The sequence below is a fragment of the Haliotis asinina genome, chromosome 13 (genome assembly GCF_037392515.1).
Source record: "Haliotis asinina isolate JCU_RB_2024 chromosome 13, JCU_Hal_asi_v2, whole genome shotgun sequence".
NCBI classification, from domain to species: Eukaryota; Metazoa; Mollusca; class Gastropoda; order Lepetellida; family Haliotidae; genus Haliotis; species Haliotis asinina.
This window is the reverse complement of record NC_090292.1, coordinates 54,583,601-54,649,423: the sequence shown is the minus strand read 5'-3', so window position 1 is coordinate 54,649,423 and position 65,823 is coordinate 54,583,601. Positions and strand designations below refer to the sequence as shown.

The 65,823-nt window shown below is 42.1% G+C and overlaps 1 protein-coding gene across 1 annotated transcript; it reads right to left on the bottom strand.

Moving 5' to 3' along the window:
* Positions 1–5,512: 5,512 nt before the first annotated feature.
* LOC137259829 (tyrosine-protein kinase Fer-like) lies at positions 5,513–49,113 on the bottom strand. The gene is made up of 17 exons (XM_067797449.1): positions 48,904–49,113; positions 41,393–41,605; positions 34,151–34,324; positions 32,756–32,852; positions 32,402–32,594; positions 31,479–31,619; positions 30,954–31,076; positions 30,270–30,410; positions 28,021–28,189; positions 27,534–27,785; positions 27,013–27,216; positions 26,198–26,377; positions 24,309–24,522; positions 7,969–8,092; positions 7,716–7,867; positions 7,248–7,370; positions 5,513–6,128 (listed from the first exon to the last, which is right to left on the bottom strand). The coding sequence occupies exons 2-17, from the start codon at positions 41,603–41,605 to the stop codon at positions 5,989–5,991; spliced, it is 2,640 nt and encodes an 879-aa protein (XP_067653550.1). The 5' UTR covers positions 48,904–49,113; the 3' UTR covers positions 5,513–5,988.
* Positions 49,114–65,823: the final 16,710 nt, after the last annotated feature.

Genomic DNA, 65,823 nt, shown 5'->3' with positions numbered 1-65,823 from the left:
GGCAGACGTGTGTGATGTGTCATTTACCAGGTAAATGTGGGATGCCTGCTTCCCATGGCAGACGTGTGTGACGTCTGCTTCCTTGAGCAGACATACCTGATGTCTAGTGTCTTGGGTATATGTGTCTAATCTCTGCTTCCTTCGGCTGAAGTGTGTGACGTCTGCTTCCTTGAGCAGACATACCTGATGTCTAGTGTCTTGGGTATATGTGTCTAATCTCTGCTTCCTTCGGCTGAAGTGTGTGACGTCTGCTTCCTTGAGCAGACATACCTGATGTCTAGTGTCTTGGGTATATGTGTCTAATCTCTGCTTCCTTCGGCTGAAGTGTGTGACGTCTGCTTCCTTGAGCAGACATACCTGATGTCTAGTGTCTTGGGTATATGTGTCTAATCTCTGCTTCCTTCGGCTGAAGTGTGTGACGTCTGCTTCCTTGAGCAGACATACCTGATGTCTAGTGTCTTGGGTATATGTGAAGTGTGTGACGTCTGCTCCTTTTGTATAGACGTGTGTGACATCTGCTGCCCTAATATGGTCTTCTGCCTTGAGCAAAATGTGTCAGTGGTCTGCTGCTCAAGAAGTGTAAATGGAGGATGAAAACGCATCACATCAATCCAGCTATTCACATGCTGGTGTCATGGCAACCCACATATATATGCATATCACTGGTGCTATGGTGTCAGGTGTCAGTCAGGTTCAATGACATTCTAAATTTGATATTACATATCAATTTCTAACAGAAAACATTTGACAACAGAATTATGATCCTACAAAGGCACCCAAGAACTGAGGCTGAGGACATCTAAATCCACCCAGTGTAAGATGCAGTTGTATTAACACTATGCATTATGACAGCCAGTCATGCTGATATCATGGTGACCACTCCATCATGGCAACTCGTCATGGCAACCGATTAAGTGGTAACCATGGTAACCAGACAAAGTAGAAAGAGATCAAAGTTTGTTGACACCTTGCATCTGATCTGAAGTAACTACAAGCTGTAGCATGTCTATTGTCTACTTGTCTACTATGTAGCCACAGAGATCGATACACAGACTCCATGTACAAATTCACAATTGACATGGAACGGTAACTATGATGATAAAATGAATAAAAGCAGTATATCTACAAAGGCAAGACTGAATTGCCAGATCACTGTCTTAGCACTCATAACGTTAAGACAAGGGGACATAAATCTGTCAATGGGGAGGTAACTCTGCATCTCCCTTAGATGGGAGCTGGGTGAAGGTCACACAAACAATTAACTTCAGAGAGACAACACAAGTACATCTGAGGTACAACACACAACAAATGACTTATCTTGACTTCACTACAACTTTGGCTCAAACTGATTTCATGAAAGATGGAGGTACATAACATAAAGCAGGAATTTGTTAAATACAAACTGACTGCATTCAGTGTTTAGGATACACACTGTTTTCAAAGGAACCTTGAGGGGACAAGCACAATCCCCAACAACAAACTGGAATTCAATATTAAACCATTTGGTAAAGGTACACAGCATTAGTTGATCAAAATTGTGGTAACATGCTAAAAACAATAGTTGATCAAACTTGTGTTAACATAACAGGTCACAGTTGATCAAAAACTTCTGAACATGCTAAAGGTGACAGATGATCAAAACTGCATCAACATAACAGTTGATCAAACTTGTGTTAACATAAACAGACAGACGATCAAATTTGTGTTAGTGTAATCAGTCAAAGAGGATCAAAAATGTGTTCACGTAATTAGACACAGATGACCAATCTTGTGTTAATACAATCAAACTTGTATAAACATGAACAGGTACAACTGACCACATATGTTTATATGCTGAAAAGAATGGTTCATCAAATGACGAGTAAAACATGATCAAACACTATTTCATTGAAGATTTGTAGAACTGACCTTGGAGCAGTTGGCTGAACTTGTGTCACTTGATCAGACAATAGCTGATGAAAAACTAGTCTTATGATAATGAAGTCAATAGTTACAAAAAAGTGCTAACAATAATAGACAATGGTTGATCAAATTGTGTCACATGTAGTTGATTGTTTATACGACACCATTCAGAAAGTGGTCAAATGCAACATACATCATATATGGGATTTCACTTTCTTAGTAAAGTACATATTTAGTACTTTTTTGGGTTGAGTCCCATCTGGGATTCGAACCCGCACCCTCAGAGTCAGGCACCTAATTTGTACTTTACTAAGAAACTGAAATCCCAAATATGACAAATGTTGCATGTAGTTGATCATCCTTGAGAGGTGGTGAGATTATGAAGTCAATTGTTGATAAAACATGTGTTGACAATTTCAGATAATATCCGATCAATCCAGTACTACATGATTGCACAGTAGTTATTCATGCAAGATCGGTAAAATCTCACGGTAATAGAGTACACTGTTGATCAAACTTGTGTTCACACTTTTAGATCTCAGTCAATCAAACTTGTGTTAACAAGGTAATGACAACTAAAATCAGCCAAGTCTCAAGATTCTAATAATCTTAAGGCCAATCATTGATCAAAGTTGTGTTAACACATTTATACAATAGTTGATCAAACTTGTGTAAACACATTTATACAATAGTTGATCAAAATTCTGTTAACACATTTATACAATAGTTGATCAAGCCTGTGTTAACACATTTATACAATAGTTGATCAAACTTGTGTTAACACATTTATACAATAGTTGATGAAATTTGTGTAGACACTTTCAGACAAAAGACACTGGCAATAACTGATCAAACTCGTGTAAACTTTCAGAAAACAGTCATTACAAAATGTGTTAACATGTTTGCAAGATGCTTACGAAACTTGACTGCCATGTACAATATTGTGTCCCTAAGTTTTGTTCTATGTTGAGGGAGTCTCCCACTCTGCACCACTATGCCTTACGTATTCAGCAGGTTACCACTACTGATATGTCGATATGTACAGCCCGACACAGGTCAAGCATCACCCTGCATTGCCAGCGTGGATGATGTTCTATTCCTCACCCACTTAATATATCAGTTTAATAATTATACAATTTTATTACACTGTTATTATGCACTGAGTAATAACATTGGGTGGTGTTGTACACATGACGTTATGACGTCACAACATTAATACTTCAGCAGTCACAATAGTGTTATTAGACCTTGACAGACTCACGGAAATATGAGAGTCATCACTCTCATTGAATTCTTAGGAAAAGAAGTACTTTGCTTTATATTCGTTTGCTAATGTTGGGTGAGTGATAAATAAAACACTAAACGAAGTCATGTGTAAATCCATATTTATAAAACTCGTGAATGGTACTGGTATCTAACTCGCTTTCACTTGTTAAGACACCAAACCACTCAATCGATTCATAAATATGGCATCACACAGGACATTGTTTAGTATTCCCTATCTGTAAAACCTACATGCTATGAATTTGTTTTCTGAGATTGAGCAGACGTGAATTGGTGTGGATCACGTGACAAATACACTGAATTAAGCACTGTTGGTAAAGTTGAAGGGATCTATGTAATACTTTGTAAAGTCAATGTTTTGTAACAACCAGAAAATAAGGAATACACACAGTCCAATCTCATAGTTTGAGACTACCATGAGTTAATAGCGTTTGACCATGTCCCTTCTCAACAGCTGTTTTCGGTAAAACAATTCACAAAACACTATGTAGATGTTTCGTAAACTTTCAGTTTTTCATTCCTAAAGGGTACTTACATGTTGATGGTTACAGGGCAGTCTGTTGATCTAGCAAATATGCCACATAAATTTGTACTAAAAAACAATAATTTTTTCTGCTAATTACTACAAGGTTAAACTGCTGTTGATTTTCTATGAAGATTTATGGCACATGGTGTTAAGTCTTCTTCCTGGTGTAGGTTTGAGATAAACAGTAAGTGAGCATGCTTTTTGGATATTCCAGCAATATCACTTCAGGAACACTGAAAATGGACTTCATGTGCGGAATAAAAACCGGATATTTGTGACGAGTGACAGGTGACCGCGTTAACCGTGAGACTACCCCACCGTCTTGAACCAAACAACATGGGTGTACTTGAAGTAGTCTGTCAACAACATGTGCCGATTTCGGACGTTTGTATGCGCACAAGTCACATTTCCATCTAAAACAGCCTCTTCCTCTTGATTGTAGCGGACCCGGAAATTGAATCCATCGCAAGTCCTCATTAGATGCTCATCAGATCCTCACTAGTCTTGAGTTCTGAATCTTCAACTTCACCACATTTAGCAGAATTTGATAGTACACAGAGAATACATAGCTTTATTGGAAAAAGGTGTCATATGTTATCTGCCCTCTTCCTGCAGACTTCGGCATCGTCATAATCACCTTCCTCCTCATCTTTCTGCTGTGCAAGAGGTAGGGGAAGCAGTCATCGCCGGTGTGTTCAGTTGTGACAAGGAATCCTTTATCAGTGAACGAACATGTGAATTCTGCCACATGTCTTTCACATACAGACAGCTAGTGCTGCACCTCAGACTCATCTGTGGCATGTACAAAGATCTGCCCTTTACGGAACAATGACCAACATCTAATCTAGCTGAAATGAAAATATATCACTGAATGCATCCTTCATCCTCCCATCTCACTGACTTCACATGTTAAAACCATCACAGCACTTGAAGATTCAGCAAATTTCTGGTAAAAGTTCCTCTTTCAACACCTAAGAATCAAAATATGGTGAAGGTGCATCACAGGAAGATCAACATATTGGAAACAACGTCACAGACTAATTCCGATCCTGGTCAAGTGTACATGAGCGTCTCTGAAAGCAGTCATGGAGCCGATGGTGTGATGTCTCTTGCTGTGATAAAACACATTCATCCTTGGCTACATCCCCAAACCTGCTCCATTCTTTCTGAATCAGTTTTTCCTCAACAAGGTGATGACCGCGAGTTGGGCAGGTGATGACTGATGATAGTGATGACCAAGTGGTGATCAAGCTGTGTCACCTTACTGCATGGTGTCATGAAAACCAGTCAGAAACAATGTCAACAGACCAAAAGAAGACACTGAAATAAAGATACCTTTCTTGCAGACACCTTAAAAAAATCACTGAGGTCACATGCTGCACCATTTGTGACCAACCAACCTGACACAACCACAAAACTGCATCTATCCTGAATGGTCGCGAACCCTCCCATGCAGCTGGATTGTATGCTGTTGCTAGGTGACGGTAGGTCATGTGACCTGTACTGTCTGTTGACCTCTAGAGGTCGCTGCACTGAGATGGCCAGACGGTCTTGTTATACTGGTAGACGTGGTTGAACTCATGTCCTCTATGCATGACAATGCTGTAGATATGTCTCACATAGCTCCTAGTGGATACAGTTGATCCTGTTTCAGAATACTGAAGTGTGCCCTTATTTATCGGTCAGATGGATGATTACTTCCCTTAAACTCGTAAACAATCAAGAAATTATTTGATTATTTCAGGTCCTGAAGCAAGAGTGTCAAAGAAAAATGCATCACCAGAAAGATGTGTTTTCCTATTTCCACACTGACAGATTCATCCAATTTCCACAGAAACAAATCCAACCTATGCCTCCTGTTTTTTTCATTTCCTCAAAGACAGATGCACACTGTTTCCAGTGAAGATCCATTCTGTTTCCATTGTGACAAATCCACCTTATTTCCACAGTGACAGATTCACCTTATTTCCACAGTGACAGATTCACCTTATTTCCACAGTGACAGATCCACCCTATTTCAACAGTCACAGATCCATCCTATTTTCAACGTGTTATATTCACCAAAGGTCCGGTGAAGCATTGTCCAGCTCTGTTTTCACTATGTGATCCTTCCGCTACACATCTAGGACCTTCATTCATTCACTATTGTCATGACAACACCATCATACCACACAGCGTCCCATCTTATACACAGCTCATCATTCACACACTCGTCTCCAGTTGCACCACGTCACAGTGCGATATAGAAGGACATCACTCAGGTATCAGTCCCATAGTCAGATGTGCTTCCCGATTCGTTTCAGTTCCTTACAGATCTCCTCAAACTTCGGCCGCCGCTCAGGCTGGTACTCCCAGCATCTCAACATCAGTGAGTACACCTCTGATGGAGTTCCCACCGGTGCCGGCATTCGGTAACCTGCAACACAAAGACAGGCTTTACAGACATTTTGATCTCAGTGCTGGGCTAGTGGTGGACAAGAGGTGGGCAGGTGATGGGCAAGAGATGTGCAAGTGGACAGGAGGTGGGGAAGAGGTGGGCAGGTGAGCAAGTGGTTGGCTACAGGTGAGTTACTGGTGGGCAAGAGGTGGACCTTTCGTAGGAAGGAGGTGGGCAAGAGATGGGATAGTGGTGGGAGAGAGGTGGGTTAATGACATGGGCTCATGCTGGCTAGGAGGCCTGCACAAAGGCATTGCAAACATGGTCACCTCAGTGGGCTGCTAGTAGTGTGCACGAGTTGGGCAAATGGTGGGCTAGTGGTGGGCAAGAGGTGGGCAAATGGTGGGCTAGTGGTGGGCAAGAGATGGGCTAGTGGTGGGCAAGAGATCGGCTAGTGGTGGGCAAGACATGGGCAAGACATGGGCTAGTGGTGGGCTAGTGGTGGGCTAGTGGTAGGTTAGAAGTGGGCAGGAGTTGGGCTAGTGGTGGGCTAGAGGGGGGTTAGTGGTGGGCGGAACTGGGTTAGAGGTGGGCAAGTGTTGACTTAGTAGGCTAGTGGTGGAAAGGAGGAGGGCAAGAGGTGGGCAATGTAATACAAAGGCTTTGCAAACATGGTCACCTTAGGCTAGTGGTTGACAAGTGATGTGCTAGTGGTGGGTACGCTCTAGTTTGGCATGAAACAGTCAGCGTTCTGCTGTTTATCCTGTTGACAGTTACATAGATAGATTCTTTCATACAAATACATAAAATGAGTGATATACAATGTGATTAGGTTGACTGACAAAATGTCCACTTGCAAAGTTTGAGATTGATGGGATCATTGGATGAAGAGTAATTTATAAAAAGATGGGTCCACATGCATTTTATGCCAAACTATAGTGATGGTGAAGAGATGGGCTAGTGGTGATCAAGTGGTGGGCAGGAGGTGGGCTAGTGGTGGGTGAGTGTTGGGTTAGTAGTGTTCGGTCAGGTGAGTAGCAGGCCAATAGCAGATTGGCCAACCATGTGTCCATGTGTGGGTGGTGAGTGTTGAGCTGGTGGTAGGTGAGGTGCTGGTGAGTAGTCATCAGTGTCATCCAAAATGCATGTCTTACTCACCATCTTCGATCTTCTCTCGTGACTGTCCGTTTGTCCAGCCAGGGTAGGGTGTGGTTCCACAGGAGAATATCTCCCACATCAGAATACCGTAACTCCACACGTCACAGATTGTTGTGTATTTACCTGCCGATAACAGTATCAACAGAAGATAATTTGGACATAGGAGTGTTCTCCAAACAAACTAGTGGTTGATATAGTGAGCACATAATGACTCACATCAGAAACATCCTGAAAACACTGAAAATATTCTGTGGTAGAAATCTATTAATATGTGAAACCGTTCTTCTGAAGAGAGGTCTATGACAAAAGTGCAACCATTTTTCTGGGGTATCTATGAAAATGGTAAACTGTTTTGTTAGGGCAGGAATATGAAAGTAAACCAGTCGGGAGTACTAGGAGAATTTTGAAACCACTTTGTCTGGTGAGACTTTGTTAGGCGATGTGAAAGCATGGAGGCCGTGTACTGACCGTAGTTGAGAGCCTCAGGTGCCGTCCACTTGATGGGGATCTGCTTCATGCCCTCCGACACGGTGTACTCCTCCTCCTCTCTCGACATCCCGAAGTCAGAGATCTTCACGATGTTGGAGTCTCCCACAAGGCAGTTCCGGGCCGCCAGATCCCTGACAGGCACAAAATACACACATTGTACTCACAACACATTACACAAACAAGTGTGTATTCCTTCTAGACACAGCTGTGCAAACATCCTCAAGACACTGACCTGTGTATACACCCACGGGCCTCCAGGTACGCCATGCCACTGGCAGAATCCAGGCACATCTTCGTCAGCTGGGCCTTGTTCTGAGACTTGCCCTGCTTCCTGAGGAACCCAAGTAGTGCCCCACCTACAACACATAGCATGGAGTGATACCAGGGTGACGAGGGGTCCAGAAGGAACACGTGCAAATGCTTTCGCTGGCAAGATTGGAACTGCAAGTCTAAGTTTAGTAGGCAGACGCTCTACCACAGAGCTGCAAGGCCAACAAAGAAAGTGGGGGTGGATATGTTCTAGTTATTGTAATAAAAATCGATTACACATGCTCTTGAGTTATTGTTATGTAGCTTCATGATATGATCATCTACATTGCAATTATCCATCATTGATGGTATATATGCTAAAGAAAACACTTCTCCTCGGTTTTGGTAGACAATTTTCCATTACCCTTCTGTTTAACATTGTCTACCGAAACCTCGGAGGCATGTTCTCTTCAGTAGAATAACTGCGGGAGGTAGGGGTAGGTGGGAAGTAGTATAGGGAATGATAGTCCGAAAACACTTTTCAAAAACCCCTCTACAAAGCCTCATTTACTAAATGAGGCTTTGGTGGGACTATTAGCTCTTGCTATTATTACCCCTACTACAAAGCCACGCCATCACGTTTACCGTGACTTGGCAGGCGGTAACACTGTGCCGTACGGCACGATCAATAATTCTTCTCTTACAAATCCCCTACCCGGCCCATCCCTCAAGTAGTATAAGTTAGGTTCGTCGGCTTTCATATCCACTTTATCTATGTTGTAAGTTTTGACTGACCATATAGGATCGGTGGCTCGCTTACGGTTATGTTATGTTTATATCGATGAAACAGTTTAATGTGAACCGCCTACGATCTCTTTGGTGTTCATAATAAAGGCTTGCTGGGCTTTTTGTATTCCCTGTGCTATGTACTTTTTTTTCTCGTCCTCGCTGATAGCAGACTTACGAGACTTGGATCGAATATCTTGTTTCATTCCGTTATATTTTTTGAGTTCAGAGAGGATTGAACTAAACTCCTCTTCTGAGATCTTACTGTCAGAGAGTGCCGTGGAAATTCGCTCACTCACTGTGTTGAGTTTTGCTTCGGCCAGAACCCTGATCTCGTCGTGTTTCAATGCCTTACGATTAAGCCTGCGTGATACTAACTTAAGCGCCAACCCTACCAACCCTGCCACCCCAGCCGTTATTTCAATACCTAGCACTATAGGTGCAGCCACGATGGTGGTTAACAACCCAACGCCTGCCGCCCCTAGTCCCATGCTGGTTGCCATAAGGGTAGTGTCAGCCCCGTCCACGATATTGAAAGCTCTATTATATTTTTTACATAATGCTTTCCGCGTGTCACGGTCTTGTTCTAGTTGACGTTTCACATCACATAACTGCCTCAAGCGGAACCCATCTACGGTTTCTAACGTCTTAGCTACTTCCTCTACGACTGGGTACAGACCCATCCTATAATATATATTTTGAAAGATATTTTAATTGGGGTTCAGTTAAAAATCTATCAATGTATTTGAAGCCTATAAGTTCTATACTAGTATTCAGGGCAATAGGTGAGAGGTCAGTAAAATATCCTATGTTAATAAAAACCTCACTGGGGCTTATTAAGTGGTTTATAGGACCCGTGGTATCCTGTTGTATAACAATACGACAATAATCGGTTGTGTAATCCCAGCGTATTGACACCCCGGGTAAAATTTGGTGTACTATTGAGGGGTCTTCATCGAATGAATCCGTAAAGAAGACTTCTATGATGAGTGTGAAAGGGGGGGTTATTATTTCAGGATTACTAAATGTTAATTTATTTTCGAAGTAAGTTGATAACCCTTTTTTGTCGTGATCATCAGATTGTCTGTGTGATAATCCCCTCTCCGGAATGAAATCCCCGGCCCAGATACCGTTGTTCCTAATCTTAGTGACCCAATTATTTTCGTCTATTGTGATATAAGGTGAGGTGGGTGTTAAGTTGATCAGCCATTTAGGTTTTTTAAAATCTGGTAACGGCACCGGTCTGTACACGTTGTCTTTGAAGTGTAGGATGTATAATTCATCTTCCTCACCAGGCTGATCGAATCCCACTGTATCTCCCAGGTCGTTAAGTGTAGTGTTGGGATGATGATTAGTCATTATTATACTATTATGATATAATTTCCAACTGGTTTTCTGATAATAATTCAGGGGTTAACTTTATACCCATGAAGTGTATATTGTAAGGCAGGAAGATATTAATTAGTGATATCTTATTTTCTACGATCACGTTGACCCCCTGCAGACTGGTCTTGGAGTCGACACCCACCCGCACGTAAACGTTGCAAACTTGAAACTGGTGTCGTTTCACCCACCCGAGTTTGATCCCCTTCACGATCTCGACATCATTCCCCGATGGTTCCCCTAGGTAGACTTTGATGAACAGTGTTGAGTTTGCCGGTAGACTCTCTAGTATCTTGACCACGCCTTCGAATTCAGACACCAACTGCAATTTCACGTTTTGTATGGCTGGTTTACTCGATAGCATGTGGGCTGCTATAGTGTTGACTGGGCTGACGACTATGCTACGTCTCTGAGTTGGGACGTAAGCCACGAGCAGGGTTCCATTGTTTACGACTTTGTTTAGGTGGTTGTCTTTGTTATCCGTGAACACGTAAGGGGAGACGAGTCTAATATTGAGAAACCATTTGTTATCGGGTAACAACACCCACTTGTCATCTTCGGTGAAGACGAGCATATATGGTTTGTTTTTGACGACGGTAGTGCTCTCAACATCGTCTAAGTCGAACAGTTTACCTCCGAATGATGGGTATATTCTCCAGTTGTCATCACCGGTGTTGACGAGGGCGTACTTAGTGTTGGCTGTTGCTCCTGTGGTATCTATCATATCACTTAGGGCTCCACCGGAGGGGATTTCAACGCGTTTGTAAATGTTGTTTTTTAGTTGCAAGGCGTATGATTTACCATCTACTCCGGGAGCGTCGAAACCGCGTGTGTCTCCGAGGTCGGAGATCCCGATATTGACGCATTTTTTCACTCCGGGCCCTTGTGCGCTGGTCATGTTACGTGAAGCGTTAAGCTGAGGTATCCTATATTTACAGGATTATGATTTATATCTAACACCGATATTGTCAGTTCAGGTATGTTACCCTGGGTTAATCTCTTATACTGCCGTGGTGAAAACGACTCGGTTCTACCGTCGTTGAATTTCTCAGTTTTCACCGGCACTGCTCTCAGTATAGTGGAAGGGTGGCCTCCTTGAATGTTATACGTTGTGCTCACCTGACCGAGATGAATGTATAGCTCTCGGTACGGTACTAGTTCGGGTAACTTCGTGCCTGTGACGGTTGTTGTTGGTTTTATCTCGTCAGGAGACATACCGAGTATCCTCGCTAATGGTCGGCCGAGCCTCAAGGAGGTTCTTCCGTTGTTGATTAACACCACTGTGCCGTTTGAGTCGTTCATCTTGAGTTCGGCTCCCAGGGGTTTGAAGACCTCGTCGTTTAGCGAGCACACGCTGTAGTAGCCGTCAGTTATTTGACTGCGAGTTCCACTGACGAACAGCTTATTGTTGCTGATATTAATGTTAGTCCATTGCGGTAGGTAGGTGATATCGCAGAGTGCGACTTCGAGTTGACCTGACGTGTTATCGATCGCGTGCGTCAGCTGAACGGCCTCACCGCTCGTTATTCCAGGAAGTGTTATGTACATATTACATATATATTTATTTATATAATAGTTTTAAAATGTATTCCCCTGGTGTGTTTTACCCTAAACTGGATGTAGATTTCTCCCCCATGAAGATCGTGGTTGCTCCTGAGTTGTATTTCAATGCCCAGCTTTTAGATGTGTTCGATAAGTATAAGCTTATGGTGACTAACATTGAGGCAGTCCACGCGTGGTTCAACAACCCTATGCAGTTCTGGCAGAATCAATTCAACTTTGCTGTGTGGTGCGCTACAACGGGGTGTGGTGTGGCATTGACCGACACTCGGCGTGGACCGCTAAGTCAGTCTGTGTTCAAATTCCACGTGTACTACCAGGTCAGACGTATCCTTAAAGAGATCAGTGCCCCCCTCCCACAGGATAAAGCGTGGGACGCAACAAACAACCCATACGATAGACGGGCCTATGAACGTATTTGTAATGAATTCGAAATAAACCCGAAGACGGATTGGCGTTTGCCGGGGCCGAACCACGGGTTGGGTATTCCTTCTGATGGCGTGCGATCAGTGAAAGAACTCAGTGATCTTATACTGAAACAAGGTAAACTACGCCCGGACTTTGCTTTGTCGAGTAATGAATGGAGGGATGATCGTATGAACTTTAAAGGTGGTGTTGCTTTCACAGTCCAGAAAGTGGAGCAGTCAACCGCAGACGGGTGGAAAATGTTCATGCTGGACACATCGAAAGGATTCACTCGTGCTGGTACAATACGCTTGAACGACTCGATTCGAACGTATGTGTGGTCGCTGTTGGGTGCGCAGTCGATGACGCGTTCTAACATCCTCGGTAAGGGAACTGCTTACGACGCTCAGAAACAATTCGTTTCCAACGTTGAGGATGCTATTAATTCTCCAGTTGATCTCCCGCGGGCCATCGAACGCTACCAAAACGTGTTAGAATACGCCAGATCGAAAGTTAACTACGTGTTCGGTGTGGGGCTGTATATGTCTCCGAGTGATATGCAACTGAGAGTAAAAAAAGTGGTGGGTTATAACAACGAAATAGTCATAGCCACGAAGGATCAAAAGTTGGGTATCAACCCCGATATTAACACCCCACATATCCCACACACCCAACCACGTGAAACGGGTATAGTTGCGCCACCACCGGAGCCTAAAGTTCATGTGGAGGTACCCCCTGGGGGTGTGGGGGTTTCCACCACCTATCAGCAGCATATTGATAATAAAACAGCCTTAGTGATTGGTGGGGTAACTTTGGGACTTATTTGGTTAAAGATTTCTTAGCCGCTACGTACACCAGGCCCGCCACGGCGACGATGGCTGCCCACAGGTTTTGACTGAGCCACATGGCAGTTTTAGACAGAGCGCCCAACAACCACGAGACGATGCTACCCAGGATGCCGGGAAGGGCTTCGGCGGCTTTACCAGCCAGTTTAGCTAGGCCTTCCCCGAGTTTTTTGATCCAGTCTTTAACACCCCCACCGCCACTTGGAGTTCCCCCGCCGGCACTTGGGGGTGTGGGGGCACCCCCCACCAGTGACACCACCAGGGTTGATATAATGAAACCCAATGCAGTCAGAATGCTGGCGATGGTGATCCCTTGCTCCCGGAACAATATCCGAATCCTGTTGGCTAAAGTTGTATCTTCGTTCAGTATTCTATTGATTGTTTCCCGAATGCGACTGATCTGGGATCGAAGATGTTCACGATTCGAGGAAGCGGCTTCCAATCGTGTACGTCTCTCGTCTTCTAAATCACGTATTCGTTCATTGATACGATTCTTCATATCATCGTCGTCAGTTTCGGTGAGTTTGGTTTTTTCCCTAGCGATGTGCTCGTCGATTTCGTTCAGTTTCCCCATGTTGTTCACGAGTTCTCCACGCACGCGTTTCACGGCTTCGTCTAAGCCGCGCAGTTCCCTTACCGGAAAGTCAAATCCCGGTAACGGTTTGTCCCAGTAGGTACTCAACAGTTTTTCTATGCTGTCCGAGGCTTCTGTAGCACGCTCTGGCGTCATTTCATCTATAGTGGTGAGGTGGGATCTGGTAGCTTGCAGATCTTCTTTAACGGTCTTAGGTATTGCACCACCGTAATCACGCATGTTTAGATGTTCACGGATAAATTCAGCACCACCATTGCGGCTGGCTAGAGTTGACAAGGCCAGTGGTTTTTTAGTGATCTTGTTAAAGAGGTCAACCTTTGGGGCAGACTTAAGACGTAGAACACCCTTTGTATCAATAAAAAAATCCTTATGGTATCGACCCTGGGGTTCAACGTAGTTTTTATCACTTTTTAAACTTTCGTAATAATCATTTACCGTTGTTTCTAAAAGTTGTTGGCTCAATGGCAAACTAGTAAATGAGGTCTCCTGCTCATCATCGAATGCCTGGGCACTATCGTCCCACATATCATCCATAGGTATGTCTTCATCCATTAGTATTAAAAATATATTTCTTTTATATAACAATGTACGGTAGAAAATTAGATCCTTTCAGAAAATTGAGAGAGCCATTAGGTGCCAGAGCCGTGCGACAGTCGGTGACCATCACCAACAATCCCAGCAAGATAGACCAGAACCAAACTCTGCTGGTTAGATTTCCAAACCTTGGTGAGAATGACCTCATTGTACCAGGCACTGTTCGACTGGCGTTCAATATCACGTTGACCTCCGACAACGACAAACGCGAGCTAGTGCGGAACGTGGGTCGAGCTATCATCAAGAAAACGACCGTCAAGATCAGCGGTAACGAGGTACTGAGCATCGACGACAGCGACGTGTTTCACTGCTACAAGGATCTCTGGAAAAGCGAGAGAGAACGAGTCAATGATGTGTACCAGGGTATCAGCAAATCAACCCGGGCGCGTATAGGATACGTCTTCACGCAAGACCAACAAGACAAGCTATCGGACGGTGAAAAGGCTATCGCTCTAGCATATGGGAATCGATTCTGCGTGCCGCTCGACTTCGAGTTGCTCACGGGACACGCGCCGTTTTACCAGGCCGCGCTGGGTGATAGGCTAGAATACGAGCTCACGTTTAACGATTATAGCAAAGTAGTGCGTACGCCGAACGGTGATGAGGCCAGTTATGCCATAGACAACATCTCTCTGGAGTTCGACATGGTCACTAGCCCGGAGCTGGCCAGGCAGGTTCGAAGCCAGTACTCTGGGAAGATGGCTATCCTGTACGATCGCGTACTGAGGCATAGATCAGTCGTGCGAGACAAGAGCGACACTGTGTGGAATATCAACCTGAACGTGCCGGCGCGATCGATGAAAGGTATCCTGGTCGTCCCCGTGGAGGATTACGATCCATTCCGGAGGGACAGCGAGAAGTTTTTCAACCCCGAGATTGAAAAGGTGGAAGTGACTATCGAGGGCGTGCCAAACCAGCTGTTCAGTCATGGTATGAGACCACACCAGCAGTGGGATGAGATAAAAAAGCTACCAGTGGGGGATTACATAACAAAAGACCTGGACCTCGGCTCCGTGCAGATCGGTGAATACCTGACCACCAAGTACGCCCTATGGTTGGACATGCGATCCACGGATGATGATAAACTGCACGGTAGCGGGCGTCGTATAGATAACGGTAGCGAAGGGATAACCATCCAGATTAATAAGAAGGCCCAAACCGCTGGTAAGTTGAAATTATATCTGTACGTAATTATGGACGCGCAACTTAATATAGACAATGGGAGATTCGTGCAAGCCATCTACTAGTGGGGGGTACCCCCCCATACCCCCCAACAATAAACTACCCCACCTACCCACTGACCCACACTGCGCTATCATATGCGGGCAGACTGGCTGTGGGAAGACCGTTTTCGTGTTGGATATGTTGGAGGGTTACTACAAGGATGTGTTCGATAACATCGTTATCATGTGCCCTACTCTGAGCATGAATAAAACATACGCGCGACCTTGGGTGATGACGGACCCGGACGTACACAAAATCGACCCTGGAACACGCCTGCAGGACTGGTTGAAAGCTCTTCACGAGAAATTTAAAGGGGAACCGACGCTGTTTATACTGGACGACTGCAGCGCTAATCGCGAGATAACAAAAAAGAGAGACATGCTATCGTACCTGGCCTTCTCCGGCCGGCATGCAAATCACAGCGTCTGGGTGCTAACGCAGAAGTTCAACTCGGTGTTGAAAGACCTCAGGGAGCAGACGCGATGGGTGGCCTTATTTCACTGCAAGGACAGGGATTCGTTCGAGGAGTGTTTGAGAGAGAACGATGTGATGAGTAAATTAGAACGGGAACGGGTGAAGAAACAGCTCGCTGAAACTAAACACGCTAAGCTCGTTCTAAAGACCGACCAACCAGTAGCATATATAGTTTGCTAAGCAAAGCTAAGTAAAAGCTAAGCAAAGCTAAGCAAATGCTAAGCATAGCTATGATATTTGAAGTATTTGTCGTGTGCAACTTAACTTTCATTTCTCTGTGTTTTGTTTGTATTGGGTATTATATAGTTAAAACTAAATCTTACTTGTTATATTATAAGATGGAGTGTGAGGAATTGCTCGAACAATTGTCTGTGGAGGGTTCCCCAACTGGGGATTCCCCCATGCGAGAGAAACTGGTGGCGTTGGCTGTTGGCGGCAAAGCCAAACATTACTTTGGAGACTACACCCCGGATAAAATTCACAAAATGTCAGCCGAAGAAATCGATAAGCTGTACGCTAGATACGAGGCCCGGCTCGGAGCAGAAATGACAAAGACAATAGGATCTGCTATGACCCAGATATACACCGGTATTGTATCACAATTCCTTCCCATTCCACCAGAGCGCCGACTTTACCTGTGGGAGGACCTAGATAAAGACCCTTTTATCGAACACGCCGTGAGCTCTATCAGCTGCGGGCTGTACCACAAATATGGTATGTTGTTGGCTCCAGTGACGGCGGCGATTATCACGGCAAAACATTGCCAATTTGAGAGAAAGAATAATAATAATAGTATAGATGGATGCTGCACAGGAGGAGACCCCAGTGGATTCACAGGAACCAGTGACGGTGGAGACCCCAGTGGTGGTACCCCCAACAGTAACCAGGCAGAAGAATCCTAAGAGAGTAGCTGCCGGTAAAAAACGGTGGTGTAACCAACATAAAGTGGCCAACCCAACCCGACTGTTATTGGCTGTAGGCGTAACTGCTGCCGTGGTTATAACATGGTTATACACCTCCCACAGTGAGCCACAACCCAACAGTGAGAACAGTGAGGGTGTGGGGGTATCCCCCATGGTAGACCCGCATATCATGTTATAATTTAAAATATTTTATATCATATATATAATGTCTGAGGGGAAAACGTTCGTCAACGACGCATACCACGCCACAGTGGTAGCCAGTCTAGCCGTAGGGTACGCTCGGTTGACTAAAATGGTGCTTAAACAACCAACTATCAAGCTAGATTTCAACCTGCAGGATATGGGTATGCTCATAATGAACCTTGGTATGGCGATGGCCACAAAAGACATCCTAGTAAAACAAGGAATAATACCTGATAATATAATGAAATAAATATAGGGATGGCCACGATAGCTATGATGGTCGGTGGGGCGTTAGTGAATGCCCTGGCATTTTCCGGGAGTAATTTCCTCTTCTCGAAACTACGAGATGATCACGCGGCTGAAATACAGGAAGAAAGGAAGCGACACGATCTCGCTACTGAGAAATTACAAAGAGCACAGGCCGAGTACGCTAAAAAACGCCTCCAGAGGATCGATTTTATTAACGAACAACTCAAGCGTGAAAACCATGCCATTAAAACATTCTACGATGTCGATGAAGGAATGAAAGAATACTACCTACTAACTGGTAAACGATTGGAAGCGCTCAATAAACCCACACTCGCTCAGTACTACACACCATCCAAGGGACAAATGAATCGTGAACTGGGCTTCATAGTGTTGGGTATAGCAGCTACTGCGTTGGTTGCAAAGCAATTAAACTAAAATACCTATATAAGTAAACATGAGACCCGCTCCATACCGATGCGAATATATACTTATGGGGAAGACCGAGGCCTGTGGTAGGAAATGCAGGAATCAGGGGTTCTGTTGTTTCCATATGGGAAGTCCTAACTACACGTGTTCTGTGTGTGGTATCGGGGTTAAAGGGCACTACTGTTTATGTAAAGCTCACGGAGCGAACGTAGTCAGACATCAACTCATATACGAGAATAAAAAAGGCTACATAAAAGAACGTAGGCGACTGCTCAAGATAAAATCCAATTAGAGATTGGTTCTCTTAGGTGTAAACATGTCTACTGTACATTCTTGAATATGGAAGCCTATCTTACGGTAAAACAATTAAAAGCTATAGCAAAACAGCTTGGATGCCGGCGTTATTCAAACCTGGGGAGAGCTGGGTTAATCGAATTGTTATCAAATAACCAAACACTGATCGATGCCTACATAGATTCACACAAGCTGTTGGAAGACTTACGAGAATTGTGGCCAACAAACCGAGTTTGGTTAATAAGTGATTACAAGAAATAAAATATTTTTTATCAAGAGTGGAGGAGTTACCTCCCCTTACTGTGAACCAATTAGACATTAGTTCTCTTAGGTGTAAACACAATGACTACTGTGCGCGAGCTCAAGAGGGTCGCAAAACAGAGAGGTGTTATCGGGTATTCTAGAATGCGGAAGCCAGCATTGTTGAGATTACTAGGTTTAGAAGTCCCTCCTACGGTAAAACAGTTAAAAGCTCAAGCGAAACAGCTTGGATACACGGGTTATTCAAAACTGGGGAAAGCCGGGTTAACCACATTGTTATCACATGCCCCAGTAGCACGTCCAACTGTAAAACAACTGAAAACCGAGGCACACGATTTGGGTTTAGGCGGGTATTCTCGTATGAGAAAACCACAGCTTGTAGAATTATTACGACAGAATAGAGCTATTGACCTACAGTTTGTGCGCACTGAGCACGCCGTAGGCAACTATTTAGGAAGTTGGCGCATGCACATTGATAGAAACATAGACATTACAGATATTAAGCCTCTGATAGCTGATAAGGTCAACCAGGAACTAAATAATCTAGGAAGTATCAAGTTTCAGATCACAGTGAAAATGTCGCTCGATAAGCAGGTTGGGAGTACCACTGAGTATGTTCAACCTTACTTCCGAGGTAAACAAGAGGTCGTCACACATGCAGAGACCATTGACACATCAATCGATAATAGTTTTCAGCAGATACGAGAATACCTAGAACGCTACACACACATGGGGTCCGGGTGGGCTGTAGATAAAATCGATAATGTCTATCTAGATATAGCTAAATACGTGCCGTTCAGAGGTGGGTCATACCTAGCCTTGCCTCCCTACTATAAGAACAAACAAGCCATAGTAAACGTTAAGAATAGAGGAAACGATTGCTTGAGGTTATCTATCAGGTCAGCCTTATTTCCAGCTGCCACTAATCCGAACAGGCCTTCTAATTATCCACAGGACGATGGGCTCAACTGGGATGGTATAGATGAACCCACCCCAATATCCCAGATCACTAAAGTAGAAAAACAGAATAATCTGGCTATAAATGTCTTTGGACACGAAGGTAATACAACAATAATACACAGGGTCAGCCCGGTGAAGGATTGTCAAGTTATTAATTTATTCATGATTCAAAAAGGTGAAACGTATCACTACACGTGGATAAAACATCTCAGCCGGTTGTTGCACGACCAGTCGAAACACGTTGGGGAAAAACACTTTTGTGTACGATGCCTACACTGTTTCAGTCGGGCCGATTTATTAGAATCCCACCTGGAGGATTGCCAAGGTGTTGGGCAGACGGCCATACGAGTCGAAATGCCTAAGGAAGGTGAAAATATCCTAAAATTCGACAATCACAAGAATCAAATGTCTGTGCCTTATATTATATACGCCGACTTCGAAGCCTTAGTGGCTGCCGCCGGCGAGGCTCCCAGTGGTGCCTTCACACAAAAAACACAAGAGCATAAAGCCTGTTCGTTTGGATACATTGTCGTCCGTTGTGACGGGGAAACGAAAGCTCCGGTAGTGTATAGGGGTCCTGACGCGGCTGAAAGGTTTCTAAAGTGCTTGCAGGAGGAAGAAAAAATTATTAGGAATGCATTGTATAGAATCGCTCCAATGCGTATGACCAGAGCCGACAAGCTAGCTCACGCCAGTAGCACTAACTGTCACGTGTGCGACTCGCCACTTAACGGTGATTCGGTGAGAGATCACTGCCACATAACTGGTAAGTATAGAGGCGCCGCTCACAACGCGTGCAACCTCAAGCTTAAAATCAATCCTAAGACAATAAACATTCCCGTTGTCTTTCACAACTTGAGAGGATACGACTCTCACTTGATCATGCAGGCCATCGCGAAAATCGATGGTAATATAACGTGCATCCCCAACAACATGGAGAGATACATCTCCTTCAGCTTAAACGGACTTAGGTTCATTGACTCGTTTCAATTCCTCCTGTCGTCACTCGACAGTCTGGTCAAGGCCAACAATACCTTCCCTATCACAGATCGATACACAGACGCCGAGACTAGACACCTGCTCATGAGGAAGGGCGTATACCCATATGAGTACATGGATAGCTGGGCTAAGTTCACAGAGACCAGACTACCTCCTATCGACTGCTTTTATAGCAAGCTGAATGAGGCGTCCGTCTCACGAGACGATTACTCGCACGCGATTAACGTATGGAATAAACTTGGTTGTAAGAACCTTGGCGATTATCACGACCTGTACTTGAGGACAGATGTACTGCTGTTAGCCGACGTGTTCGAGACGTTTCGGCAAACATGTTTAAAGCAGTATAAACTCGACCCCGCATGGTATTACACCAGCCCAGGTCTGTCGTGGGACGCCTTGCTTAGAAAGACCGGAGTTAATTTGGAATTGCTCACAGATTACGACATGCACCTATTCATTGAGAAAGGCTTGCGAGGTGGGATTTCCATGGCATCCAAACGATACGCTAAAGCAAATAATCAATACGTGAAAGGTTACGATCCTAACAAACCAACCAATCACATTCTCTACCTCGACGCAAATAACCTGTACGGCTGGGCTATGAGCCAGTATCTACCTACAGGAGGATTCGAATGGGTACCAAACGTTGATGTTATGAGCATTGCACCAGATTCGAACAAAGGGTATATCCTCGAAGTTGACTTAGAGTATCCCAAGGCATTACACGCATCGCACAACAGCTATCCCCTTGCACCCGAACGTATGAAGGTTAACACAGACTGGATGTCTGAGTACCAACATAACTTGTCAGGTGGTCGTGTGGCGGACGTTGAGAAACTCGTGCCTAACTTAATGAATAAGACCAAGTACATAGTTCACTATCGCAACCTACAGCTGTACCTGTCATTGGGTATGAGGTTGACCAAAATACACAGGGTGCTCATGTTCGACCAGAGCCCATGGATGGAGCCCTACATCAGAATGAACACAGACCTACGAAAAAAAGCCACCAGTGATTTTGAGAAAAATCTCTACAAGCTCATGAACAACTCGGTGTTTGGTAAGACTATGGAAAACCTGAGGAAACGCGTAACCGTGAAACTGGTTAGATCTAATGAGGAAGACAAGCTCAGGAAATTGATAGCCAGTCCGGCATTCAACCGTAATAAAATATTCACAGACGACCTAGTTGCCATACACATGAAGAAAAGCCACATAAAATTCAACCGACCTGTTTACGTTGGGATGAGTATCCTCGATTTATCCAAACACCTGATGTACGACTTTTACTACAACGAGCTTAAGAAACAGTACGGCGACAGGTGCGAAGTGCTGTACACTGACACGGATTCCCTGCTGATGGAGATTCGAACCGAGGATGTATACGAGGATATGAAAAAACACATCGATTTATACGACACCAGCGACTATCCTAAGACCCATACCATGCACAGCACGGTAAATAAAAAGGTCCTAGGTAAGATGAAGGACGAGTGTGCTGGCACGCCAATAGCTGAGTATATAGGTTTGAGACCTAAGATGTACTCCATATTGAAAGCCGACAATAGTGAGATCCGAAAAGCTAAAGGGGTTAAGAAGTATGTGGTGAAACAACACATCAAACACGCCAGATTCAAGGAGGCCCTGTTCAAGACCCGTACCTTTAGGCATAAGATGAACACGCTTAGAAGTGATGGACATAAGATATACGGACTGACTATAAACAAGACGTCCCTATCGCCTATGGACACGAAACGTTGGATAGCTATTGATGGTATAAACACATACGCGTATGGACATGAAAAAATTTGAGGCTATTTATTACAGCCCGCGTGGATATTGGAAAGGAGCTAGCGCAGTAGATAAGCTATCTAAAATGGCACGAGTATCACCAGAGAAAGCCAAAGCGTGGCTTGAAAAACAAGCCCTGTGGCAGATCTATTTGCCGGCGCCACGCTACGTACCTAGAAGGAGTTTCGGAATTAACATACCTAATAGCATTCACCAGGCAGACCTACTGTTCCTACCTCATGATAAGAGGTACAAGTATGCCTTAACCGTAGTGGACGTAGCCAGTCGTTACAAGGAAGCCGAACCCTTGACCACGAAAGATTCGGCCAAAGTAGCCAAAGGATTAGAACGCATATACAAACGCAGCCCGCTGACTTGGCCAACAGAGCTGCAAGTTGATCCCGGACGGGAGTTCATGGGTGCCGTTTCACAACTGCTAGCCAAACACGATACAAAGGTCAGACGTGGCACGGCCGGAGCCCATCGCAGCCAAGCCATAGTTGAGAGATTTAATAGGACTTTGGCTGAGCGCTTGTTCGGTCATCAATATGCTAGGGAAATGACAACCACTGGAAAACGATCGACCGAATGGGTAGCGAGGTTACCCGAGGTGGTGTCGGCAATCAACCATGAAGTAACCCGGCTCACTGGTAAGAAACCGGCAGACGCTATCAAACTAAAATCAGTGTTAGCAGAGTCGTCTGCTCCATTGCGTGGAAAGGAGAAACAGATACCAGATAGGGCCTTAGTTAGGTATCTATACCAACCGGGGGAACACGAGGGCGATAGCCGTAAGCGAGCCACCGATCCTATATGGTCGGTCAAAACTTACAACATAGATAAAGTGGATATGAAAGCCGACGAACCTAACTTATACTACTTGAGGGATGGGCCGGGTAGGGGATTTGTAAGAGAAGAATTATTGATCGTGCCGTACGGCACAGTGTTACCGCCTGCCAAGTCACGGTAAACGTGATGGCGTGGCTTTGTAGTAGGGGTAATAATAGCAAGAGCTAATAGTCCCACCAAAGCCTCATTTAGTAAATGAGGCTTTGTAGAGGGGTTTTTGAAAAGTGTTTTCGGACTATCATTCCCTATACTACTTGGGAAGACGAGAAGAATGAGGAAGGGATCTACCTGTTCACACAGACAATATAATCACAATGAACAGCAGAAGAGGGTTTCACATATTACGCCATAACATCTAGAACCTGTCATCGAGCTTCCTTCAATCATAACAACTGGAACCTGTCATCGAGCTTCCTTCAATCATAACAACTGGAACCTGTCATCGAGCTTCCTTCAATCATAACAACTGGAACCTGTCATCGAGCTTCCTTCAATCATAACAACTAGAACCTGTCATCAAGCTTCCTTCAATCATAACAACTGGAACCTGTCATCGAGCTTCCTTCAATCATAACAACTAGAACCTGTCATCAAGCTTCCTTCAATCATAACAACTGGAACCTTTCATCGAGCTTCCTTCAATCATAACAACTGGAACCTGTCATCGAGCTTCCTTTAATCATAACAACTGGAACCTGTCATCAAGCTTCCTTCAATCATAACAACTGGAACCTGTCATCGAGCTTCCTTCAATCATAACATCTAGAACCTGTCATCGAGATTCCTTCAATCATAACAACTGGAACCTGTCATCGAGCTTCCTTCAATCATAACAACTGGAACCTTTCATCGAGCTTCCTTCAATCATAACAACTAGAACCTGTCATCGAGCTTCCTTCAATCATAACAACTGGAACCTGTCATCGAGCTTCCTTCAATCATAACATCTAGAACTCAAGCTTCCTTCAATCATAACATCTAGAACCTGTCATCAAGCTTCCTTCAATCATAACAACTGGAACCTGTCATCGAGCTTCCTTCAATCATAACATCTAGAACCTGTCATCAAGCTTCCTTCAATCATAACATCTAGAACCTGTCATCAAGCTTCCTTCAATCATAACAACTGGAACCTGTCATCGAGCTTCCTTCAATCATAACAACTAGAACCTGTCATCGAGCTTCCTTCAATCATAACATCTAGAACCTGTCATCGAGCTTCCTTCAATCATAACAACTGGAACCTGTCATCGAGCTTCCTTCAATCATAACATCTAGAACCTGTCATCAAGCTTCCTTCAATCATAACAACTGGAACCTGTCATCGAGCTTCCTTCAATCATAACAACTGGAACCTTTCATCGAGCTTCCTTCAATCATAACAACTGGAACCTGTCATCGAGCTTCCTTTAATCATAACAACTGGAACCTGTCATCGAGCTTCCTTTAATCATAATAACTAGAACCTGTCATTGAGCTTCCTTTAATCACACAGCCAAGACTCACAGTGATGGTCACTGACCTGCAACAAACTCCATGACAATCATGACAGGTTGGCGCTGTGCCGCGATCCCGATGAAGCAGACGATGTTAGGATGGTCGTACTGTTTCAGGATTCTGCCTTCCTGTAGGAACTTCTTCCTCTGCTCCTCCGATAGCGTGTCCTTGCACGTCTTTACCGCCACAACCAGGTTTTTGGGTGTGTACACCCCCTTGTATACCTCACCAAAATTGCCCTGAAAAGACAATAGAAGTTGTATGCTTCTCTCGAGGGTAATATAGGGGTTAGTGAAGGGTAAAAATGCCAAAAAGATGTATACATCCGACCGTATTACCCGAGGGAGAAGAATACAACATATTTATATTGCCGTCATGTTTAATGTACACAATCTGATGCTATTATACTTTGAAGATCACTACCACTTTAGGACAAATAAACAAAACATCATCTGCCTCTCGACTTGATTTATAAAATCAGTGAAACATTTTTTAACAGGCCTAAAACACCTAAAATGGTTAATTATGTTTAAGGTAAGTGTGCAAATGATTCAATGTATAAAACAGTCTTAAAAATACTGAAAGTCGGTAAAATAAACATGTACACAGTGAGCTCAAAAACAGCTACAGGAACAATTTTTTAACTCTGGGCACTGCATGCATCATATTAGGATGTCATACAATTGTTACCGATACAGTTTCTCGGTGGAGAGTTTGGCAGTTACTGTGGCAACAAGGTATTATCTAGCCTCATGTAAGAATGTCGAGTTTTGATTGGTCCACGTGACTCTGATAAAATACCATGTACATCCATCACAACCCACGAGCGGGAGTATAAAAGTTGTGTACTCACGCTACAAAAGTCATATCACCCTGCTACACCTCGGTGACGACACGAAGTGAGAAAAGCGTGCATCGACAAGCCTTTAGTAAAGTGCCGGATCGGGGAATACAACCTTACTTGAGACTGATAAAACCCTGTCTTTCCCTCGACACGATGTGATAACTTATAATATTTTTCTCCACTTTTCACCCTCCTCTGAGGGGTGACACAGAAACTTGTTGAGGTTTCATTGATCAATGAAACTAAAGCGTTTTACATGGATTTAAGACACGTTGGCTGATCAACACTGTCAGTTAGACCACGGAATGTCAAGCCTGAGTTAACATCGCCTCAATAAACTGCACTCAAAAGCAAATAATTGCAAACAACTCAAACTAATGCCAAAGCAAATAGGAAAACCAAACCAACTGTGCAGAACTTTATAATTTTTTGTCAACAAAACAGAATGGTTGTTTAACAAACCATCAGTGGTTTTTTTTCAACATTGTGACAAGAGTGTAGCAACAGCTCAGATAAGCAAAGGGAACAAGTACGGTTGATTTCATCAGTAGCACTGAAAGTCATCGTGTTGTGATTCTGATTTGAACATGGACTCACTGCTGTCAGTAATCAGAGTGCACTTGTATTATGACAGGACCCATAGTCGCCTGTTGGAGGGAGTGAGTGAGTGAGTTTAGTTTTACGCCACTTTAAGCAGCATTCCAGCTGTAAATAAGCGGTCCAGCGGTCTGTAAATAATTTAGTCTGGGCCAGACAATCCAATGATTAATAGCATGTGCATCGATTTGCGCAGTTGGGAATCGATGACATGTGTCAACCAAGTCAGCGAGTCTGACCATCCTATCCGGTTAGTCACCTCTTACAACAAGCATAGTCGCCTTTTACGGCAAGCATGGGTTGCTGAAGGCCTATTCTACCCCGGACCTTCAATGGTCTCACTGTTGGAAATCTCTTTGAAGCCAATACTGATGCTTGAGGCATATTGTTAATTTGGTTTTTTTTTCGTGTTTGAGTGCAATTCATTGTGGAGATTTTCAAGAAAACAGACTGTACAAAGGAGGCTGACTCACATTTCCTATCTTCATCTCGAGGGAGATGTCGTCATTCATCAGCTCCCACTCCTCGCGGAGTATGGGTGTCCGCAGGATGGCCTGGGACTTGGTGGTCACGGGGTCCCCCGAGCAGTGCTGCTGGAAGATCAGCTCAGGGATTGTGGGATACGACATACCCTCGAACTTCCATGCCCCTGTCTGAAACGCAACCAGCATTATGCACACATCAGCAACACACAACTCTTGTACCTATCTTCTCTCCACAAAAGTACAATGATGAAGCATTGAAATATCTCAACCAGTAGAATGATACAGTACAGACCAGTACAATGAAGTGTTTATACCCACACAAACACACTCATACGTACATCTCCCTGAATGATGAAGTGTTTATATCCTGACAAACACCCTCATACGTACGTCTCCCTGAATGATGAAGTGTTTATATCCTGACAAACACACTCATACATACGTCTCCCTGAATGATGAAGTGTTTATATCCTGACAAACACACTCATACGTACGTCTCCCTGAATGATGAAGTGTTTATATCCTGACAAACACACTCATACGTACGTCTCCCTGAATGATGAAGTGTTTATACCCTCCATAAACATTTTGACAATTACATCTGCCCGAATGATGAAGTGTTTATATCCTGACAAACATTCTGACACTTACATCTGCCTGAAAGATGAAGTGTTTATACCCCAACAAACAGATACTTACATCTCCCTCAATGATGAAGTGTTTATTTCCTCACAAAGACACTCATACGTACATGTCCCTGTATGATGAACTGTTTATTTTCTAACAAAGACACTCATACTTACGTCTCCCTGAATGATGAAGTGTTTATATCCAGACCAGTACACAGATAACACATATTGGGTTTCATTTGTTCGTTTATTTTTACTCTCGCGCACAAGATAGTCTCCGTCGTTATTCAACAGTCTCTGCACTTCTTCCCGTGGCAAGACTCCATGAAACCACTCCTCATCTTCAAGACGTGACTTAGGCTGCGGGATTCCCACGTCCTGCACACAAGAGGATGAGATTCTCAGTAACACCAGTAAATCAATATGGCATACCACAGGTATGTAAGCTGGTAGACACATGTCATCATATGCAAATCCTGTAGATTGATGCTCATGCTGTTGATCATTGGATTGTCTGGTCCAGACTATTTACAGACTGTTGCTATGTAGCTGAATATTGCTGAATGTGTTGTAATACTAAGCGCTCTTACACATTCGTTCACACTGTAAGCAGGAATTATATATCCCTGCACACAAGAGGATGAGAATGTGTGTAACAACTTAAACAATACAAACACCTGCCAGTCATCACTCACCTGCATGAGTCCCGCCTCTCTCATCACATTCATGGAGGTCCGGGGGCCGTTACTGAAGCTGCCGGGTTCTGTGTGCTCGTAGCTCTCACGAACACCATGCCCCGTCTCCAGGAGGTCATCCCGAGAAGACTTGTCTACATCGTCCCTGCTGGACTTGAGGCCCTGATTATTCTTCCTCAGCCCCGTGATGTTGGGCAGGGAAAACTTCTTCTTCTTGCCTGTCGAGGATGTGGAGGTGTTGGAACTTGTCTCCTACAAGGTCATCCATGTTAGTTAAAGGTCAGTTCATTGTTAAGGAATAACCAATTGGAAACCATCAGTTGATTTGTGTTTGGGATTTAGTAATAGAACTCAGATGGTTTCCATCTCCTGCAAGGTCAAGGTCATCCATGTTAAACCTCAAGGTCATCCATGTTAAAGCACAAGGTCATCCATGCTAAAGGAATAATCATCCAATTTGTGTTCAGAATTTAGCTATACCACTCACCAGGTCTCCGTTTTCTTGCAAGTCTGCGAGGACCGGAGGAGGGTTGTCTCCCAGCTCGTCGAGACCCCGGCTGATGTATGATTGCAAGTCTGTCAGTCTCTCCACCCGAACCTTCTCCTCCGCAATCTCCTTCTTCAGTATTTCTTGCTGCTTCCGTTTGTCAACGTACCTGCAACACATCATCCCAGTATCCAGTGCCAGCTTCAACAATGTGTCACCATAAACTACTGTCTTACATGTAACTGACATTATGATAGCATCAGAAGGCAAACAAGTCATCTTCCACCTGCAACACATCGTCCCAGCATCCAGTGCCAGATTCAACAATGTGTCACCATAATAAACTGCTGTCTTACACATAACTGACATGGTGACAGCATCAGTGGTAGACAAGTCATGGCATGCCTTCAATGGAGTCAAGGGGAAATATGATCACTGTCCTGCAGTCTAAGTAAACTTATCCACAGTACTTTTCATTACACTCCATGACTGAGTCGAACAAAACCTTATGGGAGGTTGTGTCAGGTAACCTTTGAGACTGACCAATCAGAACTCAGCTTACCAAATCGCGAAAGTGCACATTCGCACATACCTTTTGAAATTTCTATCTTGAAAAGGTTCGTACCTGAACAATTCTGAATGCAATTTAGTGTACGCTCACTTGCGGGTGATGCACACAGCGTACGTACAACCATGACAATGGTGAGTAAATAGTCACCGAAAATAGTGTTTTGGGCAATATTCAGGGATGTTATCTTATGGAAATATTAGCTAATGGTAACCATGTCAACAGAAACCCCAAAGCGTATATACTGCAGGTCAAATAACTGTGTTATATGCTGATTTTTGTTTGTGGAGAGATCTGTGTCAGTGGCCTGAATATTTTGAAAGTCCCTCCGATCCCTAAATAGTAGCTGTTGTCCGATTGGTTAAATCTGTTTAACCGTCTCACGTTTGATTGGATGGTCATTGGTCTCTCAAAGGTTACTTGATGCGACCTTCTACTTGGTTTTGTTACACTGAGTGGTGGAGTGTGACGAAATACTCTGACACTAAGTTTTGTTACACTGAGTGGTGGAGTGTGACCAAATACTCTGAGACTAAGTTTTGTTACACTGAGCGGTGGAGTGTGACCAAATACTCTGAGACTAAGTTTTGTTACACTGAGCGGTGGAGTGTGACCAAATACTCTGACACTAAGTTTTGTTACACTGAGTGGTGGAGTGTGACCAAATACTCTGAGACTAAGTTTTGTTACACTGAGTGGTGGAGTGTGACGAAATACTCTGACACTAAGTTTTGTTACACTGAGTGGTGGAGTGTGACGAAATACTCTGACACTAAGTTTTGTTACACTGAGTGGTGGAATGTGACCAAATACTCTGACACTAAGTTTTGTTACACTGAGTGGTGGAGTGTGACCAAATACTCTGACACTAAGTTTTGTTACACTGAGTGGTGGAGTGTGACCAAATACTCTGAGACTAAGCTTTGTTACACTGAGTGGTGGAGTGTGACGAAATACTCTGAGACTAAGTTTTGTTACACTGAGTGGTGGAGTGTGACCAAATACTCTGAGACTAAGTTTTGTTACACTGAGTGGTGGAGTGTGACGAAATACTCTGAGACTAAGTTTTGTTACACTGAGTGGTGGAGTGTGATGAAATACTCTGACACTAAGTTTTGTTACACTGAGTGGTGGAGTGTGACCAAATACTCTGACACTAAGTTTTGTTACACTGAGTGGTGGAGTGTGACCAAATACTCTGAGACTAAGTTTTGTTACACTGAGTGGTGGAGTGTGACGAAATACTCTGACACTAAGTTTTTTTACACTGAGTGGTGGAGCGTAACGAAATACTCTGAGACTAAGTTTTGTTACACTGAGTGGTGGAGTGTGACGAAATACTCTGACACTAAGTTTTGTTACACTGAGTGGTGGAGTGTAACGAAATACTCTGAGACTAAGTTTTGTTACACTGAGTGGTGGAGTGTGACGAAATACTCTGACACTAAGTTTACCTAGAGTGACTGTCTTGAAACTCAGCAAACGCGGCCCAAATTCTGTCACTATAGCCTGATGACAACAGTTAAGTGTGTTCTCATGTTATGCTTGTGATCACACTTTCTCAGTAAAGTACAGATTCTAGAACTTTTGTGGGGTTGCTGAAGCTATGAATCTATTTGCCAGCACATAAAGGCAGCAACACTGAGCAGCTGCAGATTGCTAGTGAGGGTGTGTGACTTACTTTGTGATGTTGTCAAGTGTGTGATCCTCCACAACCTTGTCATCCAGCTGCTGTACCTCCACAGCTAATTCCTGCAGCATCGACGTCTTTTGCTCCATCGTTGACTGGGAGGCTGCCAACTGGTCCCCATACTCCGACTTCCTGCACAACCCCAAAACATCATCTCACACATGATCTCAAACAATATCATCTTACACCCTCCACCCAGGACTGTACGGTACACAGTTTACTGTACACAGTACGTGTAATTCTGCTGCTAAGACGCCGTTACAACTGAGCTAGCCAGTGTCAAGAAAGATAGGCATCACAGCTGTGAAGGTTTGTTTGCAGTGGGACACAGATTCAGGGAAATCCAACAGACAAATTGACAGGTCCAAAACTTAAAAATATATGCAAGAAATCCTTCTACAGCTTTCAGATCATTCTCAGCATCGTTTTTGTTTCCAAATTTGAATTGTTAAGGTAATTTTAAAAGGGAAAGTGAGTTCGTTCAACTTCTCAGCGTAGACCTGACTGGATAAAAAGCAAGCCAAGGGAGGCAATAAAATTGAAGAACAGTAGATTCAGGGAGATCCAGTGGAGATTTATTGGAACGTATACCCTGGAGAAACCGAGGATTAAATTCACAGGTAGCATCGTCTATCTGCAGGGTGATGAGTCAGCACTTTCTAATGGGTCACGTACTTGTGCTGCAGAGATTCACAAGTGGCATCGTCTATCTGCAGGGTACTAGGTTTCAGGACGCCCTTGTAGTCATCCAGCAGCTTGTCATCAAAGTCAAACATCAGTTTTGACAGTTTCTCGCTCCTGTAACATGGAGAACGAACATCTAAATTTGCTGCTGTTTCAGAGGTTTCACAGTCAGTAGGAAACTGTCGGTTGTGTGTTGTATAACTTAGCAATATTGCGGCCATGTGGCGGCCTGCCAAATAACGAAGCATGGAAATGAAAATCCAGTGACTGACAGCATGAACATCAGTCTATGCAATGGGATATGATGACACGTGTCAACCAAGTCAGCGAGCCCACTCACTCCCATTAGTCACCTCTTACGACAAGCATGTGTTAGTGAAGACCAACTCTAACATGGGTCCTCATAGGATTACAGTAATGTCTACATACCAGGGTTTGACAGGCACAGCCAAGCCTGGCTGGTGCTGATCAGGTTTTCCTGTGCCAACACACTCATTATTCTGATGAACTACTCACTTGAACTTGGTGATGAAGCCGGGGGTGTACTCTGTGGTTGGCTCGATCTTGTTGACCGCATCCTCCATGGATCGGTGCATGGCCTGGTACTCCTCACTGGACAGGTTGGTCAGCTCCAGAAAGTCCTCAAGCACAAACTTACTGGAACAGTCAGAGAGGGATTGGATGAGTGGTTGAGCTGGTGAGTGAGCTGGTAGTGGATGAATTGATGAGCAAGTGGCTGAGTTGGTGAGTGAGCTGGTAGTGGATGAATTGATGAGCAAGTGGTTGAGTTAGTGAGTGAGCTGGTGGTGAATGAGTTGATGAGCAAGTGGTTGAGTTGGTGAGTGAGCTGGTAGTGGATGAGTTGATGAGCAAGTGGTTGAGTTGGTGAGTGAGCTGGTAGTGGATGAATTGATGAGCAAGTGGTTGAGTTGGTGTAAGTTGGTAGTGGATGAATTGATGAGCAAGTGGTTGAGTTGGTGAGTGAGCTGGTGGTGGATGAGTTGAAAGTGAGTGGTTGAGTTGGTGAGTGAGCTGGTTGGGGATAGGTTGATGAACAAGTGGGTGAGTGGTCGAGCTTAAAGTTGGTGAGTGAGTGAGTCAGTGAGTGGGTTGGGGAATTTGTTAGTGGATTTGAGTGAGTAAGTGAGTTTGTGAGTGGATTTGAGTGAGTTGTTGGATGTGTTGATGCTGAGTGAGAGTGAGTTTAGTTTTATTCCACTTTTAGCAATATTCCATCTATATACTGGTAGGGGATGCCAGAAATGGGCTTCACACATTGTGCCCATGTAGGAAATCAAACATGTATCTTCAGCGCTTTGACCACTGGGCTAGCTAGCCGCCACTCCCAGAAGTGTTGATAAGTGAGTGAGGCAACACTACTGGATGAACCCAGTAGCAACAGATTTACCCACAAGACTAAGGAGTGATGAGATTCTGACCTCTGGTGTAGCAGTGTTTCCTGCACAGCCTGGTGAGAGTCGAGGAAGGCAGGGAGCGTGGTACCAAGATAGCCCGTCTGGAACTCTGTAGCATCTTTCAGTGATATGACGTAGTCATTATGTAGTTTATGTAGCTTTACTGTCGTCTTGTGGTACCGCGCCCGGGCATCCTCCAGCTTGCTACCAATCTTGCCTGCCGAACACAAGAACAGTCTCCAGTAGATGTCATACCATACATGTCATACCATACACGTCATACCATACATGTCATACCATAATTGACTTCCTTGGCATTCCTCACACTTTTAGTCACAAGAAACAAGACTGGTGAGTATGAACAGATCTCTGACCTACCTTTTGTCTGTATGTCCATGTACTTGGCTCGTTCCAGCTTCAGCTTTTCAGCCATGCGGAGATATTCCGATTTGTTGCCCTGGACATTCTCCTGCACCTGAAACACACATAAGTAAGAGGTATAAACGGTAATCTGGAAAATCCCCTTTTTCAAATTATTAAGGCTTGGTAATATGAAGTGAACTTGTATCTAAACTGCAGGAAAATGGGAAACAACACAGGTTAAATGACTGTATGAATAAAGTATAAAGAAATAAAGAGTGAGTGAGTGAGCTTAGTTTTACGCTGCTTTTAGCAATATTCCAGCAATATCACGGCGGGGGACACCAGAAAATGAAAGAAACAAAGAAAAACGATTTGAAATTTAGGAGAGAATGGGAGGAGCGAGGAAGATATGAACAAACATTAGTCGTGTCCATCTATATTAGCAAGGCGACCCATTTTTCTGTACACTTGGACTTGTCTCCAAGGAACGAGTCAGCATAGGGAAAACTATGAATGTGTCAATGTTGTGATGATATTTTATCATGTTTATTAGAGGTAATAATTGGGTAAAAATAAATAGTTGTATTGTAATGACAGTTTGGAATAATACGCATGGTTATTATAAAAAGGTGTTTTTCAAAAATATTCAACTCTGGATCACAAAGAAGGGATTGCCCGTATCTAAGTTTTACTTCAAGTAGTTTCTGTTTTCTTACAAAAATTGGAGCTCATTTATCATAGCTTGACCTTTTCGACAGGAAGAAAATAAATTGTCTAATGTTTCACTTTCTAACTGACAAAATGTACAAAGATTATCCTTCATCAATCCTATTTTGTAAAGAACAGATTCATGAGTCTATAACAGAAATGCCGTGTCTTACTGTCCTCCACCCAAATTCCAATTGTACTAAAACACTGGGACAGGCAATTTTCTGATACCTACATCCAACATTGAGTTCCATTTAGAGGTACATCTTAATATGTAATCTGGAAACACACATTAAATCTGCATGGAGTCTGTGAGGTGTATTTATTGAGTTTGTCTGTTTGTGTGAAGTCTGTGTGAAGTGTGCATGAAGTCTATGTGAAGTCTGTGTAAAGACTGTGAAGTCTATGTGAAGTCTGTGTGAAGTCCATGTGAAGTCTGTATGGAGACTGTGTGGTTTCTATAATACATCTGTGGAGTCTGCATGAAGTCTGTGTGGAGACGTTTTGGTGTCCATCTGGTGTCCATCAGAGTTTAGTTTGAGAAGACTGTTGTAAGTCTGGAGTCCGTTCTCACTTTACTGAAGTCTGAGTCGAGTCTGTTCTCACCTTATTGAAGTCTGAGTCGAGTCTGTTCTCACCTTATTGAAGTCTGAGTCGAGTCTGTTCTCACCTTATTGAAGTCTGAGTCGAGTCTGTTCTCACCTTATTGAAGTCTGAGTCGAGTCTGTTCCTTTCTTCCAGATACTGTTTCCGGAGAGCTTTCTTCTCGCTGATGACTGCATTAAGAGTATCCAGAGTCCGTGACGAGAGAGCGTCAGCGTTCAGACGCAGCCGCAACACCATGTTCTCCGTCTCCTTCACTATCGTGCTAACGGCCTGAAACAGGAAACACAGATCGTGACACACAACAAAACAAATATGTGAGCAAAGCTCGCTAATAATGTGATTTCCAACTTCAGCTGAACAACAATCAATAATGTTCAGTCTTGGCAAAGACCAGAGATCTGTGCAAAACTTTGCATGGCACCCTTCCTATCAACAAAGAAACCATTACTTTGAAATCACCCTATTACATGATTGTAAAGTAATTGGTTGAACAAGTTCGATGTGGACTTTTAAGTTTAACTGAAAAAAGTGAAATGGTTCTTGGCCATCGGTGCATCGCTTTCATTTGTGCTAATAACAATCTTTTATTGCCGTTTAAAATAAATAGTTCTGACTTCGCCGTGTCCCAAGCATCCATTTGTCCACTATAAGAATCACTGTCTGTAAGAATGAGTGTGACTGAATCGACAACTCATTAATACGTCTGGAACTTCCCAGGCTGAATTTCTGAGAGAATGAAAAAATGTGTTCCTCCCATGTCACTTTTTTCCTATCAAAAATTAAAAAACAAAGTCCTACCGCCATCATCACTTTTAAAAAAAATGTGCCCAAGAAATATTTAATTCTTTTTATGCAGCCTGACTGCAGCCTGAGTTAAAGAGATGTGAACTGTAATATTTCTTGATAAATCAAAAATATCAAAATATGACTTTGCACTGCTCCATTCATACAGATATGGATATATCCCCTTATTACAAACTCATAAATCCATTGTGTTGAAGTTTGGCATAACAGTTTGATTGTTTTTTTTTCGTTTTCATAGTAATGTACACTGACATAACCCTTTCAAAAATTAGAAATGTATAAACAAAGCATAATCAAAGCACAGCAGTTCTTCATGGAATGAGCTTCTGAATTTTGAAAACATGTTAATGAATACTTCTAGAGCTATTGGTTGAACAAACTTTTTCTAAGTACTAAGTTTGCTGAATATTCTTCACAGATATCAGAATCCTTTAGATGAACGAAGGTGTTCCCCAAAACTGAAAACAGCCAAACCAACAGTATTCAAGTTACTCATTTAACAAAATGGTCTTCATGCAGACAAATGGAAGAGAGATGGTCAGTTGTCCTTGGAAAACCAAAATACTCCTGAGTGAGAGAACAGGTCAACACAGTGACACACAGGCAGAGCAGACAGACCACTGGCTCTTCCTGTTGTCTCCCTACTTTACACACTGACACATAGGAAGAGCAGACAGACCACTGGCTCTTCCTGTTGTCTCCCTACTTTACACACTGACACATAGGCAGAGCAGACAGACCTTTGAATCTTCCTTTAGTCTCCCTACTTTGAACACTGGCAGACAGACCTCTGGCTCTTCCTGTTGTCTCTCAACTTTACACACTGACACATAGGCAGAGCAGACAGACCTCTGGCTCTTCCTGTTGTCTCCCTACTTCTCACACAGACACACAGGAGGAGCAGACAGACGTCTGGCTCTTCCTGTTGTCTCCCTCTTTTACATCCTGACAGACAGGAGGAGCAGCCAGACCTCTGGCTCTTCCTGTTGTCTCCCTACTTCTCACACTGACACACAGGAGGAGAAGACAGACCTCTGATTCTTCCTGTTGTCTCGCTATTTTAAACACTACACACAGGCAGAGCAGACAGACCTCTGGTTCTTCCTGTTGTCTTCCCCTTTTACACACTGACACACAGGAAGAGCAGACAGACCTCTGGCTCTTCCTGTTGTCTCCGTATTTTACACACTGACACACAGACAGAACAGACAGACTTCATGCTCTTCCAATAGTCTCCCTATTTTAATAGACAGACCTCTCTGACTCTTCTTGCAGCCTGCTTATTTAACACACACACTGACCACTGCCTTTTACTGTCATCTCCTTATTTATATACTGACACAAGGGAAGAGCAGTTTTGCTCCTTATATACTCAACTATAGCAAGATCAAAGATGGAGTTCAACCAGACAATACTGATCTCCATGTCGTGAAACTTTAACCAAAGATGACTCGTGAAAACCAAGCTTGTCTTAAGAGGTGTCTAATGGGATCGGTTGGTCAGGCTCACTGACATGGTTGACACACGTCATCAATTCCCAACCGCACAGAACAATGATGTGAACACTGGATTGTCTGATCCAGACTCAATTATTTACAGACTGACATCAGATAGCTGGAATATTGCTAAGTGCAGCATAAAACTACTCACTCACATAACCAATGACTGTACTGAAATATGGAAGAGTTAATAAGGACTTTATTTGTATTTTTAATGTCCTTTGTAGTTGAATAAATAACTGTTCATTGATAACAACAAAGACGAGACTCTCCTGATACTGCTTCCTGGTAGAGCTGACGTACTCAGCTTGACCTATTTAGTATTACAACTCTATCTGTCCAGTCACTCACTCAATGGGCTAAATTCAGACTCTCTCTATTCCACACAGCAGCAGACAGACAGTCTGTCTAAATAGCAGCTTTGTTAACACAAGTCATCTGTATTTTTCAGTCATGTAGCAAATCCTCACGTTAACATGGTTATCACCATTTCACATGCAACATAAGTTATGTCAGCTGTTCTTGACGTCAATATCAGTATTCTTTGTAAAACCAGTATGTTGTTACTTTCATGGCTATTTCAAGTCTGAGCCAACCTTAGTGACAAATGAATGGGCCATAGGCAGACATAAATGCCGGCTAGACAGGGATGTCCAGGTTCATACACCAACTAAATGTTGTTAATAACACAGTTTCACAAACATAAATAAAAACATCATAATACATGCTACTAATGAACATACGTTTGGAAGTTGGACAGAAGGATTCACCCGAAACACCCCCGTTCATGGATACACAATAACGTTTGCGCCAACACATTTGCAACTGACACCTTTTCTGCAGACACCCGTGTAGATTAGTACGTGGTTGTTTTCACTTCGGTGTTCGACTTGAATGAGAGCAGTCACACTTTACTGGCTCTCTCTATGTATAATTGGGTGGCTCTCTCTATGTATGTATAATTGGGTGCCTTGCTCTATGTATAATTGTCTCTCTATGTATAATTGGGTGGCTCTCTCTATGTATAATTGGGTGGCACTCTATGTATAATTGGGTGGCTCTCTGTATAATTGGGTGGCTCTCTCTATGTATAATTGGGTGGCACTCTATGTATAATTGGGTGCCTCTCTCTATGTATAATTGGGTGGCACTCTCTATGTATAATTGGGTGCCTCTCTCTATGTATAATTGTCTCTCTATGTATAATTGGGTGGCTCTCTCTATGTATAATTGGGTGGCTCTCTATGTATAATTGGGTGGCACTCTATGTATAATTGGGTGGCTCTCTATGTATAATTGGGTGGCTCTCTCTACGTATAATTGGGTGCCTCTCTCTATGTATAATTGTCTATGTATAATTGGGTGGCTCTCTATGTATAATTGGGTGGCTGTCTATGTATAATTGGGTGGCGCTCTCTATGTATAATTGGGTGGCTCCATGTATAATTGGGTGGCTCTCTCTAGGTATAATTGGGTGGCACTCTCTATGTATAAATGGGTGGCTTTGGGAGCGTGTTTGGATCTAGTTTGTAGACATATGGTTGAAAAAGTTGGAGATTACACATTTGATGCATCTTTTGTGTTGTGTCATATTTTGGACACACTATTGTAGTATTCTGTTTGGACACTAGCACTGTTGTGTCATGCTAGGACACACTCTGATAGTGTCTTATTTGTACACTTGAATTGTGTCATGTTTGAAGATATTTCTAATGTTGTAGTTGGTATTTGTAAATATATTTGAGCATATTGGGGTTATTCATATTTGGGAATAAAACTATGGAATACAAATTAAGAAAAGAGCTCTTTTATCATTTGACTCTGCATTTACCAGCTTCCAATGCGGCCCAGAAGTGATCAACACAAATGGGGCATTGATCAACAAAACTGGGGCAGTGATCAACAGACATGAGGCACTGATGAGCATGACTGGGGCAGTGTTGAACATATCTGGGGCAGTGATGAACATGACAGGGGTAGTGATGAACATAGCTGGGGCAGTGATGAACATGACAAGGGTAGTGATGAACATGACTGGGGCAGTGATGAACACAGCTGGGGCAGTGATGAACATGACTGGGGCAGTGATGAACATGACAGGGGCAGTGATGAACATAGCTGGGGCAGTGATGAACATGACAGGGGCAGTGATGAACATAGCTGGGGCAGTGATGAACATAGCTGGGGCAGTGATGAACATGACAGGGGCAGTGATGAACATAGCTGGGGCAGTGATGAACATGACAGGGGCAGTGATGAACATGACTGGGGCAGTGATGAACATGACAGGGGTAGTGATGAACATGACTGGGGCAGTGATGAACATGACAGGGGCAGTGATGAACATGACTGGGGCAGTGATGAACATAGCTGTGGCAGTGATGAACATGACAGGGGCAGTGATGAACATGACTGGGGCAATGATGAACATGACAGGGGCAGTGATGAACATAGCTGGGGCAGTGATGAACATGACAGGGGCAGTGATGAACATAGCTGGGGCAGTGGTGAACATGACTGGGGCAGTGATGAACATAGCTGGGGCAGTGATGAACATGACAGGGGCAGTGATGAACATGACAGGGGCAGTGATGAACATGACAGGGGTACTGATGAACATAGCCGGGGCAGTGATGAACATAGCTGGGGCAGTGATGAACATGACAGGGGCAGTGATGAACATGACAGGGACAGTGATGAACATGACAGGGGTAGTGATGAACATAGCTAGGGCAGTGATGAACATGACAGGGGCAGTGATGAACATGACAGGGGCAGTGATGAACATGACTGGGACAGTGATGAACATGACTGGGGCAGTGATGAACATGACTGGGGCTGTGATGAACATGACTGGGGCAGTGATGAACATGACAGGGGCAGTGATGAACTTGACAGGGGTAGTGATGAACATGACAGGGGTAGTGATGAACATAGCTGGGGCAGTGATGAACATAGCTGGGGCAGTGATGAACATGACAGGGACAGTGATGAACATAACTGGGGCAGTGATGAACATGACTGGGGCAGTGATGAACATAGCTGGGGCAGTGATGAACATGACTGGGGCAGTGATGAACATGACAGGGACAGTGATGAACATGACAGGGGCAGTGATGAACATGACAGGGACAGTGATGAACATGACAGGGGCAGTGATGAACATGACTGGGGCAGTGATGAACATGACTGGGGCAGTGATGAACATGACTGGGGCAGTGATGAACATGACAGGGGCAGTGATGAACATGACTGGGGCGGTAATGAACATAGCTGGGGCAGTGATGAACTTAGCTGGGGCAGTGATGAACATGACAGGGGCAGTGATGAACATGAATGAACATGAGTGATCAGTCTTGGTCAATGAATCATGTTTTTGTCCATGGATCAAACTTGTGTCCCAGGATCAGACATGTATCTAAGGATCAGACTTGTGTCTATGGATCAAACATACATACAAGGTTCAGAGGTTTGTCCAAGGATCAGACTTGTGTCCAACGATCAGACTTGTGTCTAAAGATCAAACATACATACAAAGTTCAGAGGTGTGTACAAGGGTCAGGCATGAGTCAGGCATGAGTCCAAGGGTCAGACTTATGTCTAAGGATCAGAGGTGTGTCCATGGATCAGACTTGTGTCCAAGGATCAAACATACATACAACGTTTAGAGGTGTGTCTAAGAATCAGAGTTGTTTCCATGGATCAGACTTGTATCCAAGGATCAAACATACATACAAGTTTAGAGGTGTGTTTAAGGATCAGAGGTGTGTCCATGGATCAGACTTGTGTCCAAGGATCAAACATACATACAAGGTTCAGACTTGTGTCTAAGGATCAAAGTTGTGTCCAAGGATCAGACTTGTGTCCAAGGGCTTGTCATACAAAGACACTTTATGACAAGGCCTACACTATTGTGACACTTTTCCCATGGGTAGTCACTGTTTTAAAGAGGGCTGTCTAAACACGACACTGTCTGGCTTGTGCCACACAGGTGCCATCTAACAGTATGCTGTTTCACATTTGCTGTGTAAACTTGAATGTTTCACACTATTGTCCAAACACAACCGTCTTTCAGTTTTACACACGCTGTCTGAACATGAAACGATTTGAACTACTTGAACTGACTCACTACTTAAATAGCAATATCCCTCCCCCCACCACACTGAGGATGCTCAGGATGTAATGATACGCTCGTCATACAAATGATACTATCAATGATAGACCCTTGTTTTAAACATTGGAAATGACACAATTACCGGTTATGTACATTTCCCAGGAACAGAATTTTACTTCCTCATTACTGTCAGAGAGAGTCAACCGGTCTCTGATCTGAAGGAAAGATGGCGGAGAGTTTATCTTCCTGAAAATGTTCAACAGTGATACTGTCATATGACGAAAGGAAACCCTGATAAATTAATGAATAGAATATCCCCAGATAATCTCTGCCTGCACAATTAAAGTTAGATTTCTTGAATAGTGAGATAATCCCTGCCAATTTGTGTGAGGAAGTTACACTCTATGTATCTTGGCTATCTTATGAAAGGGAGTGAAATTACCTGAGTGAGGAAGTTGGCAAGTGAATGACTAAACATGGTGGGGTAGGCTGGTGGATAAGGTGCAGCACCAGGACCTGAGCTGGATTCCCCACATAATGTGTGAAGCCTATTGCTCGTGTTCCCTGATGTGGTATTGTTGGAATATTGCTAAAAGCAGCATAGAACTAAATTCATTCACGTCTTACTCAAGATGGCTACTGATTATCTCACTACACAAAGAGTGGTTGGGTAGCCAGGTTGTTAAAGCATCTTTATGTCACACTCAAGACCTCGGTTCTATTCTCCACACGGGTAAATTGTGTGAAACCCGTTTCTGGCCTCCCCTGCCATAATTTTGCTAAAACCGATGTGTAAACCCTCTGGTGTAAAGAAGTGAAATTATCCCTGTGTCACTTGTGGAAGGCAGCCTGTAATAATCTAATGTGTTGTTTCATGTGACAATCTATACTCGTCGTCATGTCAGGAAGTTGGAAACTCACGTCGTGATAAGCCGAGAAGTCCAGAACGTCCCGGAGGTCCAACTTCTGTGCTTGCTGAAGGAACTTGTTGAGAGATGAGGCGTACTGTCGGTCTGCTTCATAGCGCAGGATCAAGCACTTCCGGAAGTTCTCAAGTAAACGAATCTCGGCATCCTGGAGACTAAGCAAACCCTCATGGGACACCCTTCCCTGGAGGTCACTGCCAAACCCCATCTGGAAACAGAAACAGACACAAGTCAAAACGTGTCCTGAACCACATTGATGGATGCCAGTTCCTAACTGGAGGTCGTGGGAAATTGTAAATGGTTTTGGAGTCATAAGGAAGAGAGTTCCAGACAGTAGGGGCTGCATAGGTGTGAGAACACTGTCCCAAGTTTTCAGGCTAAAGCTGGGCACAGTGAGCAGATCCTGACTGTTGGCTGTTCTATTTGATTTCTGCGTCCAAAGTAAATATTTTCTGCAATAAAGTTTACGTCTCACCTCGATCAAGACAAACCAGCTACTTAGGCATATCAACTTTTATCAAGTACAATAAAAGAGTCAAATATACTGGTACATATCTCCTACCAGTATTCATATCATCATGTATTGTGTGTGTAATGCATTGCTGCACAGGGCTCCATTTAGTGCTTCCTTACTTGCACTTGTGCAACCCAGTTACAAAGTGCAACCTAGTTGAGTCTCACTTGCACAACCTGCAGGTCAATTTTTGAGAAATAATTGTGTATTCTTCTAAAATTTGAATAACTATGGCACTGAAGGGAACAGGTCAAAATGGCCACAGGACAAAATGGCCACACTGACCCTAGTCAAAATAGCCACACAAAAAAGTCAAAATGGCTACATAAAAAGGTCAAAATATCCATACATTATTTCATTGTTTTTCAATACTCATGACATTTGTATTGTTTGATATCAAAGTGTAATAATGACAAGACTTGGTGTCTATTATTGACACACTTTCCTGATTGGTACTTTGAGATACTTCACAGAAGGGGAAACCTCTACTGATGGAGTCTAGTGGATAAACCTATGTCAAAAAGGTATTTCCCTATTCTCAAATACATGAAATGACAATACATATATATTGTCTAGTAAATTATTGGCATTCATTGTAGTTTTTTAGTAGTACATATATACTTTGTAATGTAATACAAACAGTATAACATATGATGCAATATTTATTAAATATGTTTTCATTTTAGTCCTCAAGAGGTCAGAGGGTGTAATGTAGGGATCCTCTAATTGGCTCGTTAATTACTAATCTACACATGATTACAAACAATGTGTAACCTTAATTAATATGTGAATCTAGAAATGCCTCGTTAACCAGGTTGTAACCTATCCAGTGCAAATGACGAAAGCGTGGCATCTGAGATCGAAAAACCCGTTCCTTCACGACTGTCAAGTACCCCACCACCCTTGGGGATTTTACGGGACGCTTTAATTACCCTGCATCGTGTTCGCACCCAATCAAGGTGGTTCCACGGTGATTGAATTAATTAGGGGGAAGCGCTTCAGTTAGTACCGCGGAGCGCACCGTCTCGCGGACAAGAGACGATAGGCCGTCTCGAGTACACGTTACGTCTCGGACTGTTAACTAGCCGCCACTGATCAATTAACTAGTAATCCTTGTGTCTAATTTTATTGTTCTTATACTTCTCAGGTGAAGGAAGCAGTCATGGTCAATCTTCAGGAGGACTGTTGGAATGATCAAGCTTTTGACTAGACGAAACAGCTGACTGGACCATTAGAAGATCAAGCTTTTGACTAGAAGTAACTGATAAACAGTAAAATTAACAGTAAAAAGGTGCTTGTACATGATTAAAGAACATACATATTTATTTGTTATTTGTAATGAACATCAAGTTTTGTCTGTTATAACTTTTCTCATTTTTACACTTTGATATCAAACAATACAATGTCATGAGTATTGAAAAATAATAAAATAATGTAAGGCCGATTTGACTTTTTTGTGTGATCACTTTGACTAGGGGTTTGTGGCCATTTTGACTTTTCTGTGGCCATTTTGACTTAGAAGCTTGAGGCCACTTTCAGAGCTCCAGATAATTTTTCAAGCAATTGGGTATTTACTCCCATGTTTATTTACGTATGAGTAATTGCATTTTCAGGAGAAGTAACTAGCATTTTGCATACTCCCACTATTTTAAAGTATTCAGTACTTTTACACAGTGTCTTTTCTTTACTGGGTAATTAACACTTCTAAATATGTAAATATAAATGCTTCTCAGTGGAAGAAAGTTTTAGGTTATTCTCATATTCCCAAGTAGTAGGCAGTCATTACTGAACAGACGACATGGAAGTCACGTGGCTACTACAATCAACTCCAAACAGTAGGTACAGCTATACATATAGGCATGACTTACCATTTGCTAGAGTTTTGGGTTATTCATTGTCACTGCTATTAGCATACCTAGTGTGGAGTTTAGTGCTATATAAATGGACACATTATTATTATCCATAATTTTCTCCTTAGAAAATCCCTGTCTCATTAAAAAAGCATCTGAGATGTCCCAATCTGTTTGACAAGTCACTGGTTTGTGAGAATGTATGATTGAACCAGTAAAAGCTACCTTGTAAATGAAGACAGTTCCACTAACACCAGTCTGGTGTCACAACGTGTCAACAGTGTGTTATCCACACAAAACATTCTCCATCCAACTGATCATCAGAGAAAAACAATAAAGACAAACATAATTTTTGCTGACACTTTGTACACTTTGTTGATGAGGTATGTGGGCTGAAAACCCGGGGCAGCAATACAAATGAGGACATATATGGTAGGTGAGGTGAAATGGGGCTTAATGTCATTCTTGAGAACATTTTGCTCAAATTTCAGCGTGCACATGTGGTTTACGTTGGTTTTATATGCTAGCTCACTGAGATGCCATGCGACAGTAAAGCATGAACACCCCACTCGGACACATTATAGTCAAGGAGTCCTTGTTGTACCCATTAATGCTGAATGCCAGACTGGGACCAACAAGCACCATATTTCAATATCTTTTGGTATGGCATGGCACAGTGTTTGATATAATGGGGAATTCCCTTAGTCTATACAGGCATTATTACGTGAGTGAAGAACTTTATGTATTGCCCCATGATGTCCAGTGATGTTTGTGGACAGATTCACAACACACTGAGAAACACTCATGTAACACTTTGTTGACAGATACAGAGACATTGCATCCCTGGATGCATCTGAGATGAGTATCTGCTCCGTGACCTCAATGTATATGATCAGCTCCTGATATACGGTCTACCTGGCTGACTCATCATGATGATAACACTGTCCATTACATGACAAGCAACGTTTAACAGTCCAGGAAGGATTTTCCTCACATAACCACTTGTCTTGAATCAAAAAATTACATGTCTTCCCCTAGTTGGCGTACAACACAACATGTACCTTGTAGTTACTATGGGAATCTACAACTTTAAATCATTAAGTGTCATAATAATATAGCCTCACCAATACAAGCATAAAATTATAACTTTTTGGAAGTTCAGGCTGAGGTTGTGGTTGAGGTGAGGTGAGGCATGCTGATGTTGGATGGAGTGGGTTGAGTTGAGAGGTATTTTCTAGGTGAGTCAAACTGAGGTGGGACAAGGTCAGGATTGGTGAGATGTGGCATGTTTGAAGTGACCTGCTGTGACTGTGAGGTAAGCTGGGGTGAGTTGTGTGTGCTGGGGCATGATGACAACTGGTGAGTTGTGGAGAGGTATATGGTGAGGTGAGGTGAGATTGAGTGTGATCTGTTGGGGCATGGTGACAACTGGTGAGTTGTGGAGAGCTGTGTGGAGAAGTGAGGTTGAACTTGAAGGTGGTGTGTTGGGGAATGGTGACAGTTATTGATATAAGGAAAGTTGTGTGGTGAGGAGAGGTGAGGTTGAGTGTGGTGTGTTGGGGCATGGTGACATTTGTGAGTTGGGAAAAGCGGTGAGGTGAGGTGAGGTGAGGTGAAGTGAGGTGAGGTGAGGTGAGGTGAGGCAAAGTGTGGTGTGGTGACATTTGGTGAGTTGGGGGAAACTGTGTGAAGATGTGAGGTTGAGTGTGGTGTGTTGGGGCATAGTGACACTGACAGTTGGTGAGTTGGGGAAAGCTGTGTGGTGAGGTGAGGTGAGGTGAGGCAAAGTGGGTGTGCTGGGGTATGGCGACATTTGGTGAGTTGGGGAAAGCTGTGTGAAGAGGTGAGGTGAGGTTGAATGTAGTGTGTTGGGGCATGGTGACAGTTGGTAAGTTAGGGAAAGTTGTGTGGTGAGGTGAGGTTAAGTGTGGTGTGTTGGGGCATGGTGACAGTTAATGAAAAGCGGTGAGGTGAGGTGAGGTGAGGTGAGGTGAGGTGAGGTGAGGTGAGGTGAGGTGAGGTGAGGTTAAGTGTGGTGTGTTGGGGCATGGTGACAGTTAATGAGTTGGGGAAAGTTGTGTGGTGAGGTGAGGTTGAGTGTGGTGAGTTGGGGCATGGTGACAGTTGGTAAGTTAGGGAAAGTTGTGTGGTGAGGTGAGGTTAAGTGTGGTGTGATGGGGCATGGTGACAGTTAATGAGTTGGGGAAAGTTGTGTGGTGAGGTGAGGTTGAGTGTGGTGTGTTGGGGCATGGTGACAGTTGGTGAGTTGGGGAAAGCAGTGTGAAGAGGTGAGGTTGAGTGTGGTGTGTTGGGGCATGGTAACAGTCAATGAGTTGGGGAAAGCTGTATGGTGAGGTGAGGTTGAGTGTGGTGTGTTGGGGCATGGTGACAGTTGGTGAGTTGGGGAAAACTGTGTGGTGATATTAGCTGAATCAAAGCTAGGTGTGGCGTGGGAATTGAAGCGACCTGGTGAGGAATGTTTAGTTGAGGCAAAGCGTGGGGAAGAGGGGAAGCTAAGCTACCAATGGTGAGGTAAGGCCAGGTAAGTGAAACAGGCATACTATAAATGGTGAAAGATCACTGCACTTCTTAAGTGACATCATTAAACATGGGTATATCAGTATGGTGATGGTAAAGTATGATAAAGACTGTGGCCAAACCTCACATGTGACATCTGCGATTACACTTTCTTGATTAAGATTACGTTCCAGAGGTTTAAACCCACACTCTCCAAGTGTTGCAAATAATTGCCAGTACACAAAGTGAGATAGGTACATCAAATATGTTGTCTGGACTACAAGCTGTCAATATGCTCATGATGTTGATCACTGGATCATCTAGTCCAGACTTAATTAAAGCATGTAGAACATGAAGAAAATAACTTTGTTTTTAACTTGAGATTTCCCTAGTCAGTAACAATATTTATTGGCTTAATATCTGACTGATGAAGCTGATATAACTTCTGTATATTTTACATTGGCAAGCGTGAAGACACTGAACGTTGAATAAGAGGTTCATACTTCAAACGAAGTCTTGTGGATGAAATATTAATCAATAGGTGCCTTATTTCAGGAAATAACACTTTTTCCTGCCGGACTGCCTGGGACTGGTTATTTTCAGCATGGACTGTCAAATTCTCAAATTCACCTGTCTGATGGTCAGGTTAAAATTTAGGCATGTATATGAATTGATATTTCAGGATAATATATCAATATTAATTCACTCATTAAAATAAATAATCAATTCCAGCTGTATGATAAACAGCATCCCTTGTCAAACCCAAATTATTTGCAGGCAGGTAAATATGGGTCAGAGCTTGTAACTGCAAGTTTTACATCTAACCAGCTGAAACTTAGCGGGGTTTTGTACCTATGGAATTTTGAAGGATTTTATAGGATTACTTACCATTACTTAACAGCGGGACATACTGTACACAATAAACTGGGTGATATGATTAAAATATTGTGTGTAAATAGCATGCATCGCGACAAGTGACTCCCACTTTCTGTGTAAACAACAGGTGTATTTGCTGTCTGCCCACTATGACAAATAATTAGGAGATACACCTAACCAGCTGAAACTTAGCGGGGTTTTGTACCTATGGAATTTTGAAGGATTTTATAGGATTACTTACCATTACTTAACAGCGGGACATACTGTACACAATAAACTGGGTGATATGATTAAAATATTGTGTGTAAATAGCATGCATCGCGACAAGTGACTCCCACTTTCTGTGTAAACAACAGGTGTATTTGCTGTCTGCCCACTATGACAAATAATTAGGAGATACACCTAACCAGCTGAAACTTAGCGGGGTTTTGTATTTGGAATTTGTGTTTGAGAATAAGAGGCATATAATGATGATATCTCTTAAAAACTGATTTAAAACCAAATAAAAATCATTCGGTGGTTTCACATTACTTTAAAAGTCACTGTGCACATGAATAGCATTTGTAAAGACATCCACTGGCCAAATTCTGGTTTGGTCATGTGTATCTAGACTGTAAATTAAATACACTCTAAATAAAGCTTTTACAAAGATTATATATGTGTGACAACTATTCATAGCTGAGTACATGCATCCATTCGCCTAGGCTTTTCAGAGTTTCAATAATTAATGTCCTATTTTGGTTGCAATGGCATAAAACACATCTCATGCTTTCTAGTTATGACATGGAGATGTGCAGGTGGTGGGAGATGTGCTAATACAAAAGCTTGTTCCCATAAAGTAAGTGATTTATTCAGCTTGTTCCGGTCTTTGTTTCATAAATGAATTCAGAACACTTGCATTCGACATAAGAAGGATGCATTTGCTTTGATTTTTGTTTTCTTTAAGAGTGTGTTTACACTATCAGCAAAGTATACGACCAAACCGGTATCAGTAGACATTTTAATATGCTCAGTGCATTTACACACAGCAAGTCAAAACTTAATATGAAACTAATGAATAATATTGTCTCATCACCTCTGATTATCCAACACAGTAAGTTTATCCCCTTTCTAGCATACCTATGTCATTGAGACTTCGAAAATTAGAAGTATATGAAGTAATTATATAACTCTGACTTTCAAAGTTTCATCATCCATTCACCATACAGCATAATTGATGATGCAATGGAACAATGATGTATCAGCATGTGTTCTGTACTCAACCATTTACAACTTGTGTTCAATAATGGTCACTGCTTACACAGAAAAATGACATTGCACTTTCACTTTTATGCAACCATATAATAAAATGTAGTTTGACAGAATGTCATTTTCTGTGTGCTGTCACCCATGACTGACAGTAATGACACATGTCAATACCTTTACTATTTATTTGACAATACAATCTAAAACATTGGCAACATAATTGGGCACCATTTCATGTACCTGATTGTCTTGACCTATATCTGCTGCCCAGAGTCTCACATTTGCTCTAACAACCGCTAGAATCGACCAAATTCCACAATGGAATACAACAGCATTCGATTTTCCCCGTAAATCATACATAACGAAATACGTTTAAAGGAACTGACACTATCTGTCAAAGCCCTCCGGCAAATCGCCTGTTGAATGAGATATGTGCAGTGGCAGGTCTCCTTCCCAACTGTAGCTTCAGCGCGTTAATGAAACAGAACGCTTGTGCTTTCTTACCTTTGTTCCAGCCGGCTCACTCTTGAATGAGATCCATAAGGATGTAGTCACACGGTATTAGAATAACAACACATCCGAACCATTTATCTACATCACGTTAACAAGATGCCATAATACTTCCGCTTTTCTTGGGTGCGAACTACGTCACTTGATCAGTTGTTGCGCACCTGTAATGCAACGTCATCAATATGTGTATTCAGGGTTGGATACAAAATGTAATTCAGGTTGTATACGAATTATGATTATTACCGAATGATTCAGAATCTTTTGCAGATGAATATACAAACACAGGAAATGATTAACATGGATATTCCAGAAAACCAGTTGAAAATACATTGTTCTATGTTGGAACATTAAATCAACAATATCCTGTGTCACAAACACACCATACCTACATTCTTTGTATACTTCTGTTATGAGTTCCTTAATGAAAATGATGAACTCACTTCTGTGTTTGGAAATGAATGTGTCTACATTTCAACTAAAATAATTGATAAATATTAAAATAATCTAAGAAAAGGGTACCGAGTTCATTGGACGTTTATGGTGATTGCATCTCAGTATGTTTATTTCATGTTCGTGTGCCCTTTCACCGAACTGATATATGTTCAAATCGACTAAGTTTCTCATAACTATCATTTAATTGTTAGGAAATACTGATAATAAATAAATTACAAAAAAAGAAAGAAAATGATTTATATGGCACCCCCACCTAAAATGAATGTTCAAAGCAAGGACTGGGGCTGTTTCATTGGCCAAAAGTCTCCATGGGTCTTTCAGAAGTTTTCTCATTGGGTCGTCTTGGGCCCCCTTCCTCAAAGCGATCCTCAGTAAAGCACTACACTGTCGTCCGCACGTCTGGGTGTTACGATCGTTTGGGGAGACGATCGCTGTAAGGAACGGGGCACAAGTCTTGTATAACAGTTTTATTTTCGGAAAATGAACAAAAATGCCATTTGACTTTACTGTAAAGTGAGGCGCTAGATTCTGCTTTGATATCAAAGAGTCATTATGGTAAATATGAATATCTCAAATGTATTTGTATTCATAGTAAAGTTCCGTGTGGGATATCTTCAAGGAGAAATCGTTTTGACAGAAAATTTTGTATAGTGCAGACAGACAGACAGACATTCAGACACTTTATTCGGTAATATATGGACTTATAGCCCAATTTTCAGTTGATATATAATGTGTTTATAATGTCACATGAACACAAATTAAAAATAATTATCTATCAATAAATATATGCTTTAACAAAGTTGCAACTGAATGTGTAACAAGAGGATTTTGAGATGTTAGTAAATTTACCATTAACAAATTGTTTTTATGGACGTGGAAGATATCTCTCTCTCTCAGATCTTTCTATTTATCGCAAACTAATAATACATGAAATTCATCTTCAACAAAACCCAATTTACAGTTTGCACATTTAATTAGATCAATATCTTCTTGTTTATGCCTTCTGGACAAAATTTACATTGAAACTGTGTAGGGAAAGTCTACATTTACACATGGCTCTTACCAAATCCTTGTTTTCTAATAATGTCAATAGCTGATTTTCATCGAGTTATAATGACATAAAAAGGATTAAGATGAAATACTATTGTGCCAGTTTTGATAACACATATCTTGTAATCTTTGTTTTAATGGGGATAGAAATAGCTCTAGGTAGGGGATAGCCTTGCTCCATCCAGACAAAAGAATACCCACAAGTAAACAGCAAAGTTCTAACATTTGAAACCCAGTTACAACTGGTCTTAGCATTTTCATCAAGAGTTTTTAATAAGTTATAACAATGATAAGGGTATCGATGTCGTTCCATCTTTAGTAATTTACACCAATATCTGACCACTCTAACTTGGCTGAGAATGAAATGAGGATGCCCTATATCGCCTAAGATGGCCTTATTTGAAGCAAACTTACCAACCTGTAAAAAGCTTTTAAAGTATGATATATTTTGTGCCCCACATCTCTGATCCGTACAACAAAATCGGCGCAATTTCAAAAATAGAAAATACTGTAGGAAATGGAACATTTACATTTTTTTTTAAAAAATGTATAAAGTGGAACAAGAACTTTAGACTCTTGACTTATTTACAAGACCATGATAATCTAGAAGACATGAGTAATCCTAAATACTTATAATATGTCTTAATTTCTAAGGGAACACCGTCGTATGTCCAGTGTTCATGCTGAGCAATTTTACCGCCATTTCTAAATATAATGACATTTGATTTTTTAAAAGTTGACTTCTAAACCCCATTTCTTACAAAAAGAAGACAGTACATTTAATTGTTTCTGCAGGCCACTAACAGTATATGAAAACATGGCTACATCATCAGCAAAAGGAAGTAACATTAAATCAACAATATCCTGTGTCACAAATACAGCATAACTACACTCTTTGTATATTTCTGTTATGAGTTCCTTAATGAAAAAGATGCATAGGGCTGGTCTTAAAATGCAACCTTGTCTCACGCCCCAAGAAGTGGAAAACCATCTTGTTCTACCACATGAAGTTTTAATACAGGCTTTTACAAAAGAATACATATTGCGAATGACGTTTTCCATGACAACCTTTAGTAAGGAGTATATATAACAATTTCTTTCTGTCACCGGAATCAAAAGTTTTTTTTAAAAAAACCTCAATAAATGCACAATAGAATCTACCTCTCGGGTTACATGAACATTTTGTTCACAATGCTTGCAATATGAATAAATTATCAACTGTCGAGTAATTTTGGTAGAAACCAGCTTGACATTCTGATAAAAGATAATTTATATCTAATCAAATTCTAAGACGCTTTTCCATAACAATAGTGAACAATTTAAATGTGACATTCAGAATAGAAATACCTCTATAATTGATGAGGTCGGAACGTTTACCCGACTTAAACGAAAGCAAAATCACACCTATATTCCATGATCCTGGAAAAGAGCCAGTATTTAAGACTCTATTAAAAAGAAGTTTCAAATAAGGTATAGAAAAAATTTCCCGACACCTTAAGAAATTCTAGGGGTAATCCATCCTCACCTCAAGATTTACCACTTTTTAAACTTTTCAAAGCATCTACTATTTTCCTATCGGTTATTTCACCTAACAAAAGATCATCGGTGAAATGCAAATCATTACAATCTTCACACGGATGTGAATTTATAAACTTGGAGATAAAGCAGTGAAAATCGTTTTCATCAGAATTTTCGTCTTTCGGATTTAACAAATCATTGAAGTAATCGTACCAAATATCAGGAGATATCGAACAACTTGGAGCATTCCCATGTATTGCTTTCTTTAATGTCTTCCAAAAATTCTTACAGTCAATATGCTCAGCAGACTTCTTAATATCATCACGTATTTTGATATCATAAAAACGTTTCCTTTGTATATTGCCGTTAAGATAAACTTGTCGAATTCGGATTAGTCAATAGCCAAAGCATACGAAACAATGGAGCTTTGCAAGCCTGAAATCGCTTAGAGTAAGCAAGTGAATCACTTATCTCGGACTTAAAACAGCTGGATGCGTTTCTGACTCTTCCAAAATGGCGTCGCCTGGTCCTGGTGAAGAAAGTACAAGAAGAGCGTGGATGACTAGCTGATGAATTTATAAATAACATTTTGTGGGCTCTGTAATTTAAATCTGGTTCATTGTTTTCTAAACGTGCATGTAATATATTCAGGCTTGGCATGTTGATTCACCCGTTCTATTGAGTGTTGAGAAAGGACGTCTGAGGTTCTGCGTTGTCTGTGACACAGACCTTGAAGCAACTATATCCAGGAAAATACCAAGCTGAAATATGCGAATCAAGGAGGTTGTATTTAGATTTCCCCACTCTCATGAAATGAAGAAAGTGTCTGGTCTCCTTTTCATTACATTCAATGATAATTTAGGAACTAGTTTTCTGTAAAATGTTCATTTCAGAAGCCAGATGTTAGCCTCACTCCAGCCCATTACTGGTAACAATAGTGTTTTTTACATAAAGTAACACTGACATTAGATGTATGATGCATGTTTCATTTAGAATTTAATTTAAAATTATGTATCGTCTTGCATTTGTTGCCAAAAGCCTAACCTTAACTGGATGCTGGTAAACGACCTCTAACCTATGACCTCGTGGTTTTGTCCTTGAGACCAGCCCGCTACACGTGTAGGTCATGTCTGTAAGAACGTACGATATATTTCTTCTTCCCTGAACAGCTCACTGCCAACCACGTCAGGAAGTAAATACACATGTATAGGTGTTCCATATATGGCCACTTTCATAGCGGCGTGTCGCACGAGTACTGCACGTTATCGCATGGTGTGATATCGTCAGTGGTTGACGATGTATTGTGTTACTATGGCAACATGCACTGTTACGGAGGATGAGTATGGTCACGTGATATCTGTCCACAAACATGACGATGAATGGTGGACAATTTCTTTTTATTCTTAATGGCGAATGAGTGAGTGAGTTTAGTTAGTTAGTTAGGCAGCTTTTAGATCACAGTATGGGACACTAGAAATATGCTTCACACTATACACCTATGTGGTGAATCGAACCCGTATCCTCAGCGTAACGTTTTAACCACAAGGCTATCCAGCCCCTCATGCTGATTTAGGCGGGATAGGGGCATATAGGACTAAGTAGCGCGGCTATAGCTGAACGACGTCCATGACGGCACCTGCCCTACCCACGTGGGGAATCGAACCTGTGTCTTCAGGGTGACGAGCAAATGCTTTCATAAGACTATGTCACCGACCCCCTTTAATTTATCAGCACGTTTCATAGTTTATTCTCGTGATGATCCGTGAAGATCCGCGTAAGAATTGGTTTTCAGCAACCCATGCTTGTCGTATCCCAGTGTTAAGACAAAAACGTAATTGTTATCTTTAGCATCATTTTATGTTTTGGTTTTGCTAACCTTGAGTGATAAAGGTATATTCATCTATTTCACACAAAAGTATCATGTGTTTCCAACAAAATTAGCGGTAATGACATCATATCAGCGACACTGTAGTCGCTTGTCACATCCGGGTATTTTTGTATGTGTTATCGACGATGAGCCATACATTTCCCTCCGCACTGCGAGAGAGTGTTTTTGATCACGCGGCTTCCTGTTTCATAAATAACATGTCACTAGAAGACGACTGATTTTCTTGAATTTTGCTCGCTAATTTTTGTTATACGGGCAATTGATTTTGCATCTGAAGTGGCATTAACGATCGAGATTAAATAATATTGATGTTTAATTGTTCCTTACATAACTTACTTTCTTGATTTCAGTTGTCAATAAAACGTCTCTCAGCCCTACCTATGAAACTGTTTGTGCACTCCGATCGCGCACGTACTTCCTCGGTATAGCGCCAGCAATGCAATCGTCGAAATCACTAGAACATCGAATTCAGATCGCTTTGGGATAAGAAGTGACTAACGAGGGGATCGGATGGTCAGACTGCCTGCCTTGGTCTCCTTGTCACAATTGCGTATTTGATGTTCATGATGTCAGTCACTGGACTTGTTTATTTGCAGACAGTCCATTATGGCTGGGATAACTTTAGTGCGGTTTTGAACAACGAAGGAAGAAAGAAAGAAATTAAAAAATAAGATCATTCGTTTCCTATCATCACATTCTCTCAGGTCCTAAAAGCCGTTCAAGGACACCAGGACAGAGGTGAGAAGAACGCACATATTTTACGTGTGCATCCCACAGTCTGTTCTCCGATGTCCTCCGCCATCATATTACTTCGTACACAAAGAATCATGACATGCACGCCATCACAGACAAACTCATGCTGTAATTTATACCGTTGTGTACATACTTGTGTCCCGTCAGTCAAATCGATCGTAACCGAAAGGAGATCGTAACTCCCATACTGTAACATTTACTTGCGACAGTCGTAGCGCTAATATTTAAGGTGATCATATCTCCCATCCTTTAACATAGACTTACGACAGTCGTAGCGCTAAGTTGTTCGTAACTCCCATAGTTTAACATAGACGAGGAACTAGGGTCTGACCCTCTTTCAATTGAGTTTCTTATGTGATAGGATCACATAAACAGTCTCTGTTGGCGAGGAACCCGGTCGCCTGTTTTAATTTTGTCTCTTGGCGATGGATGACTGTTATGGGTGTTTTTGTCCGCACAAATGTGGCATGTGTTATAGCTATCGCCATTATGAATACATCTTTGCATTTGTCTGACCCGAAACGATCCTCTGAAGTTGATTCATAATTAATCAGTACGCATTCAACTGAAGTTGGTCAGACAGAAACGAGATTGGTACATTTCACTTTACAGAGCAGGAGTGAATGAGTTTTGTTTTACGATGCTTTTATCAATATTACAGCAATGTTCCTGCGGGGGACCCCAGAGTGGGCTTAACATATTGTACCCGTGTTGGAATCAAGGAGGATGTATTTAGATTGATGTAGGAGATTTAGATTGACAAAAAGCAGATGTTACACCTGTACAGGAGTCAGCAGCCAGCACTATGACGCCCTCTACACCTCGTTGGCTGAACTCCCAGACTCCCAAAATGGTTTCCCCCACATGTATCCGCCTGGAGTCGAATAGGGCAAAAATGTGTAGAGAAAGTTTGGTCAGACCTGATCCTAATAGGTATGCATATCATTATTTACATTGCTTTCGTTTTAAGTTTAGAAAGCTCAAAATATTTCAGGAATCTTATTAAAATGCATTTATTGTCAGTAATTGTTCGACCTTGTAAGAACTCAAGCTAAAATAAATATCTTTCAAGCTGGTCACTTGATGATGCACAACTGGGCTAAATTTGTTTTTAAAGTCTCTTGGATTCTGTTGCTCTCAGCTGGCATGTACTGTACTTCTCTTCTTTAAAAGATGCATGTTTAACATTACAACGGAAGCGTCAATTATCGACTTATCATTTCGTCTTATTTCTCAGCGAAATAACCACTGCAGTAGACGCAACGTTGAGTCTCATTCTAAGATATATCCTTTGAATTCTCGGCGAGCTGCAGTTTCTCAACACTGGAAAGGCATCTTTGCTATGGGGGTCTGCAGCGAACGTACTATCTCTCCCGAGCTCACAACAGCCTGCTGTTTCCGGATTGCCTCGTTTCCATATGTGAAATTGTTGGCCCACAGGCGTACATCTTCGTTAATTATTTAATCAATGTATTAATTCCATGATTCTGATTCCAGTGGCGCAGAGACAAGTGAACACAGCATGAGTTAATCGCTGTAAGTAGTTCCGGTGGCTCAAAAAAAAAAACAAAAATAAAAAAAAACAAAAAACAAAACAATAACAGGAAAAACTACTACATGTAATGTAATAATTATGGCAGCAGGTAGTAGATTTTCCCCGCAGATTTTCTATTTGTCCACGAATAAACCGGCTTTTAGAACTGTTAACACATGAGAAAAAAGGCACTTACAAATCAACCGATTCCAACGGCAGGTGCAAAAATACATCAAGCAACGAATACATCAAAGGCCATCACTTCATTCCAATTGCAACCAATCACGAAGAAGGTTACATTCCACTCAATACTATCCGCTCAACATGGCGTAGTGTCGCTTTCAGTCCAGCTATGTTAATGTTGTCTTTTTATGGGGCATGTTGATCCTGATGGCTGGATAATATTGAACAAGGTATGTGGACACTGGACCGTTCTTCTTGTCAGACTATTTGAGGCGGACGTCTGCGTTCCCTAGTCTTTCACCTGTAAACATTTAACTACTTACTGTAGCTATGTTGCACGCGACATGATTGCTTGTCGACAGTTGCTATCTTGTGAGATTTCAGTGCACATATTGTCCACAAACTAAAAAAAACAATAGTAATAAAGATGTTCCATTAATTCTTCATTTATTAGTCACGTGATCGAAGACGGCCACGGTGACGGGTGGCCGGGTCCAGCTCTTTACCCACCCGGGTGAGAATTTGTCTTCGTCAACCCATGCTTGCTTACTTACATTACACTATAAGTTGTATGCCTCCCTCGAGGGTAATATAGTCTGATGTACGCCTCTTTGTGGCAGTGTCATCAGAGACCGTATTAAGGAAGCACCTAATGTATACAGTATGGTTCAAAATTATTGAGAATAGCTAAAGCATTTCATATTATTAAACGAGAACAAATCAGATAAAACTGAATGTATTGTGAAAGTGAACTGACCTTTTCATGTTGTGTAGGTAACAATTTAATATTTTATCAAGTCTCCTTGAGCTTCACGGCACAGTCTAAGACGGGTAGGCATACTTCCTATCAGAGAGGTTAGTGTCTCGTGAGTTATGCTGTCCCAGTATCGGACCACTTCTCTCTTCATGTCTTCAATTTTTGTCAACCCCTTTTGATTCACACATTCCTTCATCATCCCCCAAATGTTCTCAATGGGATTTAAGTCAGGACTATATGCAGGAAATGGTAATGCAGTCACATTTTTCTCCTGAAACCACTGCTTGGCATGTTTTGCGGTGTGTTTAGGATCATTATCTTGCTGCAAAATCCAGTCATTTCCATAAAACACATGTGCACTTGGAAGAAGAAAATTATCTAATATGTTAGTGTAGCGTTGACTTGTCAGATTTCCCTCAAACACACACAGCGGGGTCGTTCCTAATAAGGATATCCCTCCCCATACATGAAACTTTGGGCTGTATTTAGGTCGTCGATACAACGGTGCTGACGCAGACTTTGTCCATATTTTCACATTATTGGGATATACCCATATTGAGCTTTCATCAGTAAAAATCACATTTTCCCAGTCAAAGTTTTCATGTGCCAAACACCACTCAACACGCCTGTCTTTATGTTCTTGTTTCATGAGAGGAGAAGGAACTCCAGTCTTTTTCTCCCATCCAAGATCAATCAAATTTCTTCTAACTGTAGATTTTGATACAACTGTTGATCCCCTTTCTATCATTTCATACCTGATGTTGGAGATGCTTGCCCTTTGCTTTTTAGACGCTAAAATTCCCAGCCGGACGCGATCTGAGAAGTCCAATTTTCTGGGTCTCCCTGCTCCTTTCTGGTGCCCAAAATCCTTTCCCTCTTTAAAATTCTTCCTAATCCTATACACAGTAGAAAGAGGAGTTCCTGTTCTCTCTGCCAATGTATTTACATCATCAATTCCTTGATTACACAACTCAAAAATCAACCTTCTTTTATCTTCAGCAGACATTGTTGACAGTGCTGAGGAAAATGACGTCTGCTACAAATTCAGGGGAGGTAACTCTAATTGTACTATACTCAGTAGGCCAAGATGAGTTACCTCCCTTATACCATTACTTAGTTTTAAGTATCAGTGAATCAGTTGAGGTGTTAGGATAGCTCAAAGTAAGAAGAAAAATTCTCAATAATTATGAACCAGACTATATCTTACCGCCATGTTAAATGTACGGAATACATACATACATACATACATGCATGCATGCATGCATGCATGCATGCATGCATGCATGCATGCATGCATACATACATACATACATACATACATACATACATACATACATACATACATACATTAGTTGCTTCCTTAATACGGTCTCTGATGACACTGCCACAAAGAGGCGTACATCAGACTATATTATCCTCGAGGGATATATGTTGCGTTTGGAGGATCGACAACTTCGCTACCGTCTTTAAAAACAAAATGGCGTCTGCCTCTCGACAGGAAGTTAATCAGTGAAGCATCGTTTGACAAGGTAAAATCTGCTAAGAAAATGATTAATAATACAATGATGATGCAAGAGCTACGAATCCGAAAAAAAAACTAACACCGTTTGACACACAGTGTATTCATTAGGTTCATTCTATATTTCCATCATTAACGTTGTGACATTTGGTTGAACTTTTGACAATTGGGCAAAATTATCTGGCATTAACTCCACACGTGAAGAGACGGTTAGAAACTGTCAGAATAATACTCCATAAATCCATTATGTACGATAACATTTAGGCTAGTCTCTTCCATTAGCCTTTAGACCAACGTAAATATGACAATAGGTGCTATCAAACCCGTTTCTCAAAACAAATTAATTACAGAAGCAGGACTGTAAGGCATAATATCTGCTCGGTTTGACGTTACTTCGGCTGAATAAATTCAAATGAAAACATGAGGGAGCACGTTTACTTTTACGCCGCTTTCATCAATATTCCCGCAACACCAGAAATGGGTTTCAGTGAAACACAAATTGAGAAGATACTTATTTCTGCAATGAAATGCAAACAAAACTTTGGAATTCGATTTTCTATTCAGTAACCATAAGCATGATAAGAGGGAGCATACTCAAAAAAGACATTACTGAAAATCCCTTCAAAACTGAAAGATAACTTCAAGTAGACATAAAAAAACTCACATGTTCCAACAATCTGGTCAACATTCAGACATCTGAATTTCAGACACATTCAGACACGTGACTTAACAATGCCCGAGCAAACCTCTAAGCTCATATGAAGATTGATTACATGAAATGCACATGAAATGACATCTTGAATTTATGGTAACTTGTTAGAATATAACTGAAATATATTTTAAATGACAGAAAACTACATTTGGAAAAGAAAATTATGAAACAATTTTCAAGAAAATTGAAAACAAAGTGTGCATTCACATTAAGCTTAAGTTGAGTGTGAAAACAACTCACTGTATGAAACAGTTGAAATAAAGCACTAAAGGTCTGTAAAATAAATGTGTACATCGTGAACTCAAAAATGGGTCATATTATGGCGTCATACGATTGCTAGCGATACAGCGCGGAGGAGAGTTTGGCCGTTGCCATGGCAGTAGGTAATTTTCTTCCAGTTGTCACCCTCCCGCGAAGGTGGATATAAAGTATTTTACATGAAGGTAAGATAAACCAACGCATCCCATTTGCGTAGATTGATGCTCATGCTGTTCATCACTGGATTGTCTGGAGCAGACTTGATTATTTTCAGACCACCTACAGCTACTAAGTGTAGCCGTATAAGTACAAACAAAACAAAAAGAAAACGACAACGAACAATTACTATAGCTGACATTATTGTCGATTATGCACGCGCATGATCTAAGAGATGTATCCGAGTCAAACAATATCATATTTGAATGTGTTACCGTATTTCTTTACTTCAACGACCGTATCTTAGTGACGCTGCATACACTTGTACAGGTGATATCGTGGAGATTTCTAGATCTGTCTGTGAACTGGACTGCTGAAATGAGATAGTCCTTCTGTTAAGATGTTTTGTGAAGGAAATCCGGTATTTCAACATATTCACGTGAAGTGAAAAGGTTTTTCAACAGACCGTATCTTTTGTTCAATATCTCATTGCAGACGTTTGAAAGAACATGACAACTTCTATCACATCACGTTAAAGAAAACGAACGCACCTGTTGTAGTGGAAAGCCACGAACCTGCAACTGTGTACAATGAATTTGACCTCATTTGATGACTGAGGATCTAACGCGTCCATAGAGTACAACACACACGTGATTCATAGCATTAAAATATTTAACAAATCTATTCAAGTTTGATTCAACACTGCGCACAAGCAGCAACGCGTATAAAGAATGCTTTCGTTGTCTTAATTAAAGAGAATGAATGAATTAAATATTAATATTAGTAAGTCACATCTGAAAATTGATCCCCAGAATTATTTCAGCCAGATCGGGACTATTCAAGCAAAGAGACGGGCTCATTTGAATGAGTTCATGTCACGCGCTGTGAGAACGCGCTCAGAAGACAGGCCTGTATGCATCCCCAGGCAAGTAATGTGCTGATAGGTAGCTTCTGAAAAATAACAAACTCTTCTAAAACACTGTTCCGGTGAATTGTTACAGAACGCTTAGGTTCTGAGTAGACCTTAAGCATCGAATCAGCGTCCACGAGTCTTTGTCTGTTGTTTGACGACGTCGATGTTGTTGCATAGTCCATCTCTGATGTAGTCGATTTACGTTGTTCCACAATGTAACAGGAATGACATTCCCCCGAAACACACATATTGGGCGTTAAGTACAAAAACATGCACCTGTAATGATCACGTATAATGAGACACACAGCTAACAAGTAGCTGGGGAAAGGGCTGTTGGGTATGTGTGAGCATACACTCAGGACAAATATCTTGGTGGCTGGTGTATTGAGTACATGCATATATTCACTCACTGATTCACTCACTGATTCACCCACTGATTCACTCATTGATTCACTCACTGATTCACTCACTGATTCACTCACTGATTCACCCACTGATTCACCCACTGATTCACTCACTGATTCACTCACTGATTCACTCACTGATTCACCCACTGATTCACTCACTGATTCACTCACTGATTCACTCATGAGCTGGTGTATGGATACATGCGACCAGGACACTCCAACACCCTACGTAACTCGCCATTATCTTCAAATCTGTTTAATCTGAGTCCATAGCGTGTAAGCCGATGCCAGGGAAAAAGACGTCAGCCAGATCTGCACCAACACATTTCTACAAGCCATAGCTGTATAAAGGACCCTAGTTCTGTTTGTAGTGCTTCACGTTGTCCACTGTCTACTTGCAGGCCAGGAACCATCGAACCCTCTACGAGTAACACAAATCATGGTGTCATTTGCAAGACTACTGTTGGTATTCTGTAAGTTCCTCTCTATATGTCCGTCTTCAGCACACACCTGTAACCTGTCTTACGTTCTCGTGTTTCAACTAGGACCGTTCAGGACAACAGTACACTTTGTTACGAGGAGCACAGGAAACTGGTCTTAAGGTGTTGTGTTATGGCACAACTATGAATTCTATAACATTTTGGCTTTCACTTATCTTGCATGTCATTACGTCTCAGTACAACCAAAATAATTCGTTGGATTAATTTATTTTAATATTATATTCTTTAACTTGTAACCCACAGTTACAAAATTAGTCTTTTAAAGCAGTCATGTGTAGTTTTTATATTGATAGGAATGGAAAACATAGTCAGAAATCATCACTGAGAAGTTTGGAGACAAAATACCATACCCTAAGTTAAATATAGTACGCCAGCTGCGTAATGGATGGAATGGTGTCACAATTAGGAAAGCAAGTTTTGTGTGATCTCTCCATTCGCTGTTATCTTCAGTTTCCATGGAGACAATAAAGTGAAGATTTTAGACAGCATGTAATACTTGCATGAAAGCTTACGTCATGAGAGGAGAAGCGTCAAACATATCATGACTGGCGTTATATTTTCCTAATAATACGAATTGGTTAGAATTGGTCTTCAACAATCCTTCAGGGGTCAGGTCAGACTCATTCATTTCGATGACACACGGCACCATTTCCCAATTGATGCTCATAATATCAGCCACTGGTTGTCTGGTCCAGACATCATGATTATTTACAGACCGCCGCCATATAACTGGAATACAGATGAGTGCGACAAAGAAACAAGCCACAAAACCAAATAAAAGGAATAAAAACCCCTTCCTATTATAGTCAATGATAAAAATACTATCATAAATTTAGAATGTCTTAATGGTGTACGCCAGTCAGCGTCGAGATGTTGTCACAAAGATCGTGTATTTATGTAATGCATGTTGACTTGTTCAAGGTTCATACCTCCATCCTGCGTTAGGCTGTGAGTGGGGGAAGTATGGGGACACATGTGAACGAACCTGCCCCCAGGGATGTGCAGTGGATGAGCTCAAGCAGGTTCTTCATTGTCATCGTGACACAGAGAGATGCTTTGAAGGATGTGCTGCTGGCTGGTACGGCGATCTGTGTGACCAGCCGTGCAGCAAGACGTGTCTTTTGCGAGTGTGCAATCAGCAGAATCGGCAGTGTACCTTGGAATGCTTGAAGAATACTTTCGGGGTTTTCTGTGAAATTAGCTCAGGTATGAAATAATTCAACACTAACAGTCATTTTGTCCCTTCTTAATATCACACTCGAAGCGCAGACAGAGAAGACACGTTCAGACATGAGTTTGATGGAAGAGACTGGTCCAGGGTGCACTCCTCTGGACGGAATCGGCTGTAGAAGTACGGAGTCCAGTTTAAGTGAAACACCGTATATACGAGGGGATGTCAATAAGTTTTGAGCCTTGCATAGAAAAACACAAAATATTGGTATGAACCACATTTAGTTTTCAACATAGTCCCCTTGTGAGTCAAGACACTTGTTCCATCTTTTCTGCAAGGCGCTGGTGTCATCTCTGTAGAAGGCCCCATTCTGGTCCTCAAACCAAGCCTCAGTAGCAGCAATAAGCACATTATCATCCTGAAATCTACGACCACGCAAGTGTTTCTTGAGATTTGGGAACAGATGGTAATCACTTGGTGCCAGGTCTGGAGAGTAAGGGGATGCGGCAAGATTTCGTACCCGCATTCCTGGACAGCAGCGGCTGCATCGCGAGAGGTGTGTACTGGAACATTGTCTTGATGTAGAAGAATACCACATCTGATCTTGCCCCGGCGCTTCTCCTTGATTGACTGTCGCACTTGCCTCAACAAGTTAGCGTAATATTTCCCATTCATTGTTCTTCCTTTTGGTAAGTAATCTATGTGGATGACGCCTTTGCTATCCGAGAAGACTGTCGCCATTACCTTCTGCACTGAACTGGGGGCTTTGAACTTTTTGGTCCTGGGAGAAGTGACATGATATGTTTCTATTCCATGGATCCTTTTTTGCTCTCAGGATCATAGTGCTGAATGCAGGTTTCATCACAGGTTTCTAGCCTAAAGTGAAAATCTTCTGGATTCTTGTTGTATCTGGTTAGCATGGAGTTGCTTATGGTGACCCATGTTTGCTTCATTTCATCTGTAAGCACCCATCTTGCGCACACCTTAGACATGACGAGATGTTCATGAAGAATTGTCTCGATGGATCCGTGTGAAATGCCTGTGGTCTCCTGTAACTCGTGGAGTGTGATTCGACGATTTTACAGCACAAGTCTATGCACTCTATCAATGTTTTCCTGACTAGTGCTTGTTGTTGGACGACCTGGACGGGGGTCATCTTCAAGACTCTCTCTACCTTGCTTAAATTCATTGACCCATCGTTTGATGGTAGCAGATGAAGGGGAAGACTTCCCATAAACTGCTAAAAGCCTTTCTTCAATGTTCTTCGCCGAGTTTCCTTCAAGAACCAAAAACTTAATTACTGCTCTATACTCAATTTTATTCATTTTCACTGCCTTGAGGTGGGTCTCTTTCTGTCAATGTGAGCTGTTCAATAACTTCTGAGAGTAGGATACCAAAACTTATATATCACATCAGCTACACCCCAAGGTTCAATGTCGTACCACAGGCTGTGACACCTGGGTATGAAAAATGCTCAAGACTCAAAACTTATTGACATCCCCTCGTATAAGGGCAAACCTTATGGACGAGCAATGTCTTTCATCAGGTGGCGCGAAGCTTCGATACAGATTCTTGTACAGTCATCAAGCAGGTATGCAACGATACAAGAATCTGTATCGAAACGTCGGACCACCTGTTTAAACGCGTAGTTCAGCCATGACGTTTGTCCTCATCTGACTCCTCAACTTCTGAAAGTGTCAAAGAAGAAGCACAGTTTTGCCGAAGTTAAGGGGCATGCCAAAATACTTCGATTTATAATAAGTTCGACACAACCGTAAGTTCGACACATCCATACGTTCGACACAACCGTAGGTTCTTAACAAATTTTGAAAGTTAACGAGCAATTATTTAACTAATATGTCAATGAAATCATGTAGATTTGAAATATCTGTACATATAGATTGTTTATGTTTCACTGTAGCGTCAACAGAACCTGAGAACAACGTTGATGTCGACAGCCGTCCAGGTTGATCTCGTTTGTCCTGTGTGTGGTTGTAATCTGCGGATGCGGGACCATACAGTGAGTTATATTCATTTTCACTTTAAATTTCGTTAACACCTCGACGCGCCAGATCCTGCAAAACACGCGAGACCCACTCGCGTCATTTTAGAACAGGCCGAATAGAGACTCGTGTCTTCTTGGAACATCATTATTCAGACAGGCATTCAGTTATGATTACTTTTGGCTTTTAATCACCTGCTTGTGTTCAAGGAATACCCATAGAAGTGTCTGTATCAATTTGATATATCATGTTAACTTGAACATTTACTAAGTGTCTTCAGCAACTGCCATTGTCATACCGAATTCTCGGGCGGTGGTGTAACGTAGCGGTTATAGCCTATAAAGAGTTCTCTCGTCACGCCGAAGCCCCGGATTCGAGTCCCGATATGGGTAGAATGTGTGAAACTCATATCTGGTGTCCCTGTCGTGATATTGCTGGAATATTGCTAAGAGCGGCGTAAAGCCAGTCTCACTGACTCATACTGATTCTTTATATTAGAGCTATTGTGAGTCCTTTCCAGCAGGCCTGTCGCTTGAGGAGTTATTAATTTGTTATTTTTACGCCGCACTCGGCGGTGGTCAGTGAGTGACTGATACAGTTATCAACAGCATGAGCATCGATCCAATCAATTGGCATATGAAGAATCAACCACGTCAGTGAGTCTGACAACCCCATTACGTTAGTCGCCTCTTACAACATGTATTGGTCGCTGAATACCAAATCTAACCCGGGTTTGAGGAAATAGATATGCCGTACAACATAATATTATGAAGATGATGATAATAACAATTATAACCTAATAATGTCTGGTTACAAAGCGCCTGTTTCCACACACATGTGCATGTTCAAGGCGCTTACACAATATTACCCCGGTCTGTGGGGCGCAGGGAGGTTAATAGGGTACCAATTCACTGCAGGGTGAAGAAAGGCATTTTTCAACAAACTCACTTGCCTCAAGTGAGACCACGAGTGGGGAAGGACTATAAACTCTTAGGCATAAAGACGAAAAAAAAGGGTCACCCATCCACGTGACAATCGCTGCTGAACCACAACCTATTTGTAACCTCTATGTACACGACCACACAGTAGTGCTTAAGTATTTTGTATATCTCCTGCTGTTTGGATTTGTATGAAATAGT

What these genes read in the sequence shown, in the direction of transcription:
- LOC137259829 (XM_067797449.1), bottom strand. Translation starts at nt 41,605, where the DNA reads ATGGGGTTTGGCAGTGACCTCCAGGGAAGGGTGTCCCATGAGGGTTTG. An exon ending in ACTTCTCGGCTTATCACGAC is followed by an intron (nt 34,325 to 41,392) that starts GTGAGTTTCCAA and finishes TTCCTGTTTCAG; the next exon opens with GCCGTTAGCACGATAGTGAA. An exon ending in ACCTGAGGCTCTCAACTACG is followed by an intron (nt 7,371 to 7,715) that starts GTCAGTACACGG and finishes TGTTATCGGCAG; the next exon opens with GTAAATACACAACAATCTGT.